At 43.2% G+C, this 72089-nt stretch overlaps 3 protein-coding genes and 1 pseudogene across 3 annotated transcripts in view; all 4 read right to left on the reverse strand.

The window, feature by feature from the left end:
* Positions 1-2182: 2182 nt before the first annotated feature.
* LOC120021195 lies at positions 2183-11022 on the reverse strand (annotated as a pseudogene).
* Positions 11023-24296: 13274 nt separating this feature from the next.
* LOC120025325 (mitochondrial intermembrane space import and assembly protein 40-A-like) lies at positions 24297-29817 on the reverse strand. The gene is made up of 3 exons (XM_038969850.1): positions 29214-29817; positions 25362-25460; positions 24297-25135 (listed from the first exon to the last, which is right to left on the reverse strand). The coding sequence occupies exons 1-3, from the start codon at positions 29233-29235 to the stop codon at positions 24780-24782; spliced, it is 477 nt and encodes a 158-aa protein (XP_038825778.1). The 5' UTR covers positions 29236-29817; the 3' UTR covers positions 24297-24779.
* Positions 29818-31115: 1298 nt separating this feature from the next.
* On the reverse strand, positions 31116-36301 carry LOC120061429 (protein transport protein Sec61 subunit alpha). The gene is made up of 12 exons (XM_039011235.1): positions 36171-36301; positions 35233-35300; positions 35042-35107; positions 34855-34933; positions 34456-34587; positions 34226-34335; positions 33832-33985; positions 33476-33636; positions 33076-33273; positions 32735-32926; positions 32506-32582; positions 31116-32369 (listed from the first exon to the last, which is right to left on the reverse strand). The coding sequence occupies exons 1-12, from the start codon at positions 36175-36177 to the stop codon at positions 32183-32185; spliced, it is 1431 nt and encodes a 476-aa protein (XP_038867163.1). The 5' UTR covers positions 36178-36301; the 3' UTR covers positions 31116-32182.
* Positions 36302-66414: 30113 nt separating this feature from the next.
* The window catches only part of ip6k2b (inositol hexakisphosphate kinase 2b), a 6291-nt gene continuing 616 nt past the window's right edge, over positions 66415-72089 (reverse strand). Inside the window, exons 2-3 of the mRNA XM_039011248.1 lie at positions 68589-68820; positions 66415-68440 (exon numbers count right to left, since the gene is read on the reverse strand). Of these exons, the coding sequence (XP_038867176.1) occupies positions 67495-68440; positions 68589-68820 (1178 nt within the window). The 3' untranslated portion in view covers positions 66415-67494. The remainder of the gene's footprint in view (positions 68441-68588; positions 68821-72089) is intronic.

Raw genomic sequence — 72089 nt, forward strand, 5'->3', positions numbered from 1 at the left:
GATCGCAAAGCAGGGCATCCCCGCTAAACCTTGTGAAAATGCAAAGTTCACTTTCTCATCCATAAATGCATCTCAAGTGCAAATATGGTTCAGCAGCTCAAATCAGCCGGATGGGGTGCATTGTTATAAGGAAGGTCGTCAACCATGGATTGCTAAAATAATGATTATGATCACACTTTATCAATTTAAATATTATGAGAACATCTATACATTTGGCAGCCAAGCACGAGTTATCAGTATAGCCTATGACGTTGAAATATCTTCATGCCTACAATAAAACCCTCCAGGCTTCTGTCGTAAAAGTAAATTATATTTTAAAACGTTTAGAATTACAGGGAGCAGTTTGGAAAAAATATTGTTGTGAATTGTCCTCTAGAATAACACACATGCTTGGATAATAATGACAAAACCAACATCTCTAGTAATACCGTCCGAATAGGGCTATACCATGGTAAAGAATAGGTTTATCAGCATAGTGCCCCGCGGTTCAATAAATAAGCTATAGGCACAATACTTTTTATTGCACATTTAGGGCTAATTAAACTGATGCATTTGGCGATGTTTAATTTCAATTAACTGGCACAATGAAGAATAGCTTAGCCATACACATTGATATCCTAATATATACTTTAATATAATTTTGGTGAATTTACAAGGCATTGCTCGTAAATGACAGATTTGACGAATATCCACTTTGTTAGATCACATTTGTTCAATGTGTGCCAAAGATGGCGCTGAAGAACATGGCTGACGTTTTACATTCTCCCAACCAATTGTGCTATTTTGTTAGTTTCTTTTGCATTTTGTGTTACTTATTTTAACTTATTTTGAACATAATGTTGTCTTATGACCGAAAATACCTTCTGGACATCAGAACAGAGATTACTCACCGCAGACTGGAAGAAATGTTTTTCTTTAATGAGTCCGACAAGAAGAATATACTGTACTGCTTTCACTGGAACAGGTCCAGATCCCTGTCATTTGCTTGAAGAAAAGACGCAGGAAAAGAGGCCGCAGATCGGGCTGCCTTCTGAGAATCCGTAGGCGAGCGAGTAAACTCCCACTGCCATCCGTTCTTCTTGCTAACGTGCAATCATTGGAAAATAAATTGATGACCTACGATTAAGATTATCCTACCAACGGGACATTAAAAACTGTAATTATCTTATGTTTCACCGAGACGTGGCTGAACGATGATACGGATAATATAGAGCTGGCAGGATTTTCCATACACCGGCAGTACAGAGAAGCTAAGTTTGGTAAGACGAAGGGTGGGTGTGTGTGTTTGTTTGTCAATAACAGCTGGTGAGCAATGTCTAATATTAAAGAAGTCTGAAGGTATTGCTCAAAGTACCTTATGATAAGCTGTAGATCACACTATCTACCAAGAGAGTTCTCATCTATATTATTCGTAGCCGTCTATTTACCACCACAGAACGAAGCTAGCACTAAGACCGCTCTCAACCAACTCTATAAGGCCATAATCAAAGAAGAAAATGCTCACCCGGAAGCGGCGCTCCTAGTGGCCAGGGACTTTAATGCAGGCAAACTTAAAACAGTTTTACCAAATTTTTACCAGCATGTCACATGTGCAACCAGAGGGGAAAATATCCTAGACCACCTTTTCTCCACACAGAGAGATATCAGGTTTCAGGTAAGACCCAGGTGCAGACTGTGTTGAAATAACAATGTTTATTGCAACCACAGCGGCAGGCAGACGACAGGTCAAGGCAGGCAGGGGTCGATAATCCAGAGTAGCGGCAAAGGTACCGGGCGGCAGGCAGGCTTAGGGGCAGGCAGGCGGGCTCAGAGTCAGGACAGGCGAGGGTCAAAACCAGGAGGACGAGAAAAAGAGAGACTGGGGAAAAACAGGAGCTTAGAAAATGCTGGTTGACTTAAACAAGACGAACTGGCACAGACAGACAGAAAACACAGGTATAAATAACCAGGGGATAAGTAGGGAAGCTGGGCGACACCTGGCGGGAGGTGGAGACAAGCATAAGGACAGGTGAAACAGATCAGGGCTTGACAGTACCCCCCCCTAGGGACGCCACCTGACGTCCTACCTGGGCGCATTCCTGGTTGACCGGGGTGCAGGCGCTGGAACTCAGAGATGAGGCCTGTGTCCAGGATGTCCCTAGCGGAGACCCAGCACCTCTCCTCCGGGCCATAATACTCACAGTCAACCAGGTACTGGAATCCCCTTCCCCCGAGGTCGAACCTTCAGGAGGCGTCTCACCATGTATGCTGGTCGGCCGTCGATGAGACAGGGGAGAGGGGTGGGCCTGGAAACAGGAGACAAGAGGCAGTCAGACATGATTTTAACTCTACGCACAAAAAGGGTAGAAAAAATATGGAGGGTACGGGGCAACAGAGGACGAACAGCAGATGGCTGATGATTTTGGGGGTGTGGGGGAGTGGGGGTGAAATGTTTCGGCTTCCGGGGTAGTAGCCGCGGCACTATAGAGGCGTGCCAGTGCCTCAGGCTTGACATTCTTGGATACCGGTCGGTGCTGTAGAAGCGAAGTGGCCCGGGCCTTACTGATCCCCTCCTGTAGGTCCTGGTGTTCTGCGGAGCTGGCAGAGAGGTCCAGGGCAATTTCCAAGCCCCCAGGAAAACGTCCCGGTGCAGGCAGTGCTGACTTCAGGCAATGAGTGTGGCAGGACGGAGCCAAGAGAATCCCAATACCACGGGAACCTGTGGAGACTCAACCAGCAAGAATTGGATCGTCTCGCTGTGGTTCCCCGACACTCGTAGGTTGATGGGGGTGGTCTGGTGGGTGACCCGGCCTATAGAGCGCCCGTTCTGCGCTCTAACACCCATGGGAATGGAGAGGGGTTGAGTGGTGATGCCCAGCTTGGATGCCAGGGAAACATCCATGAGACACACATTGGCCCCCGAGTCGATGAGTACCTGGAGAGACTTGGACTGGTCACCCCACCACAGGATGGCACGGAGAGGGGGGCGGGCAAGGGGAGACAAAAAATTATCTTTAAATAAAGGCCCACTAGAGTACTCACTCCAACGAATTAACTAGGTCTCTTGAAGGGACAGGTAGACACAATGACCGGCAGTACCGCAATACAGACAACTCTGGGTCTCAAGTCTGCCTACGCGTTCGGCTGGAGACAGCCTAGCCCTGCTGAGCTGCATTGGCACGGGAAGAGGTGAATCGTCAGTCTACGGAGGCTCATGGAGGGACTCGGGTAAGCTTGGATCCTCTCGGGACGTAGACGCCAGGGACTTCCGGAGTTCATCAGATGCAAGGTGATGCAAGATTTGGAACGTCTGTGTACCATTGACCCTTTTATTGCAGCACAGTTTGACTCCTTTATATGAGCACAGTTTGTCATTCCATTGCATTCCCAGACACTCTGCCACCAGTGAGCAGTGGTCAAGCGCAGTAGGCCTGAACATTTTAACAATTCTGCATCGCAGTACTTTAGGCGTCACTACAGACCTGGATTAGATCCCAGGCTTTGTCACAACCGGCCGTGATCAGAAGTCCCATAGGGTGGCGCACAATTGGCCCAGCGTCGTCCGGGTTAGGGGAGGGTTTGGCCGGGGGGGCTTTACTCGGCTCATCGTGTTCTAGCGACTCCTTGTGGTGGGTCGGGCACCTGCAGACTGACTTCGGTCCTTAGTTGAATGGTGTTTCCTCCGACACATTGGTGCAGCTAGGTTTCGGGTTAAGTGGGCGGGTGTTAAGAGGGGCGGTTTGGCAGGTCATGTTTCGGAGGATGCATGATTCGACCTTCGCCTCTCCCAAGCGCGTTGGGGATTTGCAGCGATGAGACAAGATCGCAATTGGATATCACGGAATTGGGGAGAAAAAGGGGGTAAAAATAAATAAATACTTTTTTTTGGTTCTATGCCTATCCCGTTTGTAGGCATAAGTCTCATGTGCAAGTTTCTGTCCCAATACTATGAGAATAGGATGTCAACACCATTGTCCTACCATGGGATTTTATTTTAATAATTTACTCATTATAGTGGTTACAAGTTGAAAAGGTACACACATTTAATATTAAGACATCTAGATCCACATTAAAGAACACCATGTTAGCTATTATTTTTAAATTGATGATGTGCAATAAGACTTTTGGATAATATGACACGAGATCACATTTATAAATCAAATCAAATTTTTATTGGTCACATACACATGGTTAGCAGATGTTAATGCAAGTGTAGCGAAATGCTTGTAAGTGATCATCTTAGTTATGCTGTTAATTCAGTTCCATCTGGTATGGTGAATGGTGGTGTGGATTAACACAGTGAATACACTGTGTATATCCTTGATCACACTACTGTCTGTGACTAGCTGATTGTCATTAGCTAGATGTGTTGTTGAGCTGTGTGCTAGCCCTGCAGGGCCCGGTCTAACACGTTCGTCCTGTATAGGGTAGGGCAAAGTGACTCGTAGCTGCGTCTGGTCCTCCATAGTTTAAAAAATAAAATATTTAACCTTTATTTAACCAGGCCAGTTGAGAACAAGTTCTCATTTACAACTGCGACCTGGCCAAAATAAAGCAAAGCAGTGCGACAAAAACAACAACACAGAGTTACACATAAACAAATGTACAGTCAATAATGCAAAAGAAAAATATATGTACAGTGTGTGCAAATGTAGAAGAGTAGGGAGGTAAGGCAATAAATAGGCTATAGGCTAAATATTGGCTATAGGCTAAATATATAGGCTATAGGCTAAATAGGCTATTATAGAAATAATTACAATTTAGCATTAACACTGTAGTTATAGATGTGCAGATGATGATGTGCAAGTAGAGATACTGGGGTACAAAAGAGCAAGAGGATAAGTAACAATATGGGGAGGAGGTAGTTGGGTGTGCTATTTACAGATTGACTATGTACAGCTGCAGTGATCGGTAAGCTGCTGAGATAGCTGATGTTTAAAGTTAGTGAGGGAAATATAAGTCTCCAGCTTCAGCGATTTTTGCAATTTGTTCCAGTCACTGGCAGCAGAGAACTTGAAGGAAAGGCGGCCAAAGGAGGTGTTGGCTTTGGGGATGACCAGTGAGATATACCTGCTGGAGCGCGTGCTACGGGTGGGTGTTGTTATCGTGACCAGTGAGCTGAGATAAGGCGGAGCTTTACCTAGCATAGACTTATAGATGACCTGGAGCCAGTGGGTCTGGCGACGAATATGTAGCGAGGGCCAGCCGACTAGAGCATACAGGTGGTATAAGGGGCTTTGGTAACAAAACGGATGGCACTGTGATAGACTGCATCCAGTTTGCTGAGTAGAGTATTGGAAGATATTTTGTAGATGACATCGCCGAAGTCGAGGATCGGTAGGATAAGTCAGTTTTACTAGGGTAAGTTTGGCGGCGTGAGTGAAGGAGGCTTTGTTGCGAAATAGAAAGCCGATTCTAGATTTGATTTTTGGATTGGAGATGTTTAATATGAGTTTGGAAGGAGAGTTTACAGTCTAGCCAGACACCTAGGTATGTTCCCACAACTTCCAAGGAACCAAATGTGCTAGCTGGGTTATTAATAGGATCTGTGACATGATGGAGTTTATATTACATGCACCCTTTTAACTTATCCTGTTGTAATATTTCTAAGAACAGTATCTAACAATCTCAAAGACAGCTTCCCTGTCTACGCTCCACCATCGCCCCTCTCTCACCGCTTTAGAGACATCCCAGTTGAGCATCAGACTGGCTCTCTTCGCTGCCTCCTCTGTCTCATCCAGTAGACCAAACCCTCCGTTCATCACCTCACTCCTGGAGAGAGACTTGAGACAGAAAACATAGTCTGACTGAGTGGAGGAGGGGACATGACTGGGACTCTAATCTATAGTTCTGTGCTCACATTATATGAACAAACACATTTCAAAGGTTGTCCATGAGCAAGATTGGTTATCTGAGGCACAATGTCTCATAATTATCTCATAGGCTTTTGTGTGCTATCCCTCTTTCTTCCATTTCTCTTTCCCATGCCGTTTGATGGGTCAGACTCAGGTCTTACCAGCCGACCCCTCCACCATTGTGCAGGGACACTCACGTGGACCCCCATATCTATCAGGGGTCAAGACAGACACACAGTGACAAAGTCACTCTTTGACATACCTGAGTTCACCCAAAGTCAATGGTTTCTAGCCATCTAGACTAACATAGTGACTAATATAATGATGACAATGTCAAAATAATGTCTGTCCAAGTGATAAGTGTGCTGAAGTGTACCTGCACAGAAGGCCGAGCCGTTATACACGTTGGAGGTATCTTTGAAGGGACTGTGTTTCACTGACGTCTTGGTGACCACAGGAGACTGGACAGAAAAAAAAGTCATCATTCCTACAGGTTTACCTACCCACTAGAGACTCCAACCGAAGCATATAGCCTCATATAATATAACTCGTACAAGCACCCATAATATAGAGATATTGGTAAGGCTGATTGGGCTCTTACCAAAACTCTCCCATCAGCAATAGCTTGATTGATGGCCAAGGCAATACACACACGGCCTTTCTGGTCTGAGTAGAGGATTCTGGCTTGGGAGCCCACCACCCATACACAGAAGACATCCAGAAATGGCATTCTAATTTGTATAATACATTTCTTATTTATCTAGTATTGCAATGTTAATGACTAACATTGTGTCCTATATGTGCCATATTAATTAGTACCATGCTGTTTTTTCCCAGTGGTGGAAAAAGTACCCAATTGTCATACTTGAGTGAAAGTATAGATATCTTAATAGAAAGTTACCCAAGTAAAAGTAAAAGTCACCCAGTAAAATACTACTTGAGTAAAAGTCTAAAAGTATTTGGTTCTAAATATGCTTAAGTATCAAAAGTAAATGTAATTGCTAAAGTAAAAGTATAAATCATTTCAAATTCCTTCTATTAAGCAAAGCAGATGGCACCATTTTCTTGTTTTTAAAATGTATAGATAGCCAGGGGCACACTCCAACCCTCAGACATCGTTTACAAAAGACACATTTGTGTTTAGTGAGTCCACCAGATCAGAGGCAGAAGAGATGACCATGTGTTTAGTGAGTCCACCAGATCAGAGGCAGAAGAGATGACCATGTGTTTAGTGAGTCCGCCAGATCAGAGGCAGAAGAGATGACCATGTGTTTAGTGAGTCCACCAGATCAAAGGCAGAAGAGATGACCATGTGTTTAGTGAGTCCACCAGATCAGAGGCAGAAGAGATGACCATGTGTTTAGTGAGTCCACCAAATCAAAGGCAGAAGAGATGACCATGTGTTTAGTGAGTCCGCCAGATCAGAGGCAGAAGAGATGACCATGTGTTGCCTTGATAAGTGCGTGAATTGGACCATTTTCTATGTCCTGCTAAGCATTCAAAATGTAATGTGTACTTTTGGGTGTCAGGTAAAATGTATGGAGTAAAAAGTATATTATTTTCTTTAGGAATGTAGTGAAGGAATAGTAAAAGTTGTCAAAAATATAAATAGTAAAGTAAAGTACAGATACCCCAAAAAACGACTTAAGTAGTACTTTAAAGTATTTTTACTTAAATACTTTACACCACTGTGTTTTCCTGCCTGGCGGATCCAGCTGATGGTTTCGTTCTACTGCTGTCGCACACATTCAGTCACGTTGGCACTGATCTCCTCCAGGACAGTGGTGGCGACGTCATCAGTCACAGGGGTCACCGGAGGTGCAGACCCAGTGCAACGGTTCGAGAAGGGATGGGTCAAGGGTTATGGCCACGACTTTAATCTGACCATGTGACCTGATCAGAATAAAAAAACTGGGCCCTAGTCATCAGGAGCTATATCTGTCTTGAGCTATCCCCTCACCCTATCACTTACCCCATGATGTTTTGGACGTAGGACGGGTAGTGGAACTCAGTCGCTCCACCTCCCTCCTTCTCTACCTCCGCTCCTGAAGAAAGGGAGAGGAACACAAACCTAGAGGTTATCAAACTGGAGAGGACTCTGCTGATATCACTAGACATGCTGTGATCAGCCTACTCTTCAGCATGTGTATGTGGATCTAGAAATTGCTCCTTGGCATTACCCTACCCCAGATCTTGGATTACCCTACCTCAATCCTAACCTTAACCATTAGGAGGGTGAAATAATATCTGACCCTGTGTCAGTGACTTCTATCTACTCAGTTTGGTGGTGATGGTTGAACTGTAGGACTCACCTTCTCTCTGGGTCTCCAGGAGGAAAGTGTCGCCATAGTCCCAGAAGAACATCCCTGCCTCAGACAGCTTATTGATGGTAGCTACCTGCCTACGGAGGCTGGTGGAGAGGAGGGGGAGACCAACGTTTAGAGAGAAACCCCCTCAACCTTAACCGTAACCAGACCAGGGGTCTCCAACTCAATCATGGTCTTTTTTGTTCTTCATTTCCATGTAGACTTAGCCCCACACCAGTGTGTCGCCAGTGTTTTATGTAAATGTAAACTCTGGTGTAATTGTATTTCCATTAGGAGTGTGACACTAAATCAATTCAAATATTATTTGTCACATACTTCGAAAAAATAATTATGTAGACTAACAGTGACATGATTACTTACGGCCCCTTCCCAACAATGACCCCCACACAGCCAGCGATGACAGCAGTCTTGGCCTGTGCCCCGCTCATGCCCCCCCAGCTCTGACGTCACCAAAACCCGGCTCCTCAGTTCATCAGACCTGCATTCAGCACTGTCAGCTACAGAGGTAGGGAGAGAGAGAGAGACAGGGGAAGGAGAAGAAAGAGAAACAGGTCAATTGTTTAATTCAGGATTTTGGCAATGAAGCCCATTAAACTACTTCTCCAGAGTCAGATTAACTCATGGATACCATTTTTATGTCTCTGCAAGGAAGTTAGATGTAGTTTTGCGAGCCAATGTTGATTAGCATTAGCACAATGGCTGGAAGTCCATGGTGTCTACTAGCATGCTAGCAGTTACCATAGACTTACAATCATTCCGCTAATGCTAGTTATCAATTGCGCTAACGCAAGTTAGCAACTTCCTTCAAACTGCACGCAGAGACAAAAATATTATATCCACGAGTTCATCTACCTCTGAGGAAGTAGATAAAGGGCTCCATTGCCAAAATCCCAGTCTCCCTTTAAGACAATTTCAATGTGAGTTTACAAAGGGGCTAGTGCCCTCTACTGTTGACTGTTGGGACTAATCATGGTGCCATGGACTATTCCAAATCAAAATGGGAAAACCTAAATGGTAACGGAAAAACAGCATCTAATTGAAATGCTGTAGAGTAGGGAGGATAGGCGGAGGGAGGGATGTGTGGTTACCATGCCATTGGTGACGATGGCATGGGGGGGCAGGCTGGGGAACAGCCCTGATGGATGACCACTGTACATGACAAGAGTCTGTTCCTCTGTCATCTCACTCAGGTAGTGCATCACCAGACGCATCACCAACTACCCACACACACATACACACAAAGATACTGTATATAGCAATGAATGTGTTTCCACACGGTACAAGTAAAATTACACACACATTATTACACACAGATATCTACATACTGTAATACCATCATACTCACGTGCTCTGTCCTTACCTGGGCCCAGTTACTGAAAACCTGTCCATTCCCCACATAGGTAACCAGCTCCTGGGGAAACTGGAGAGCAGAGCAGGGGAAGATGATAAAGCAACAATAGACAGAGTGATTTAGGTGGATTAATACATTGTTTTAGTTAAATCAGAAATGAGAAGTGAACTGTTGTGTGCCATGTACAGTATGTGAGAGTGGTGGTTACCTGGGCAACTGCAGGGTCCAGGTTATTCATGATGATGAGCATGATGGAGGCAGCTTGGCGTGTACGACAGGAATACTGATCAATAGGGTAGGCCCTGAGGACACACACACACACACACACACACACACACACACACACACACACACACACACACACACACACACACACACACACACACACACACAGATCAGGGGGTAGGACCGTATCATGGAATCGAGAGAGAGATTACTACAGATGGGGAGTGGTGTTTTAGATGTTTATAAGTACCTAATGTGTATTAGGGGGCAGAAGCGGTACATGTAGATGTGTCCATACTGCCTGAGCTCCCGGGCAAACTCAGAAGTCAGGATGTTGTTGTGGGAGGAAGGGGGGTAACGCAGGTCATTCCACAGGGCCAGCTAGAGAGGAGGACGAGAGGAGGGGGTGAGACAGGAGGTCAGAATGGGGTGTAATTGTTTTGAAATAACTCAAGGACATTGACCCTCTTTTTCTTTTGCAGCCTCTCTTTTGCTAACTTTCTGGTCCTTTGTGTTTTGCGCGCCCTCTCTAGCCATGAAAGCACTCACTCGTATCTCTCTTAATCAGTGTCCTTTTCTCCCAGTTCTGGCAAACGGTAGTGAAGCTGATAGAAGGTTCTGAGGGGGTGAACCAACACTGTCTCCTACCCTAAAGCCAAAAAAATGGCATTGTGCTGAGCATTGCATAATGTGAACCGTGCGTCAACACACCATTGACTCCCAATAGATTGGATCAAATGAATTACATTGTTATTATGTTCAGTGTCCCCAATTTTCTCCAACAATATTTGGATACAACCCACAAGCTGTGGTGCGTCTGTAATCTTCACTCATCCTTTTTCAATTTAAAGATTCACTCTCACTGAGGAATACAAGGCTGGGCATGATTTGACACCTAAACTGACAATTCTCTGGATGAGATAAAAAAAGCTTATGAAGTTTATGACACTGGCCTCAATAAGATAATTCCTTGGCTATAAATGGGATATGCCTCTAGTTTAGTTACTCCTAAAATACCACATTAAAAGCATTATGGTTCCACTCAAAGATAAACCGAGGAGTCTTGGAAAAATCTACAGGTAAATCCCCGAGTGGGATGTCTATGCTCGTTGACATGGGTCTGCATTCCATAGACGTGACAGTATGTCTGTGTACTCACCCTCTCCTCCTCTGGAGTGAGGTTGGGCGTCCTGACAGGTGCGCGTGGCTCATTGGGGTTCCAGCCCTGGTTGGGTGTCATTGGGTCCAGGGGCAGGCCCCTACACAGCTCCTTCAGGTTCAACATCCTGTCTACTGTGGGGGACTTAAGCAGTATCAGAGGAGAGACAAACCCATAGAGACACACAATGTCAGGATCACAGTGAAAATGGGCATGCAGCTCTCTAGCTCACTGCTGTCCACTCTTTATCAGAGTAAAGGTGACATAGATTGTCGGACAGCTACCTGTGTTGAGGGTCACCCTCCTCTAGGCACTCTCATTGGCTATCTGGCCTTTTCCCCCTCCTCACCGCACCAATAGCAGGGCAGAACCAGAGAAGGGTAATAATTGATCTTCTAGTGAATATGATGTGGCACACACCTTCAGTCGACAATTACTGGGTCTGCACTACTTAGGGAACAGGGTTCCATTTGGGACGCAAACTGGCACTGACCTCTGACCTCTCCGCTAAAACATGTAACTCAGAAAAACACACATACTGTACGCATCTCAGAACAGGCCCATGTACTCTACAGAATGTTTTTGGACCTTAACTAGGCAAGTCAGTTAAGAACAAGTTCTTATTTACAATGCCGGCCTACCGGGCAACAGTGGGTTAACTGCCTTGTTCAGGGGTAGAACGACAGATTTTTACCTTGTCAGTTCTGGGATTCGATCCAGCAACCATTCGGTTACTGGCCCAACACTCTAACCACTATGCTACCTGCCACCCCCCTTAATCAGGAAAATACAATGGAAGCATCTCTAATAATGACTACTATGTAGGTTGTTTGAGAATTCATAAGGGTGGGAGGCAATTATGTCTGAATTAAAAATGATTCATTCAACCACCCCCCCCAAAAATGTAATGGTCAAATGTTTTCATGTACATATGCTCAGAACTGACAGGTTTCTTTCTGTAAAAGTAGACAGTTCAGTCACACACTGCTGATACAGAACTCATGGTTCAAATATAGATTGTGTTTAGATGACTCTGACTCGTGCCTATGTACATTTTTTCTATTCTAGGTTCGTTGTCATGTAATGCTGTGACCTGGTTCTGAAGTAGTGTTCCCTACACAATGAAGTTATTGTGAGATTGGTTTAAGTAACAACTATGGATCTCAGAACTATGCACTCAGATGCAGGTTTTGTTACATTACATTTTCGAACTGTGACGTCTCTTTTCTGTATGGTTTCCATATTATTTTAGAGTAGGATTGGGAAAATCAAACTTCAACAAAGTATCTTGTAACTGTCTAAGAGCGCCAACTCACCTTAATTCTAACAACAACCACATACTGCTGTTCACAATAGATACAAGGGTTCATTTAAAATGTCTCACAACAATTTAAAGATAACATAATTTATTATAATATCATTATTCACTTCAGATCAAGCTGATTCAGTCACATTTATTTCAAAAGCACTGGAAACACACCTCAGTCAGAATCCACAACAACTCACAGCTCAACTATGTCAATCAGTGGCGGTCGGTGCCGTTTAAGATGAGGGAAGACAATCATTTTCTTTATGAGCATGGCCTTATTTCTATTACAGCATAGTGGATGACTCTCATTCATATTCCATTCACCCAGCTCAATATAACATCGATAGGTTTAGGCTACTACATGATACTCGAATTTTCCCTATACCCATCATGAGTTTCTAGCCTATGAATTAAAGTTTACAATGTAGGTGCACAGGTTGAGAGAAATTTGAGTAATCAAGGTGACAGACATTGACACATTCAATACCGCCTTGCACACTCTTGCCTGCAACTAGCTGATCTAGGTTGTAATCATTAGTCCAACAGTTGCGAACAAGAGTTTCTATTAGACAAATTCAGGTATGTTTATCCCCGTTTAGTTCCGTTTGCTTCCGTTTAAGAAACGTTTTTCAACAGAATCGGCGGAATGAATACACCTCTGATCACACGCAAACATAGTTCACTTTCATAGCAGCCACATACAAACAGCATGATAGCATTGATCGTTGTATAAATCCTTCTCGCGTCTACTCGCTCTCCTCCTCTCACCTTTTCTCTTCGCTTGTGGACTTCAGTGCACAACACATCAGCTGTCTGTGACCAGGCTAAAAAAGTCAAGAGAAATGCACAACAATTTTGCTACACTCGCATTAACATCTGCTAACCATGTGTATGTGATAAAATTTGATTTGATTTGAAAACCGTTCCAAGCCAAACCTTCATATCATTACCGCTAAACGCTGCACACAGCCTACATCGTTGTCACCATATTAACGTCACAGTCAACATACTGTAGCTACTACAACTAACGCTTTAGTAAACAATCATTCACTACAGTGTACAGTCAGAAGCAAGCAGTTTAGAAGTTACACCGGTAGGCCCCGGTGGCAATAAATTAATAAAACCAAAAGTTTACCTTGACTTGGAAGAGTTCCAGTGTTGGATAGCCATAGCCAGCTGTTTGAGACAGGTGTTTGAGTAGGCTGAACTGGCTAGCTGTATTCTAGCTAAGTAAGTGAAAGTGAACAAACAATACTGTCCACTGTCTGTTTCCTGGCAATACTCACATTTTCCTGTTGGATGCTTTCCTATCACATGTAAGGTCTTATTCAACTGGCAGTGTCCCACCATTAATCTTGTAAATATAGCCTCCTCTCTTCTGTCCCTTCCTGCCGTTCTCACCTCCCCAACTTTCCTCTGTACTTGAAATAAATGCCTGCCCTTAGTATTTCTATTTCACTGCTCCTGCCATTTCTCCAGCATCACTGTCCATATCATGCTTTTTGCCTCTGCCTTACTCATTGAAACTACCACATCAACATCCCCACTACTTAGTGCTTGTTGAGCCAGTACATCAACTGCCTCGTTCCCCTCCACTCCCACATGGGCTGGGACCCATGTAAATATTATCTGTATACCCATTTGTTTACTCCTGCCATGGGTTTGTAGCACCTCATAAAGCAGGTCGTCTGCTACATGATATAAAGGACTGGAGACTCCTTAGCACTGCACATGAATCAGAGCAAATGACTACTCTTTCTGGCTTAACTTCCTCCACCCACAGCAAGGCCAACAGTATGGCCATCATCTCCGCCGTATATACAGCCAGATGATCTGTAATACGTTTCCTGACTTTCACCCCACATTCCTGCACTACAAATGCTGACCTAGTACGTCCTGTCCTTGGATCTTTTGAACCATCTGTGTATATGGCAAAATCCTGATACACAGTATCAAGACTTCTCTTAAATCAATCAGATGGATCAACACCCTCCCTATCTTTCTGTAGTCTCTCCAACACTTCTAGAACTACTACTGGAGGTGGGAGGAGCCATGGTGGATTCACAGGAATAGCTACCATTGGACTAAACTCCCTTCCATACAGTCCCATCTCCTTCGCCTGGGTATTACCCACCCACCCAAAGCTCGTGTTCTGTCTTTGCTCATGTTCCCAGCATGCCTCTAAAATCCCTTTTGCATGATGAGATACCCCATGTCCCTGTAGGTTGACCTGATAATTAATTGCCAGCTGCTGTCTCCTAATCTGCAATGGCATTTCCCCTATCTTCACCTGTACTGCAGCCACTGGAGACGTCCGAAATGCCCCACTACAAGAGTCCTTGTCCCTGTATGACATCTAGCCTTTCCAATGATGTCCGGGCTGCCGAACCATACGCTATACTTCCATAGTCTATTACAGATTGGATCAATGCAACATATATGGTCCTCAAAGAGGCACGCCCAGCCCCCCACTCCTTCCCTGTCAGACAGCGCATCACATTTAGCACCTTCTTACTCTTTCCCACCACTCTCTCAATGTGTTCTGCCCAGGTCATTCTAGTATCAAAGTATACCTCATGGAACCTGAAGGCACCCACCCTCTCCAAGTTTCTCCCATATAACCTCAAGCATACCTCATCTCCCACCTTTCTCCTGGTAAAGAACACTGTCTGAGTTTTCTCTACAGAGAATCTGAATCCCCACATTAATGCCAACCACTCTACCTCATCAATTGCTTCCTGTACCTTTCTGACTATGTATGGAACATTTCTTCCTCTCTTCCATAAGGCCCCATCATCTGCAAATAACGACCTTCCAAAATCCAGCTGTACCTGAGAGTAAACATCATTGATCATGATTGAGAACAACAGAGGACTAATCACACTCCCCTGTGCTGTACCATTATCCACCATGTAGCTGCCTGAGAGAGACTTCCCCACCCTCACCTGGATAGACCTTCCAAACAGGAAATCCTTTATCCAGTTGTATGTTCTTCCTCCTACCCTCATAATATCAAGCTTGATTAACAACCCCTCCTTCCACATCATTTCATACGCCTTCTCCACATCAAAAAATACAGCTACAACAGTCTCCTTGTTCACCTGAGCCTACCTGACCCCTGCTTCTAAGCAAAGCACTGGGCACATTGTCCCCCTACCTTTCCTGAATCCAATCTGATCTGGCAATACTAACCCCCTGCTCTCCAGGAAGTAAGTTAGCCTCTCCGTTATCATACGCTCCATAATCTTACATACATGTGATGTTAAGGCTATTGGCCAATAGCTTGTTGGCCTCGTCGGGTCCTTCCCTGGCTTCCGAATTGGTACCACTACTGCCTCCTTCCAACTGCCTGGTAGTTTGCCCTCCTCCCACACTCTGTTGTACAACCCCAATACCTTATCCAGTGCCTCATCACCTCATCTTTCCCAGGTGAAGTTAACCCAACCTTACCTATTGCCCTTTTCACCTCTGCCATGATAAATGGTGCATTCAACGCATCATTTACATCCTCCCTCCTATCTAGCACTCCAGGATGCTCCTCTTTCGTTCTCTCTCTCTCCTCTGCCCCTCCTCTGACAAATTTGCCGAGCTATGCACTTGGACAAACGCTTTGGCCATCATCTCTGCCTTCTTCTCATCTGTTACTGCCACATCCTTCCTACTCGTCAACACTGGATAATCCTACTCCCTTCTGACCCCACTCATCCTCTTAATCATCCCCCACACTTCTCCCACTGATGTCACCCTTCCAATGGTGTCACAGAACCAACGCCAACATGACCTCTTTGCCTGACGGACCAGAGCCTGGGCCTGCTTATACTGAATCAGATGTTGGAAGTTATGTGTCCTTTTCAGTACTCTAAATGCCCTGTTCCTACTCCTCACCAATGCCCCACACTCCTCTGTCCACCACGGGACTGCTTTCCTCCTCGTCCTCCCTGAACTCTTAGGTATTGCCTCAGTAGCTGCCCCCACTAACGCTGTTCTCACCCAGTTATTCATAGTATCCACTTCCCCTCTCATATCCACCTGAGCCATCACCTACTCACTTAACTGCTGAAACTGATCCCACTTTGCCCTTTCAAACACCCACCCGCCTACTCCATCCACTGACACCTCCTCCTCCCTCCGGCCTACTCTGCATACTATGGGGTAATGATCACTCCCTACTGTCGACTCCTACCATACCTCCAACTCACAGATTCCTGCCATCGCACTAGATACCAGAGTGAGGTCTAATGCAGACTCTTAACCTGTAACTACATCAATCCTGGTCCCTCGGCCATCATTCAGGCACAGCAGATCTTTCATTTCTATCAGATTTACCATCACTTGGCCATTTACATCCACCCCCCTCTGACACAGATTATAGTAGTGTACTACCACTATCATCTCTCCTCTCAACCACACCTCCACCACCACATATTCCTGTACCTTTGCCTAGCATTGTGTAGAGAAGTCCTTGCTTTATGAAGGTGGCACATCCCCCCTCCCCCTACACCTCTGTCCCTACCAACCTCTACATATCCCTGTATTATAAACTCCACATTTGGTTTGAGCCATGTTTCTTGCACACAAATCACATCAGGCTTAGTTGGCATATCCACAATGAATTGCTTGAACTCCTGCCCATTAGCCAACAGGTTCGAGCATTCCATTGTAGTACTACCACCATAACTGAGATCCAGTAATACATGGCTCCACCCTCAGCTGATTGAGGTCATCTTGAACCTCTTCCCATGTCAACCCTGTCATACTCAGATGTCTCCCAGCAGCTTCCACTATGAGCTTAATCTTCTCCGTTTTAGACTTTACTTCAGCAGTGCTGTTGATAACTCCTGCTATGAACGTCACCAGCTTTCTCTTATCTATGTATACCATATCGCCACCCACCTGCACCGTAATCCCCGATCTAGATGCTCCTACCCATCTCTCTCTTGAACCTGTATCTCTCTGGACCTGGACCACCCTCACTGCTTCCGCATATGACACCCTTCTCTCCATTCTCACTTGTTGCACCTCCACTGCCTGCTTAATTTCCTCACACCCACTATATGCCACACTATGAGCACCCCCACAGCTGCAGCACTTTGTTTTACACCATCCCCACATTTCCCATACTCATCCTCCCCTCCACACCTGGCACATCTCTTTTTCTCTTTACATGCTCTTGCCACATGCCCAAACCTCTGGCATTTGATCATTCCAGCTGTTCGACACCACCTTACACTTCCCTTTTTGCTTCACTCTGAGAGCTTTTTCCCTCTGTGCCATGTCCTTAAAGAACACCAACAAACTCCCATCTCTTAACACTTTAGCATTGACAACTTCCCCAATCAACTCTTATCAGCCGTCAACCTTATCAGACTCATCGCCCCCTACTATCCCTTCCTCCCTAAACTTCAGAATCACTTTATGCTCCTCCTCACCTCCATGCTTCCCTTGCTCTTCCCCAGATCCTTCTACCCCCGAACTGCCGCTAGCATTAGAAACTATGTTGCTCTCCTCAAACGTGCTTTTCTGCCTCCTCTCTGCCTCCATAGACCTCTCGCTCCCCTTCAAACCCCTACTCCCTTTCTCTCCCGCTTTCTTTTTCTCTTTCTTACTGCCTCTTTTATTTGTACCACTATGCTCCATACTTGCTTCACTTTCTTCTCCATCACGATCTCCTACCATCTCTAACCCAGTCACAGCACAGCTGTGCTGAACCGCCGCCACATCGAGTAAAGTTTGATTGTTTGTTTTTCCGCTATTTCTAACTGTTCACACAACGTCCCTTCGTCCTCTCCACCGCCCTCTTCTCCCGCCCTCGTTCTTCACGACTGTAGAAAGACTTCACTTCCCCCGTAACAAAATCCTACTCCAAAGTGTTGTTTATTAGCCCCAACCCTCTGGGTGGACAACATGTCAGTTCATGCTGCAAGAGCTCTGATAGGTTGGAGGACATCTGTGTTAGTTACTATAATTACTGTGTACGTCTATGGAAAGGGGGTGAGAACCACAAGCCGTTTTGTTGAAGTCAATGTACCCAGAGGTGGGGGGGGGGGGGGGGGGGGGGGGGTAGCTGTCCTCTGGTTACACCACGGTGCTACCCTACAGAGTGCTGTTAAGGCTACTGTAGACCTTCATTGCAAAACAGTGTGTTTTAATTAATTATTTGGTGATGTGATTATATTTAATATAGTTTTTTTCTAAAAAGTAGAACTTTTTTAATGTTTCACAATTTAAAAAAATGAAATTCAGGATGGTCCTCCCCTTCCTCCTCTGAGGAGCCTCCACTGATTTAAATGAGATATGAACTGAATCAAACAAAAGTCTTACATCTCTGGGGTTCAATAGCAGAAGTTACCAATAGGCCACTTAGACTGTCCTGTATTTGACAGTGCCTTCAGAAAGTATTCATACCTCTTGACTTATTCCACATTTTGTTGTGTTACAGCCTGATTTCAAAATAATGACAAAGTGAAAATGTTTTTAGAAATGTTTGCACATCTATTGAAAATAAAATAAAAAAATGTAATTTACGTAAGCATTCAACCCCAATGTAATACTTTGTAGAAGCACCATTGGCAGTGATTACAGCTTTGAGTCTTTCTGGGTAAGCCTCTAAGAGCTTTCCACACCTGGATTGTGCAACATTTGTCAATTTGTTATTTTAAAATTCTTCAAGCTCTGTCAAATTGGTTGTTGATCATTGCTAGACAACCATTTTCAGGTCTTGCCGTAGATCTTCAAGTATACTGAACAAAAATATAAACGCAATATAAGCAAGTCAGTCATTTGAAATACACTGCTCAAAAAAATAAAGGGAACACTTAAACAACACAATGTAACTCCAAGTCAATCACACTTCTGTGAAATCAAACTGTCCACCTAGGAAGCAACACTGATTGACAATAAATTTCACATGCTGTTGTGCAAATGGAATAGACAACAGGTGGAAATTATAGGCAATTAGCAAGACACCCCCAATAAAGGAGTGGTTCTGCAGGTGGTGACCCCAGACCACTTCTCAGTTCCTATGCTTCCTGGCTGATGTTTTGGTCACTTTTGAATGCTGGCGGTGCTTTCACTCTAGTGGTAGCATGAGACGGAGTCTACAACCCACACAAGTGGCTCAGGTAGTGCAGCTCATCTAGGATGGCACATCAATGCGAGCTATGGCAAGAAGGTTTGCTGTGTCTGTCAGCGTAGTGTCCAGAGCATGGAGGCGCTACCAGGAGACAGGCCAGTACATCAGGAGACGTGGAGGAGGCCGTAGGAGGGCAACAACCCAGCAGCAGGACCGCTACCTCCGCCTTTGTGCAAGGAGGAGCAGGAGGAGCACTGCCAGAGCCCTGCAAAATGACCTCCAGCAGGCCACAAATGTGCATGTGTCTGCTCAAACGGTCAGAAACAGACTCCATGAGGGTGGTATGAGGGCCCGACGTCCACAGGTGGGGGTTGTGCTTACAGCCCAACACCGTGCAGGACGTTTGGCATTTGCCAGAGAACACCAAGAGTGGCAAATTCGCCACTGGCGCCCTGTGCTCTTCACAGATGAAAGCAGGTTCACACTGAGCACATGTGACAGACGTGACAGAGTCTGGAGACGCCGTGGAGAACGTTCTGCTGCCTGCAACATCCTCCAGCATGACCGGTTTGGCGGTGGGTCAGTCATGGTGTGGGGTGGCATTTCTTTGGGGGGCCGCACAGCCCTCCATGTGCTCGCCAGAGGTAGCCTGACTGCCATTAGGTACCGAGATGAGATCCTCAGACCCCTTGTGAGACCATATGCTGGTGCGGTTGGCCTTGGGTTCCTCCTAATGCAAGACAATGCTAGACCTCATGTGGCTGGAGTGTGTCAGCAGTTCCTGCAAGAGGAAGGCATTGATGCTATGGACTGGCCCGCCCGTTCCCCAGACCTGAATCCAATTGAGCACATCTGGGACATCATGTCTCACTCCATCCACCAACGCCACGTTGCACCACAGACTGTCCAGGAGTTGGCGGATGCTTTAGTCCAGGTCTGGGAGGAGATCCCTCAGGAGACCATCCGCCACCTCATCAGGAGCATGCCCAGGCGTTGTAGGGAGGTCATACAGGCACGTGGAGGCCACACACACTACTGAGCCTCATTTTGACTTGTTTTAAGGACATTACATCAAAGTTGGATCAGCCTGTAGTGTGGTTTTCCACTTTAATTTTGAGTGTGACTCCAAATCCAGACCTCCATGGGTTGATAAATTTGATTTCCATTGATAATTTTTCTGTGATTTTGTTGTCAGCACATTCAACTATGTAAAGAAAAAAGTATTTAATAAGAATATTTCATTCATTCAGATCTAGGATGTGTTATTTTAGTCTTCTCTTTATTTTGGTTGAGCAGTGAACATTAATTAGGCCCTAATCTATGGAGTTCACATGACTGGGAATACAGATATGCATCTGTTGGTCACATATACCTTAAAAAAGGTAGGGGTGTGGATCAGAAACCAGTCAGTATCTGGTGTGACCACCATAAGCCTCATGCAGCGCGACACATATCCTTCACATTGAGTTTATCAGGCTGTTGATTGTGACCTGTGGAATGTTGTCCCACTCCTGCGAAGTTACTGGATATTGGCGGGAACTCGAACAAGCTGTCATAGACGTCAATCCAGAGCATCCCAAACATGCTCAATGGGTGACATGTCTGGTGAGTAGGCAGGCCATGGAAGAACTGGAAAATGTTCAGCTTCCAGCAATTGTGTAAAGATCTTTGTGACATGGGGGCATGCATTATCATGCTGAAACATGAGGTGATTGTGGCAGATTAATGGCATGACAATGGGCTTCAGGATTTCACAGTGGTATCTCTGTGCATTCAAATTGACATTGATAAAATGCAAATGTCTTTGTTGCCTGCAGCTTATGCTTACCCCACCGTCACCTTGCGGCACTCTGTACACAACGTTGACATCAGCAAACTGCTCGCCCACACGACACCATACATGTGGTCTGTGAGGCCGGTTGGACGTACTGCCATAAGGAGGCTTATGGTAGAGAAATTAACATTCAATTCTCTGGCAACAGCCCTGGTGGACATTCCTGCAGTCAGCATGCCAATTACATGCTCACTCAAAACATGGGACAGCTGAGGCATTGTGTTGTGACAAAACTGACATTTTAAAGTGGTATTTTATTGTCCCCAGCACAAGGCGCACCTGTGTAATGATCATGCTGTTTAATCAGCTTCTTGATATGCCACACCTGTCAGGTGGATGGATTATTTTGGCAAAAGATAAATGCTCACTAACAGGGACGTAAACTGATTTGTGCACACAATTTGAGAGAAATAAGCTTTTTGTACGTATGGACAATTTCTGGGATATTTTATTTCAGCTCATGAAACATGGGACCAACACTTTACATGTTGTGTTTATATTTTTGTTCAGTGTAGATTTAAGTCAAAAAAGTAACTAGCCCACTCAGGAACCTTCACTATCTTCTTGGTAAGCAACTCCAGCGAAGATGTGGCCTTGTGTTTTAGGATATTGTCCTGCTGAAAGGTGAATACATCTCCCAGTGTCTGGTGGAAAGCAGACTGAACCAGATTTTCCCTGTGCTTAGCTCCATCCTGTTTCTTTTTTATCCTGAAAAACTCCCCAGTCCTTAATGATTACAAGCATGCCTAAAACATTATGCAACCACCATTATGCTCAAACATTTGGAGAGTGGTACTCAGTAATTTGTTATATTGGATTTTCCCCAAACATAACACTTTGTATTCAGGACCAACTTAATTGCTTTGGCAGTTTTTTGCAGTATTATTTTCATGTCTTGTTGCATGTTTTTGAATTTTTTTATTCTGTACAGACTTCCTTCTTTTCACTGTCAATTAAGTTAGTGTTGTGGAGTAACTACAATGTTGTTGATATGTCCTCAGTTTCCTCCGAGCAGTTTCCTTCCTCTACGGCAACTAAGTTAGGAAGGACGCCTGTATATTTGTTGTGACTGGCTGTATTGATACACCATCCAAAGTGTAATTAATAACTTCACCATGCTCAAAGGGAAATTCAATGTCTGTTTTTTTTTACCTATCTAGCAAGAGGTGCCTTTCTTCACGAGGCATTGTAAAACCTCCCTGGTCTTTTTGGTTGAATGTGTTTGAAATTCACTGCTCGACCCCACACATATAATTAACAGATAATTCATTGTATGTGTGGGGTACAGAGGTAGTCATTCAAAAATCATGTTAAACATTATTATTGCACATAGAGTGAGTCCATGCAACTCGTGACTTGTTAAACAAATGTGTACTCCTGAACTTATTTAAGCTTGCCATAACAAAGGGGTTGCATACTTATTGACTCAAGACATTTCAGATTTTCATTATCCATTAATTTGTAAAAATATTGAAAAACATAATTCCACTTTACCAATATGGAGTATTGTGTGGAGGCCAGTGACACAAAATTGAAATTGTATCCATTTTAAATTCAGGCTGTAACACAACAAAATGTGGAAAAAGTTAAGGGGTTTGAATACTTTATGAAGGCACTGTAGCTTCTATTGTGTTCCCATTTCATATATTTTTTTAAGCTTTCAGCTATCCAGAAACAATACATAGAGTGCCTTACAAAAGTATTCTGACTCATTGGATTTCTTCACATTTTGTCTTACAAAGAGGGATTAAAATGGATTTGTCATTTTTTGTCAACAATTAAAACAAAATAATCTGAAATATAAAGTGGATTAATACATTCAAGCCTAAATTAGTTCAGGAGTAACATTTGGTTTAACAAATCACATAAGTTACATGATCTTTGAATGACTAACACCCCCCCCCCCCATTCACCATTTGCCCTAACAATAGCCTATATTCGTCGGGGAATGGACTCTACAAGGTGTCGAAAGCATTCCACAAGGAACCATACCCCGTTCAAAAGCACTTAAATCTTTTGTCTTGCCCATTCACCCTCTGAATAGCACTTGTACATAATCCATGTCCCAATTGTCTTAAGACCTTAATGTTTTGTACTCTATGTATATTAAACCACCCAGACACATAAACAAATACAGTCGTCCTCCTGAACTGAGCTGCAGGACAGGTTGAAACAGCTCAGCGATGTTACCATGAGGCCATTGGTGATTTTAAAACAGCCAGAGTGCAATGTCTGTGATGGTTGAAAACTGAGGTTGGATCAACATTGTAGTCACTCCACAATAATGACCTAAATGTCAGTGAAAATAATACAAATATACAAAACTTGCATCCTGTATGCAACAAGGCACGAAATTAATATTACAGCAAAGGAATACACTTCATGGCCCAAATGCAAAGCCTTGTGTTGGATTTGACCCCAACATAACACATGAGTAACTGCCTCTTTATTTTCAAGCATTGTGGTGGCTGCATCATGGAATGTGTTTTTCTGGATAAAAAATAAGGGGATGGAGCTAAGCACAGGCAACAAACTAGAGGAAAACCTGCTTCAGTCTGCTTTACACCAGAGACTAGGAGAGGACTTCACCTTTCAGCAGGAAAATAACCTACAACACAAGGCCAAATCTACCAAGACGACAGTGAATGTTCCTGAGTGGCCAAGTTAGTTTTGACGTAAATCTGCTTGAAAATCTATGGCAAGACTTTTTTTTCTGCTCGAAAATCTAGCCATGATCCCCAACATCTTGACAGAGCTTGAAGAATTTTAAAATAATAAATGGGCAAATATTGCACATTCCAGGTGTGTAAAGCTCTTATAGACTTACCCAAGAAGACTCACAGCTGTTATCACTGCCAAAGGTGTTTCTAACATGTATTGACTCATGGAGCTGAATACTTATGCAACGACTATATTTTAGTTATTTCATTTCTATTCAACTTTTTTCTTTCACTGACAGTCTTTTTTGTAGATTTGTTGACAAAAAAAGAATTAAATCAATTTTAATCTCACTTTGTAAGACAACAAAATGTGAAGAAGTCCAAGGGGTCTGAATACTTTTGCAAGGCACCCACAGAATCTGAGAAAATTGTAAAATAAAAATGAAAAACCAGGTGTGAATTAAATATAAAAGACAAATGGAAAAATAAAGAAAAAGTAGAAATGACATTTTTAAAATACAAAAAGCAATTACTAATGGACTTTATAGTAAAGAGAACAATCAATACAAAAACAGAACATGAGTAATGGCAAAGGATAGCACAGCACATGGTCTTGGTTTTTTCCTGAAGGAGCAAAAAGAGAGAAATATACACACACCTAGAGTAAAGTTATCCCATCTTTTTTCTTACCCTTACATTTACATTTACATTTAAGTCATTTAGCAGACGCTCTTATCCAGAGCGACTTACAAATTGGAAAGTTCATACATATTCATCCTGGTCCCCCCGTGGGGAATGAACCCACAACCCTGGCGTTGCAAGCGCCATGCTCTACCAACTGAGCCACACGGGACCACCCTTCTCCCTCTACAAGTCTCTTATATTCTATGAGGAAAACCCGATCTGGGTTAGAGTGGGGGGGAATAGTCAACACGTTCATTTATCAGTTTAAATAATTGATACAAAAAGGATCACCTTAACACATCCATAGAAAGGGCTTGTTGTGAATCATTTTGAGGGTGGTGGGGTGTCAGCAGGGGCAGTGGAAGTGCTAGAGTCTTGGACAGGGGCTGCAAGTGTAGGGGTAGAGGTTGGTTCAGGGGCAGAGTCTTGTTTGGAGGGATCTGTTTCAGATGGCCCTCCCTGGGTCTCCTTGTCGTCCTCCTGGGGGTAGAGTTCTGGGTATCTCTGCATACACTCCTGCATGCCCCTGAATTGCTCCAGGCACTCTGAGCCCTTCACCTCCTCCTTGCTGTAGTGGAAACAGGAGAAGGCCTCTTTAAACGATGCTCCACAGGGACCGCTGGCCATCCCTCCCAGACAGGGGCAGTTCCAGTTGATCTCCCCATTGGGCAGGATCAGACCTTGGGAGGAGACAGAGAAAAAGGGAAACAGATAATTATACCAGAAAGGAGTGCAACTCTATTAGGTTACTGGTTATCACAGAGGGCAGCAAGTCTGGCCAATGTCACAACAAACCCATGAAAACATGTAAGGCATGGGGCATGTCCTCATGTCAATCTAGTTAGCAATTGAGCTAATCTGGGCCTAATGGAATCTAATTGAGAAGCACTACTCCTCTCTACACACCTCGTTCTTCATAGGGGTCATCAGGATCCTCCTCCACCAGCTCAGCGTTGCTCGGTGTTTCATGGTCCTCCTTAGTCACAAAGATGACACGGTCCTTACCTGGTGTGGAGAGGACAGGCAGATATCAGTGAGAATAGTCTCCGCTGACTCAAGTGGCATGAAGAGGATTATGGACTGGAGTTAGTCAACCCTAATATGTCCAATCAAATACTATTTACTTATACATAGTCAAATGTGATGTAAATGAATGGCCAGCCAATTTATATTTCAGGTGATTCTGCAACTTCAGGCACTTTGGCTGTGCAAACTTTCAGAAATTAAAACTTATTCAAACACCATATTACCAGTATTGTACTTGTCTTTGATTTGTCTAGAAACTATATCTGATAATGGCTGCGATCATACTATTCAGGAATGTATATATTTTTGTAATTTAACCCCAGACAAATGTAATTTCCATCCCTTCATTAAACATCCATTTTAGTTGAAAATGAAATATCATATAATTGATCTTTAACAGATTTCTAATACATTTGTACATGAACTTGTATTGAATATTATTTTAAGTGATTTTTAAGGTTTTCCTAATATGAATAATTCAACATGACGCCTGAATGTATAAACTTGCCTTGGTGACAGCTGAAAACATATTATCATGAAAAATAAGATATTTCCACCCAACCTTTGTGTGAGATTATGATAACCATATGATTTCCATATCTAAAACAAATAAATGTATGTAAATTATACATAATATACTAATTTACCTCAAAAATATGGGTTGTGATGGAAATGACAAGGTGTGGTGGAAACGACATATGTAAAAAAATATATATATATATTTTTTAAATGTATGAAAACAATATTTTACTGCAAATAATTTGAACAACCATTGTTACACGTTTCATTAATATAAGACAAAGTAAGATTCAAAACATTGGAACTAGCACCTTTTCAACATGAGAACAATGTGTTGTCCTTGACTACACTTAGATGCTACAAATAGAAATTCTAGCACATATATAGAGGGAAGAGTTCATTGAGAGCTACACATGTTTTATTTAATGTATGATTTTATTCCCTGCTTTGTATGTACTGTATAGGGAGTTTCCAAGTGTATCTAAGGCTTAGAAAGAGAGCTAAGTTCCTCCCAGACCAAGGCATCCAGCTCCATGTGCCTTTTGGACCCTGGATGGGGCTCAGGGACAAGTCCATGCACATGCTGTGGTCTGTACCATATGATGTCGTCTCTCATTGGCCATTTTCACAGGTAGTTCTCTGCAAAGTCAATATGCACAATGATCTCCTCTTTCCCCAGATTCTCTTAATTCTCTCCGTTTGGAGTATTGGTGTGGAATGTTGTACATGTGTTTCCCCAACTTCTTTCAATCCTTTGGAGAAGTCCTCCAATAGAATCTACAGTGTGCCACATACCTTTTCTTTTACTGTCAAATGTACCGTGAACTTCTCCATGTGTCCCTCTGTTTTTCCACTCAAACCACCATGTCTGCTCACCAGCATCAAAGTCAGATGTTTCAAGCTCTTTTGCTTGACAAAGGGAGCACTCTCTATACATGCACTCTTTCTTCGGGTTCTCTCAGCACAAAGACTCAATAACTTTCTCAATGTTGCTGCAGCTGATCACTTTGTGATCCTGTAGTTTGTCCGCCATGAACTGGATGTTGGCGTGGGTTTTTCAGAGACATGTGTCCCTATCCTGGACTGCTGGCTTGACAACCCAAAAAGGACATCTTTTGCAGAATTCACAGTAGGAAATTTGAATTTCTGAATATTCCCTCTTAAACTTCTGATAAAGGTTCTGAATTGTGCCATTCAAGAAGCGCTTCTGCTTTTTATTCTTGTTCCTCGTTAGTGGGTCCTTTTTCCCTGTTGTTGCTCTGCTGTTGTCACCACGTTCATAGAATCTAGTCATTTTCTCGTCTGTGGCAGTGCTAATTCTGTTACACTGATTTTCCCTGGAGTATTGAAGACTTGATGGTCTGTTTTCATTTGCCCTCATTGCTTTAGCGTTTTTGAAGCAACTTGTTTGTCCTTGGCACCTGACATTTTTTAATACTTTTGTTTTAACTCTGCAATGATGGCATTTTGAAACAATAAAATCCTTCTCAAGTTCTTCGGCGGTCCCTTCATTTGCTGTTTTGTCTTTGGGGAATCTTGTCTCTCCATTTGGTTCATCAGTCGATCATATACAAAAAAAGGTTTCTCAGCTTTCCGTAAAGCATTATCAAGTTTGATGTTTGTCATACTAAGATCTCTGTATGTTTTTGATCGACCTCTTCCAACCTTTTTCCTTCCAGCAAGTATTCGACTTCTCATTCCTGTTACAAGATGACGAGGAAGGGGTATCAGGGTCTGCATCAGCGGCAGGCAAGTTAGGGGCAGGTATGTTAGCCTCATGTTCTGGCTGCAAGTCATCTGGTGCCTGATAAGTAGGTCTCCATTGCAACTGTTCTCTTTAAAGTCTGTCTTCTATTCTGTTGGTTGCATTTCCATTGCCTTCTCTTGTTTCTTTGTTCTTGCTTTGTAAGCTCAGAGATAGATTTCACTTCTCCCTTTTCTTCCAGTATCTCTCCCTGACTTTTGGCAGATTTTCCTGGTATCGTATAGGATTTTTTAAAATTTTGTTTCTATATGGTCTGTGACCTCTGTGCTGTTTTATGTGGCATCTTCTAAGAATAAAGACAAACACTACTTAGTTTTCAAATTGTGCACACCTTGGAGCATTTTCTAGATTCAATTAATTTAAAACATGATTAAATAAGCCTAAAGAAAAAAACAAGTAATGTAAAAACAAGATAATTGATGTGTCATTTCCACCACGCTCTGTTATTTCCACCACACTTAAGTTTGTGATGGAAATGACTGATGGAAATGACACTTCTACAGTTTCTGAAAAAAATTGACAGACTGCTCAGCATGCTTTGGTTAGTATTACAGCTAGCATATAGTTTATACTAAATACATAAAAATACACTTTTTTTTCCAAAAGTTCTACCACAAATTAAAGAAATTATAGCCTGTTTGGAAATGACTGACAATTAAAATATTCTCTACACAAGCAATATTTACCTCGATTTTTCTTAAACTTCTGGACATCACATCTGGAACAACTGTCCACTGCAGCCATGTGCTTCAGTGTCACAATATGTTTCCATGGTAACTAAATTAACATTCTATTGAAAAAACTTTATTAAGAGGTATTTTGTCCTTAGTGGTGGAAATGACACCACTTCCAAAGGTGTAAAAAAAACAATATAAAGGGCATTCTCACAAATATTGATATAGATTTTATTTAATTGACTCTGTATTACATAACATTATATAAATGTGTAATTATTAATGTTCTCATAGAAAAACATAGAAGTTTAAAAGTCTGGGTCAGGGACAAGGGCAAAATAGTTAAATTGAGGTATAAAATGCATCTGAAAAGTAGCTAAAATACTTGATAGAGAGGTGTTTAAAAGGGTATGGGGTGATTACAGTGTGAACTTAACATACAAATATTTGTTTTATTTTTTATAAAATCCCCAAAATTGACCCGAGGACATAGAAGTGCCCGTAGTTGCAGAATCACCCATTCATAAGTTATCACACCGACAGCAGTCCGTCTACTTGTACTGAAACACACCATGCCTGAAATCAGCGACATAGATTTTCTAAATCTATCTCTGGCTGAACCTGGTTCTACAAGCATTGGAGACAAACAATGCCTCGTTCTAAGTAGAATCATAATTATAAAATACAATGATCGAGCAACGTTAGCTAGCTAGCTACTGCATCTAACCAGTTTGAAGAGAAGCGGTCATTCATTCACACAGCATGTAACGTTACCTTCCTCCTTGACTGAGGACATTTCTTCGGTGTGTGGTGTCTACTGACGTGTTGTGCCCTTCAAGGTGTTCCTACGGTGCCGAGTTTCCCGACTGATGTTATACTACTTTATCAATTACAAAAATATAATAATTTGGTATTGTATAGCTAGCTAGCTAGCTGTTTCACAACTACTTCATCGTTCACATAACCCACGTTTTTTGTGTCAGTGCATCTGAGGACGTAAGAACGAAGGACCCATTTTAGCTGCCCCTCTTAGTTCCTGACATAAATTCTTATGGAACTGTCAAATACTTAGGTTGCAGTCCAAACACTTAAAAGACACACCCTCGTCATATGCCCTTGGGGAATCGCCGCAGCCATATTTGTCGTCGGTCCAAATGATTAGACAAGCAAGGAAAGTTTGCAATTTAAGCCCCTGAGCCCTCGTTTCTAATGGAGTTTGCGAGTGTACAATTATGTTCACGTCGGGCCTGAAACGCCCCATAATTCAATTCGCGATGATTGTAAATCCGCTAAGAAAAGTCCGCTAAAACTGTAAACCTCAACGTTAATACGGAGTTAACATACGCGTGTGACTAAGGCCGATTTATGCTTGATGTAATCTGGTCCAGCTAACGGAGGCCAAATCAAGCTGTACCACATCACGGTGCGCCTCCCAAATGTTGTAACAATGTGTAGGGCTCCATATAGCTCCGCACTGACATGATTGGTTGAAGGTAGGTGGGGGCAGTGCGTCCTGTATAAACACAAACACACTTCCTTGAAAACTCTGCTTCTCGAAGTGCAAGAAGTATGAATGCCCTGACTTATGTAGAGGCCACATTGCAGTAAATACTGTATGGCCAATTCGATGCTTGAATGACCATACATTGGCTTTTAATGACCATAAATTGTCAACCAATCTTGTCAATGCAGAGCTATACGGAGCCATCCGCATTGTTAAAACATTTGGGAGGCGCACGGCGATTCGGTACACAACTCTCCATACAGAGTCTTCGGGCCACATGGCCATATCAAGCATAAATCGGCTTTAATGTACAGGTGTGACTTGAAATGCTGCCATACGGCCTCTGCAGAAGTCAGGGCATTCATACTTCATGCGTTTCGTGGAGCAGAGCTGTTGTTAAGGAAGTGGGTTTGTGTTTATACAGGCCTTCCGCCTCCACCTAACGTCAACCAATCATGTCAATGCGGAGCTATAGAGCCCTCTTTAAAATATTTGGGAGGTGTACGCTCGATTTGGCCTCCGCAAGCTCAGCAATTGCATCACACCCTCTGTAACAGTTTTGCTTCCGTTCCTCTCCTCGCCCCTACCTGGGATCGAAACAGGGACCCTCTGCACACAGACAACAGCCACCCTAGACGCATCGTTACCCATCCGTCCACAAAAGGCGCGGCCCTTGCAGAGCAAGGAAGATCTCAGAGCGAGTGACGTCAACCGATTGAAACGCTATTAGCGCGCACCCCGCTAACAAGCTAGCCAATTTCACATCGGTTACACCTCCATACAGAGCCTCAACACCAAGCATAAATCGGCTTTAAGGGCTTTAAGGGACAGTAGCTAGATACATAAAAGCAAGTTGGTTTACACCGTAGACCATGAGTTTACACTTCTAGATATTGTAAAGTTATTTTCATCATGTGACACAAAGCTACTTTGCTCTAAGTGTGTTGTGATGGATTTATCCAGACAATAATTCAAGTTGTTAGTGTAATCTTTACAAAGAAAAAACTACTTTTCCCTAAAATGAGTTTTTATTGAGAAAGATCTTTTTTTCCCGGAATACATTTGTTCTGAACAGCATACTATTATTTTATTTTTTTTACATATTAAAAAAACGTATTTTACACTGTTGATGGATTCAATGCATGGCATATATACAGAAAACCAAACTCCACGACATGTGAAAGTGTTTTTAATACAGTCATGCTCAAAGCAGACAAAAACACACAAAAAAATCTGTCCTCACCCAATCTTACCCAACAAAGTGGGCAACAGGTATGAACGTGGCATATATACGATTACCTCTCCCTAAACGCACGCCCAGTTTCAACATTAAGGACCTTCTGCTGAGTGGTTCACTTGATAAACTCTTCCACTGCTGCACACTTTCACATTAAACACATTTGTTTTTGACAAAGCTGGACCACACAGAGCCCTACACTCTACCTGATCCTATATTGGATACCTGCTTTAAAACAGTCACGTCTGGCAGACAAACATGGTTATGTTCTGAATAGTTCTGAGCCTGGTCCAAAACTTCCTTTGCTACTCAGTGAAATGAGTGGCCATCAGGTCAACACCCCAGATAAAGATTGTACCATAGAGCCCAGCTATGAAGGTATACTGTACACTCATACTCATCTATATCCTCCAGGTAATAGAGATGATGGAAATTAAGCAGAAAAACAAAGTGTTCCTATGTATACTGTGTTGGGTTGTATGAAAGAAGTCCAGTAATAGAGGGACAGCCCTCATCCCAGTGTAGTACACATGATTGCGTACATGAGCCACAGAGCTCTTCTCTCAGTCTGAAAAGGAACACCCCCCCCCCCCTGTGGATCAGACCATTTTATACAGATATGAAACACTTCAGATGATGACTCTGAGAAGGCTAACCAGTCCCAGGCATCAGGCAAACTGAGTTGAGCGATTGATCTATGTGTTATGACTAAAAGGGGGAGCAGGCCAAGGGTTGTGAATGTCAGGATGTAGTCAGTCCCACCACTTTGCTACACAAACCATTCTGTTCGAGCTGAACCTTCTATAGGCCATGTCAGGGGGAGATGCCAGAAAGCCCTCGGGAAATGACACAGATTAATTATGCAGATTTAAAAAATCTAAATGGACATAAATTATGGGAATAATAATAATAATAGATGGAGATTTGGTGGGACTTGGTCTGATCTGTCCATGTGCATTAAGAGGGTCGTTTCGTCACAGGAGTTGGCAGCCAGGTGTCTGTCTAGAAGAGCAGGGCTCCCATGCTGCCCATTTCACTCTGCTCCTTGACAAAGATCTCAAAGTACTGGTAGATGATGGTGACGGCCAGCAGGATACCCGTTCCCGAGCCAATAGCACCCAGGAAGTCCGCCATGACAGAAAGGCCGCCGATACAGAGACCACCAAAGGCAGCTGCTGTGGGGATGTACCTGGAACACACAGAGTAGTAGTGCACCAATCATTACCTGAAGAAAGTTTGGAATAGTGTAATATTAAACCCTGGTAAAGCTATGATGATGTGGATTGTTATGGCTAAAGGTTAGAGAGATGGCTGAGATTGTTCACCTGTTGAGTTCATGGACCATGGAGGTCTCTCTGTGTCCCCTCATAACCATCTGTTGCTCCTTTAGCTGCTTAGCCACCTGGGTGACAAAACACACTATGTTTACATAACATGTACAGGTCCTCTGACACACGCTGCCCACAAAAGCCCTTGAGTAATTTGAATTAAATCAAATTAGTTGATGAATACATAGTCTAACAAATGTACAGCACATGTGGTAGCAGGACTTACATCTTTGGCAGATGAGCCGGACACCTCGATCCAGGTCTTGGAGAAAAAGGCACAGGAGCCCAGCATGAAGCAGATGTAGATGGCAGCGTGGATGGGGTCATCTAGGACCGAGCCAAACGACTCCGGGGGAGAGAAGTAGTAACAGAGCCCACCCACTGGGTAGGCACGGGCTGGACCACCTGACGACGTGTCCTACAAACACACACACACACACACGTCTGGTCATCTCATATAGTCTGTGCTGCTGGATATGTGTCAAACATGTCAAATGTAGTTAAATTGAGTTTAGAGTTCAGACATGGTAGATCAGGGATAAAAAAAAAAAAATGGTGTGTACTTACTGACCAGGTGCCCAGCAGGTTAACCAGGAAGTTACCACTGAATCGTGTGGAGAGCATCTGAGAGATCACGTACAGGTTGGACACGAGGGCAGACTGGAGGATGATTGGAATGTTGGAGGTGTAGAAGAGCTTGATGGGATAAGTGTTGTACTGGCCACGGTAACGGGCAGACTTGATGGGCAGATCCACCCTGAAGCCCTGTGGAGAGATGGGAGGAAGAGACGGACATGGTGAGATACAGTATACATTTATAAAGTCTAAATGGACATTACTAAAAAGGTGAAGAAAAAAACTACCACATTGTGTTGTTTTTTGAGTGACCAATTATCTGACAATAACAAATGTGTTCAACTCCTTTAACTGGTTTTAGGACAGACAATGAAGAAAGAGCGTTACTGACCTGGAAGTATATGACTACACCAAAGACGAAGACAGTGGCGAGGAGGTTCATGAGGTTGGGCAGGTTCTGGCGGTAGAAGGCCTCTCTCAGGGCGCGCACCTTGTCTGTCCGCGTGGCCAGCAGGTGGAAGAGAGCAATGATAGCCCCCTCAAACTCTGTGCCTAAACACAAGACAAGATACTCAAACATCAGCCTCACATCTAGAGACCACCTGGCCATACTCCTGGGAGGTTTCAAGGCCAAGTCTGGATCTATAGGAGTCCTAGTTGGTCTTATGTGAAATTACTACTTGGAAATGAGTAAGTCTGTCCTAAATGTACACCCAGACATGGCACATCAGTTTCAATGCCCCATACCTCTGCCAGTGTTGACGGTGGTGGGGCTAAAGGCCTTCCAGACGATGGTCTCACAGATGTTGGTGGCGATGAACAAAGAGATACCAGAACCCAGACCATAACCCTTCTGCAGCAGCTCATCCAGCAGCAGCACGATTAGACCGGCCACAAACAGCTAGAGGGGGAGACAGATGGGTTAGAAAGACAGAGACAAACCACTCACACTGGAGCCCTATTTGACTTCCTTTAAATATACCTATTCTTCCTACATTCCATGAAGTAATCTGAGAGAGTTGGATTGATTCAAGAATATGATGTGAACCTTGCTCTATTTTAGGACCAAGCCTGGATCTGATAGGGAAGGTAAAGAGTAGGGATAAGAATATGACTCAGAGGGGTGGTGAGGAGGGCCCACCTGGATGATGATGAGAAGACAGATCCCAGCGCCCATATCGGAGGGGTCTCCATACATGCCAGTCATCACATACACGATGGCCTGACCAATGGTGATGATCATACCAAACACTGTAGAAGATGGCAAGGGGTTAAAGAATCTATGGCTTCATTCACAGTAATGCTCGTGCTTGACAGAATCAAGTCAAAGATACTCAAACTAGGAACAGGAAGTGGGGCTTGTGGTCTTACATTTCTGTGCTCCATTGAAGAGGGCCCTGTCTTTGGGGGTGTCTCCCACCTCGATAATCTTAGCCCCAGCCAGGAGCTGCATGATGAGGCCTGAGGTGACGATCGGAGAGATACCCAGCTCCATCAGGGTACCTTGAGGGAGAGACCCAGGGGACGTTAACAGGAGAGCAGAGCCATAGAGATGTTCAGCCATTCATTCATAAATAACACCATTCACCCATTCAAGTCGGAGATAAAGTTATCACTCCAATTGATCAACTCAACACTATCAATTCCCACACTCAGTTACTAATTCGTTGATATGTTCCTTGATTGACTTATCAATTCGCAGAGCCATTCATTTATTTACCTGTTACTCTAATTTGATGTCTCTACATTGCAATAGTGACAACAACCTACCTCTGTTGGAGGCCAGAATCACTCTCATCCAGTAGAAGGGATCTGCAGAGTCTGATGACATGATGCCAAACAGGGGAATCTGGAGGATAGATGTGACAGACATTCAGGTGTGAGGGTTTTTATTTATTTAATTCTACTCGTTTAACATGCTAGAAAATATTGTGTGAACAAAAAGGCAGATATTTACCTGGCAGCACACAAGGAAAATGAAGAGAGTGATGGCTGTCCATAGTACCTTCTCTCTGAACTGGATCTGTTGAACACAACAATTACAGCGATACATGGAAGCAAAATGACAGCATTAACAACATAACACATACAGAGGTTTATAAAGTTTAAAGTAAAACGATTCTTGTCATCATGTAGTAAATACTGTACCTTTCTTTCGGGTTTCTGGATTTCAGGTAATACAGCGCAGAAGGGCTTTATTACCTCCAGGAATTTGACTAAAAAACAGACAAAGGGAGGGATGTTATTGGTTCCCCATAATAAACATAAATCAAGGGCAGTGAACCTATTTATAGGGGGACGTGGCATAGCGATACATGCATAACTAGAGGTTTGAATCTTTGGATATGAGCGAATTCACTATGAAAACAGATCGTATTACACAAAATAGTTAAATTAAACATTTTGCATACCAGGTAAAGGGTTTCAGTTAGCATTTGCTGCTTATGATATGGAGTTACTTATGTGGCAAACACTGACTGTTAGCTGTGCGTCGTCATCACTAGTCTGGTTGTCTACTTCAAGTTTAGCTAGCTATGTTAGCATAACCCCTGCAAGATAAACCTGCAAAGTTACCGAGCTCTGAGATATCAATGATCATGTAACAATGGTAGATATTAAATAGTTATCAATGTAGCCGACTGTGCATTTAATAATACGAAGTAACTAACAAATATGTATAGCTGTTAGCTAGCTAGCTAATGTAATGTTAGCAAGTAGCTAGTTAACTAGCTATCAACTGACACTGACAGCTAACGTTAGCGAGCTAAATTAGTTAACCTTATTTAGCTAGCTAACGTTAGTATAAACGTTCGTTTATTGACAAATAACAAAGCTAACCATTTCATTGCAGTCATTGTTGTTGAAGACAGGAGTTCAAAATATGTTTTACACACGGAGTACTCGTCGTCAAACTAAATGTTAGCTAGCTAAATGCTTGCTAGCTAACGTTACAATGAAAATGGCCTCCATAAACAGATCCAATCATAGAAAAATCTCATTGCTTGTATCTGATTCAAATGTTTCCTGTTTATGTGAAATCGTCCTTTAGCTAGCTAGCTAGCTACTTCATTCTAGGGGATACTCACTGCCCATGTTGATGTCCCAAGCGTTACGTTCTTAGTGTATGGTCCCTGTGGATCAGACAGTGGGTCTCTCCAGTTTTCGTTCTGACTACGGGCGAAAAGCTCTGCGCTTGGAAAGAAAGCACTTTAGAGACACGTCACCACTACACAGGCGCTTCAACACGTCAGTTCAACAGAAAGTGGGTGTATCTTTAGTTTCTAGAGTTAATAGTAAACTGAAAACTATGCGGTAGGGTCAATATTTTTCTTCTGTCTGCCCAGGTCGTTGTAGCACTGTACTGGCCCTCAATGCATATGGCTAGATGTGTGTCGGTCAGCTTTTTCATAACCCCACTGTCTCCATGAAAAATGTGATGACTTTGATAGATTCTTATTATGACGAAGAGACATAAAATACAAACATTGACACGCCGTTGGCATTAAACAATAAAGAGATTACTTCCTGCAAACAAATGTAAGCGAATGGGCACATAACCCATTCAAACCGTGCTGCATTATGGGGATACATTTTTTTCGACTTGCAACTACATGTCCACTGCAGGAGCTTTACAAAAATAATGTGATCAAAGGTCATCAAGTTTTGACTGCCAGTTTCTGCAGTTGATCTTCACTAACTTCATCCTGCAGCCATTACCTGCATTGTGGGAGGTTCTATTGTCAACCGATCATTAGAGTGTGAACCGTGGAACCAACTTTGCCTGTCATGTATGTATACAGTCTTTCTCACCAATTGATTGTACAATTTACACATGTATATTTTCAGTTTATGATTGTGTTATATGGGGGTTGGCGACATGTTTATTTTGACATAATAAAGAAAAACTTTTATAAACAATGGGAACACTGCCTCAGATCCCTAAAAAGTTCTACAGCTGCACCATCGACAGCATCCTGACTGGTTGCATCACCGGCTGGTATGGCAACTGCTCGGCAACCGACCTCAAGGCGCTACAAGGGGTAGTGCGTACAGCCCAGTACATCACTGGGGCCAAGCTTCCTACCATCCAGGACCTCTTTACCAGGCGGTGTCAGAGGAAGGCCATAAAAATTGTCAGACTTCAGCCACCCTAGTCATAGACTGTTCTCTTTAATACCGCATGGCAAGCAGTACCGGAGCGCCAAGTCTAGGTCCATAAGGCTCCCTTAACAGCTTTTAACCCCAAGCCATAAGACTGCTGAACAGTTCATCAAATGGCTACCCAGACTATTTGCATTGACCCCTGCTTTTTTTTACACTGCTGCTACTCGCTGTTTATTATCTATTCATAGTCACTTTACCCCTACCTACATGTACATATAACCTCAATTACCACTACTATCTTGTACCCCCACACATTGACTCGGTACCAGTACCCTCTGTATATAGCCTCGTTATTGTTATTTTATTGTGTTAATTTTTTTACTTTAGTTTATTGCGTACATATTTTCTTAAATCTTATTTTTCTTGAAACTGCATTGTTGGTTAAGGGCTTGTAAGTAAGCATTTCACAGTAAGGTCTACACCTGTTGTATTCAGCGCATGTGACAAGTCAAAGTTGATTTGATGTTGCACCGAGCCTAACTGTTGGAAAACCACATCAGTGTCTGACTTTCGGCTGTCGCAGATGCATCTCCCCCGGCCTCACTCCTCGACTTTCATCTACAGTCGGTTTCTTTTGCCTTACCAGTCAAACGAGCCCAATGGCCTGGTGCAAGAGTATCAAAACCTTAATGTATCATGGGTAAATTGTGACTGACTGACTGACTGATCTACAAATCATAATGAGTAGTTATTTATGATGCAAAGTTATTTGTAGATCAGTCAGTCTATCGGCAGTCTCCTGCACTGTCCTCTGCAATGTCGAAGAAGCCCAATCACTAGCCGTGTTCGAGAGGATCAAAAACATAATGTATCATGGGTAAATTGTGACTGACTGACTGATCTACAAATAATAATGAATAGTTATTTATGCTGCAAGATCAGTCAGTCGGCAGTTGCCTGCACTATCGGCTGCAATGCCGAACAAGCCCACTGTATTTCAATGAAGCACTCAGTTATGGGGAATTAAACGGTTCTGTTCATTCTAGTGTACTTCAGCAAATTTGTTTTGTCTGGCAACAATCAGCTGGGGGGTTGCTTTTCTGAGAGCCTCAGAGTAGTCATCAAAGTCACCAACAGGCAACAGAACCACTCTTCCATCCTCATTATTACAGCAGTACATATTTTTTTCAATTTTTCCCCCCACCTTTATTTAACCAGGTAGGCCAGTTGAGAACATGTTCTCATTTACAACTGTGACCTGGCCAAGATAAAGCAAAGCAGTGCTACAAAAACAACAACACAGAGTTAACCATGGGATAAACAAACTTACAGTCAATAACACAATAGAAAAATCTGTGAAAATGTAGATGAGTAAGGAGGTAAGGCAATAAATAGGCCATGGAGGCGAAATCATTACAATTTAGCATTAACACTGGAGTGATAGATGTGCAGATGATGATGTGCAAGTAGAGATACTAGGGTGCAAAAATAGCAAGAGGATAAGTAACAATATGGGGATGAGGTAGTTGGGTGTGCTATTTACAGATTGACTGTGTACAGGTACAGTAATCGGTAAGCTGCTCTGACAGCTGATGCTTAAAGTTAGTGAGGGAGTCATAAGACTTCAGCTTCAGTGATTTTTGCAATCCGTTCCAGTCATTGGCAGCAGAGAACTGGAAGGAAAGGCGGCCAAAGAAAGTGTTGGCTTTGGGAGTGACCAGTGAAATATACCTGCTGGAGCGCGTGCTACGGGTGGGTGTTGCTATGGTGACCAGTGAGCCGAGATAAGGCGGGGTTTTACCTAGCATAGACTTATAGATGACCTGGAGCCAGTGGGTTTGGCGACGAATATGTAGTGAGGGGCAGCCAACGAGAGCATACAGGTCGCAGTGGTGGGTAGTATATGGAGTTTTGGTGACAAAACGGATGGCACTGTGATAGACTACATCCAATTTGCTGAGTAGAGTGTTAGAGGCTATTTTGTAAATGACATCGCCGAAGTCAAGGATCGGTAGGATAGTCAGTTCTACGAGGGTATGTTTGGGAGCATGAGTGAAGGAGGCTTTGTTGCGAAATAGGAAGCCGATTCTAGATTTAATTTTGGATTGGAGATGCTTAATGTGAGTCTGGAAGGAGAGTTTACAGTCTAACCAGACACCTAGGTATTTGTAGTTTGTTAGAACGATAGAGTCCCGTCCTCCCAGGCTGCCGGTCTGGTCTAAGATCAGGGCCATGTAGTGGAATACTGGTGAGGTTTTAATGGGTGTAGGGTTAGTTGGTAGGGCAATTTTTCTTCCCTTTTCCCCTTCCTTTTTTGTGTCTCAAAGTGTAATGAATTCACACTTCAGAACAGTTGGTGGAAACACAGGGCTAGATAAGATATAGATGAATAACGAGCCTCACTTTCCAGTACAGTAGGTGGCGCTGTGTGCACCTTTCAGTTGGTTGCGATCCGCCATTACAAATGTAAAAAATAACAAGAACAATGGGAACAAATGAGTCATAGTGGGCAGCACCAGCAAGAAGGTGGGCAGGGCCAAGCATGAGCTAGCGAGATCCTTTTGGCGCGTTCTAGCATACATCTGCATATTTCTGTTAGAGAACGCCTCCTCTTTAAAATGCATGTGTGCAATAACTCAACACAAAACTTAGTCCACTCTGTTCATAACAGATTCTTGTTTTGGAACAAAAAACTATTGAGAAAATGTGCAGAATGTCAGCCAAAATCCATCTTGTTCCATCTTCTCCCACTGCCGGCCAGTGGGCTTCCTCTCTCTACCATATTTGGTAGTGAGTGGAAACGCTAAGAGGATGCTTCACATTTATACATCTGGTGAAATATCTGTCTCATTGTTCTATCTGTGACTAATCCATTGTTAGTTAGCTCAATGTTCTTGTTCTATCTGTGACCACAAGCTAGTGAGCTCAGTGCAACAAACACTTAATTGAAGAATTCCAACTGTTGACCAATCACCAACGAAGGGGTGTAGACTTCGGCTACCGAACTTCGGCTTGCCTCAGGAAAAAATGTGTGCAGGAACATCCGAATAAATCGTATTATTTTTTAAATAAAATATACAGAAAAACAGTATACATACAAGAAGTATACAAACAGACAATGATAACATATGCTAGGGGGTACAACAAACTACAGATTATACAAAGTCCCTAAAAGATACACACATATAAATTGTTTTAACAGCTTTCTTAATAGAAGAATGTAGAATGTTCTTAACGTACTGTTCGAATTCCTTATAGAAAACACGGAGGAGTGTTTTTTTATTCATTTGTGAATTTACATTTATGAATATTACATTTTGCCATTAGCACAATTAGATTGATGAGGTTAAGTTGTTTTTCTTTATCCTTATTATAGTTAAGGAAACTGAGCAGCACATTCTCCCATAAAAAACAAAAGTCATCAAGAATATTAACAATTATAAAACTATGAATATCTTGCCATAATTGTTTTACATGTAGACAATGCCAAAAATAAATGCAAAACTGTTTCTGGATGCTCAACACAAAAAGTACAGTTAATGTTAATGTCTTTTTTGAGTTTCTTCAGGTAATGATTCACAGGGTAATACTTATGGATCATTCTGAAAGAGACATCTTTGACCTTGTTAACAAGCAGGTATTTGTGTTTTGAATAACCAGACTTTTTTCCAGCAGATATTATTGACAAATGTATTCCAGTAAGTTGTGACATAAGGAATGGACACAATATCCCATTGAAATAAAGCATGTATAGATCTGTTGTTCTGAGGGAGCACATCCAAAGAAACCTTTGCCGAAGACCAAAACGAGCAACAACGTCACAAAATGTCGTCATAATACACTACCGGTCAAAAGTTTTAGAACGCCTACTCATTGAAGGGGTGGGTACTTGTCCGTGTTTCTTGGCCCAAGCAAGTCTCTTCTTATTGGTGTCCTTTAGTAGTGGTTTCTTTGCAGCAATTCAACCATGAAGGCCTGATTCACACAGTCTCCTCTGAACAGTTGATGTTGAGATGTGTCTGTTACTTGAACTCTGAAGCATTTATCTGGGCTGCAATCTAAGGCTGGTAACTCTAATGAACTTATCCTCTGCAGCAGATGTAACTCTGGGTCTTCCATTCCTGTGGCGGTCCTCATGAGAGGCAGTTTCATCATAGCGCTTGATGGTTTTTGCGACTGCACTTGAAGCAACTTTCAAAGTTCTTGAAATGTTCCATATTGACTGACCTTCATGTCTTAAAGTAATGATGGACTGTTGTTTCTCTTTGCTTATTTGAGCTGTTCTTGCCATAATATGGACTTGGTCTTTTGCCAAATAGGGCTTCTGTATAACACCCCACCTTGTAACAACACACCTGATTGGCTGAAATGCATTTAAAAGGAATGAAATTCCACAAATTAACTTTTAAGAAGGCACACCTGTTAATTGAAATGCATTCCAGGTGACTACCTCATGAAGCTGGTTGAGAGAATGCCAAGAGTGTGCAAAGCTGTCATCAAGGCAAAGGGTGGCTACTTTAAAGAATCTCAAATATAAAATATATTTTGATTTGTTTAACACTTTTTTGGTTACTACATGATTCCATTTGTGTTATCTCATAGTTTTGATGTCTTCACTATTATTCTGCAATGTAGAAAATAGTATATGCAAGAACTTTTTCAGGTGGGAAGCAAAAGGACGCCTTTATAGGAATCAAATCAATCAAGGACAGCAGGCCACATGTTTACTGTCACCAGCAGGTGTCCCCATCACTCTACAATGCAAAGGGATTATGCTGTCAAATACTACTAAATATATCCAGCAGGAGGCAGACTGGGTCTGTAATGTAATATTGTGGATCAAACAGTTGCGAAATAGGAATATGTGAAATGTGGAAATGCGTATGTAGTTGTGAAATGTGGAGTAGGTACAAACACCAAATGACACAAACAGTTGTGTGATGATTTCTTTGAATTACTTGTTATGTTCAAATGTGACAGGATATTTTAGTCAGAGAATGACCCATTTATTTTAACGGCTTGTAGTTTCCCAATATCAAGATGGATCTGGGTGAGTATGTAGTATTGTGCAATATATTGATATCATGATACGGCTAATTGAACTGAACATTGTATTGACACGCATATTTATTGACCATTGTATTACCAGGTATATGTTGGGACATGCCTCACAAGATACGAAAGGGGCAACACTTTAACTTCTGCAGGCATTTGAACGTAAATGCAAAAATATGCACAAATACATGCCACATGTATTTGTGTCTACTTTAAACAAAAGCATTGTTTGTTCAGAGTAGTGACATAATCAGCCAGGTTAGACGTGCATCCATGTTTGAGGACGTCGGGAGATGACGTGGAAAACGGCCACTAGGGGCAACAGAGAGAGCTGTTACATTCTAGTATGTTTCGGTTTTGCTAGGGCATTATGGATAGGGATGGTGGATTGGCATAAGCACTTGCTCCTGATCCGCGGGAGCCAGACTTGTAACAGAAATTTTGGTGACCTTATTTGACCTTTTATACTGCTTTTGAGACACAGTTGGATCCCATCTTGGGGCGCTACTTGTTGAGTAATTAAAACACTAAACAATCACAATACAGTAACTATTGGTCACTCTATTATGTATTATTATTTTAATATGAATTCATTATAGAATTGTGTCAGTTATTAATGATAAACCTTTAAACTGCACTCTTCCTCTCTCTCCCCATGTTTCAGCTCCAGATGACAAAACCTGCACAATCCCAGAGGGTTGCAGGGCTGCCGACTTCCTTTTGGTCACACATTTTATTTGGAGAAATATCCAATAAACCAAAGACATCGCTTTATGTGATTGTACTTTATTGCAGACATTTTCCTCAAATAAAATGGAGCATACATAAAATAAACAAGTTATTACAATGTATTTACATATTCACATACTTTTATGGGTATGGGGGGGGGGGGGGGGGGGGGGGCAGAGTGAGGGAGAAGTCAGCCACCATTTCTCCTAACCATGACCTCTCCACCAACTGAGTAAGCACAAATGCATATGTCTGTTGTGGGAAATGGATAACACAATCTGTAGGCCTAAATATCTCCAACGCAAAAAATAAAATGGAGCATACATATAAAATAAACAAGTAATTACAATGTGTTTACGTGTGTGTGTCATTTTTTGTTGTTGTTAGCCAACCATCTGTGGTTTTCTGCTTCATAAAAAGCTGAGGTCTGGAACTCCCTCCAGGTCATCTCTTTCGCCATTCCTTGGCCTTGGTTGCCTGATGACTCATCCTGAATTTGACATACATTCATTGTGGAGAACAAAAGTCAGTTTAGCCTGAGCGATGTGGGTGGGTAGCCAGGGAATGGCTTTGGTACATAAAAAATTCTTTAGCAAAACAAACATATTTGCCTGCCACTCATGGGAACCCTATACATATGTGAGGGCTGTTGGGGCCGTGTCAGCTCCAGATGACAAAACCTGCACACACTCCCAGAGGGTTGGTTGCAGGTCTGCCAACTTCCTTTTGGTCATTTATTTATTTTAATCAGAGAAATATCCAATAAACCAAACTGTTGCTTTAACTGTGAATGTACTTTATTGCACACAATCCTCAAATAAAATGGAGCATACATAAAATAAACAATGTATTTACATTGTGTGTGTGTGTGTGTGTGTGTGTGTGTGTGTGTGTGTGTGTGTGTGTGTGTGTGTGTGTGTGTGTGTGTGAGAGAGAGTGAGTGAGAGAGTGAGAGAGTGAGAGGCAGGCATGTTTTTCAACTCAGAAAAAAGCACACAGAATTTCCTCAAACTACAAATTAAGCAATACTCTTACAATATTATCAATCACACTTTGATTGGATAGAGTAATTACGTAGCTATTGATAATGGATATGTAGGCGTAGATAACTCCAATCCTAAAATAAAATAATTAAAATGTATTTACATTGGGGATAATGTGTGTGTGTGTGACAGAGAGAGAGTGTGTGTGCATGTTGTGCTTTATTTTTCCTTGTCAGCCACCCATCTCTGCTTTGTCAGTTGTGATAGGCCCGGTGCATGCACTTCTGGGTGAGGCTGTCTGGGGCAGTGGTGGAGTGCATGGCAGATCTGAAAGAGAGATGCACAACGTGACAGTAAGTATACAGTTCAACAACATGTTTGTGTGCACATCTGTTGGTGTGAGTGAGCATATGTGTATGTAATATAATTCTAAATGACCTGTATCCATCTGGGAATCCTCAAAAGATTCTCCCTTCACGGCCAGTGTAGTAGGAACCGGTGCAGCCGGTAAATTAAATACCACAGCAGAGGACTGCTGGACTGCTGGGGGTGGCAGATCTAAAAGAGAGGCATCATTTTCTTAACTGACAATAATTATACAACAAAACAGAGTGAGTGTGTATACGTGTGTGTGATAATTACCGGGACAACATCACACTGCTTCAGGTCTACAAGCCTCTGGAAGTTCCAGCGTGCCACTCCAGGCCTGGAACAGCTTTGTGGAAACACGGTTACCTGTCACCCACCGAGCCTGGTTGACAGATCTAAAAGATAGACACTATATTATTTTAACGATAAAGCCTTGACTACACACTAACCTAAATTAAGTGTGTGTGTATGTGGGGCAACCATGCAGCAGACTTAAATTTCCCAACTGATCATTGTACTTGCCCTCGCAATCTGTGGTGTGTGTGATCTGTGTTATTGTGGCTCATAAGTGTGTCAACCTGACCACGTCCTTGTGGTAGGACATTCAGTGATTAGCTTAGGAGAAAAAAAACAGTGTACAGTAAAAAGGATATCAAATATTCAGATCTGGATTGACAAGTACGCTAAATCATGTGACGTTACAAAACCTCTAGGGCTTAGTCTACAACAATTAAATAAAGGCTGCAGGGCCTGAGGCCTAGGACCAGGACTTACTGGCCTGAATACTCCTGGCTATCCCTGTCCCTAGTTCACCTGGTCGTGCTGCTGATCCAGTCTGTTTCTGTCTGCAGCTATGGAACCCTGACCTGCTCAGGACTCACCGGAAGTGCTACCTTGTCCCAGACCTGCGGTTTGATCCTGTCTCTCTCTACCGGACCTGCTGCCTCAACCTCTAAACGCTCAGTTATGAAGAGCCAACTGGCATTTACTCCTGAGGTGCTGAACTAGTTCACCCTCTATAACCACTGTGATTATGAATGTTAGATTAGCTAGCATGTTAGCTATCAAAGTATCTATCCAGCAAGAATGTCGATGTCAAAAAACGAAAAAAACTATTTTGAGCCATGTTGATTTGAGTAAGATAAGTCCAATCGGACTGACATAATTAACAGACTGAACGTACATTTCTGTGACTCACTAGCTAACTTTAGCTTGCCAGCTCAGTAACGGTGCTGGGTGAAGAAATATGCACCTCTTTCTGTTTACAGTGTTCCCTATTGGAAATCAGACTAGCGTCACAAAACCAACCAGTGACAAGAAATATATTACATCCGATTTGGATTCTGAAGTGAGACTGATGCCTGAAGGAATGATTTAATAGATCAATAAATCATCTGTTATCTGAACAAATGGCATTGTTCTCCCGAGTGGCGAAGAGGTCTAAAGCACTGCATCTCAGTGTTAGAGGTGTCACTACAGACACCCTGGTTTGAATCCAGGCTGTATCACAACCGGCCATTATTGGGAGTCCCATAGGGTGGCGCACAATTGGCCCAGCATCGTCCGGGTTTGGCCGATGTAGACCGTCATTGTAAATAAGAATTTGTTCTTAACTGACTTGCCTAGTTATATAAAGGTTAAAAATAATAATATCACTCTTCCTGATAGTGGTGATTAAATAATATTTTCAATACCAGAATAAAACATTGGACTACAATAAATATGATTTTTTTTACATATACATTTTATCTGTACTGATGTTTTTTTAATCTACCTTCATGTCTTCCTGGCAGGACTGGTTTCTTTGGCCTGTTCTTGTTTGTTGTAAGACAGCCACTGCTTAAACCAGGAAGTGAAAGTGGGGGTTAATATGATACAGTTGTCAGAGAAACTGAGAGAGGAAGTGAAGGCAAGGTGTTGAGGGGTTGTGGTAGGGACAGGTGCAGTGAAGGTTAGATAGTGTGAGCATGGGGTACTTCACTTCATACACAGATACAAACACAGTCACGCAGATATGCTCGTATGAAAGCACACATGCTATCACATTTCAGGAGAAGTCCCAGATGCAGACAGTGTCGAAGTAACAAAAGTTTATTACTAGAACAGGGGGCAGGCAAAACGACAAGTCAAGGCAAGGCAGAGGTAAGTTATCCAGATCAGAGTCCGTAAGGTACAGAACGGCAGGCAGTCTCGGGGTCAGGTAGAATGGTCAAAACCGGGAAAGCTAGAAAACAGGAACTAGAAAAAGACAGGAGCAAGGGGAAAACCACTGGTAGGTTTTACGAACAAAACAAACTGGCAACAGACAAACAGAGAGCACAGGTATAAATACATTGGGAATAATGGGGGAAATGGGCGACACCTGGAGGGGGGTGGAGACAAGCACAAAGACAGTTGAAACAGATCAGGGTGTGACACACGCATGCTCGCTCACACGTATGTGCGCATGCAGGCAGGCAGGCAGGCAGGCAGGCAGGCAGGCAGGCAGGCAGGTACGCACACCACACCATGCTGTGTCTTCACTAGAAGAAAGAATCTATAGATACAGACAGTAACAATGTGTGTGAGTGTGTGTGTGTGAGTGAGAGAGAGAGAGAGAGAGCAATGGGAGCAGTAATCACAAGACCACCACAACCACAGGACTGAGCAGAGTGAGTCACTCATCTCTTCTCTACTCTGCTGTCTTATCCTCTTCCTCTTGTTTCCTGTCTGTCTGCTGGCCCGCTGGAACACACCAGGAACAATCAAACAGCCCAGGACATGACTACTCAGATATCTCTCTCTTTCTTCTACCCGTCTTTCTATATTTTCCTTTTCTCTCTTTCCCTCCCTCTCTCTCTCTCTCTCTCTGATGGTGTCTCTGACTCTATTCTCCATCTTTCTCTCTGTTCTATTTTTTTCTCTCTCTTTCTCTCCCTGTGATATAATATCCTCTGATGCTGGGTCAAACATCTTTCTCTTTTATGTATTCCAATATCCAATATCTGTAACTCAGTTTTTCACAATTCCTGACATTTAATCCTAGTAGAAATTCCCTGTCTTAGGTCAGTTAGGATCACCACTTATTTTAAGAATGTGAAATGTCAGAATAATAGTAGAGAGAATTATTTATTTCAGCTTTTATTTCTTTCATCACATTCCCAGCGGGTCAGAAGTTTACATACACTCAATTAGTATTTGGTAGCATTGCCTTTAAATTGTTTAACTTGGGTTAATTTAAACATTTCAATTTTTAAACATTTCGGGTAGCCTTCCACAAGCTTCCCACAATAAATTGGGTGAATTTTGGCCCATTCCTCCTGACAGAGCTGGTGTAACCTAGTCAGTTTTGTAGGCCTCCTTGCTCACACATGCTTTTCAGTTCTGCCCACAAATGTTCTATAGGATTGGGGTCAGGGCTTTGTGATGGCCACTCCAATACCTTGACTTTGTTGTCCTTAAGCCATTTTGCCACAACTTTGGAAGCATGCTTGGGGTCATTGTCCATTTGGAAGACCCATTTGCGACCAAGCTTTAACTTCCTGACTGATGTCTTGAGATGTTGCTTCAATATATCCACATAATTTTCCTACCTCATGATGCCATCTATTTTGTGAAGTGCACCAGTCCCTCCTGCAGCAAAGCACCCCCACAACATGATGCTGCCACCCCTGTGCTTCACGGTTGGGATAGTGTTCTTCGGCTTGCAAGCATCCCCCTTTTTCCTCCAAACATAACTATGGTCATTATGGCCAAACAATTCCATTTTTGTTTCATCAGACCAGAGGACATTTCTCCAAAAAATACAATCTTGTCCCCATGTGCAGTTGCAAACCGTAGTCTGGCTTTTTTTATGGCGGTTTTGGAGCAGTGGCTTCTTCCTTGCTGAATGGCCTTTCAGATTTTGTCGATATAGGACTCGTTTTACTGTGAATATAGATACTCTTGTACCTGTTTCCTCCAGCATCTTCACAAGGTCCTTTGCTGTTGTTCTGGGATTGATGTGCACTTTTTGCACCAAAGTACATTCATCTCTAGGAGACAGAACACGTCCCCTTCCTGAGCGGTATGACGGCTGCGTGGTCCCATGGTGTTTATACTTGCATACTATTGTTTGTACAGATGAACGTGGTACCTTCAGGCATTTGGAAATTGCTCCCAAGGATGAACCAGACTTGTGCAGGTCTACAATTTTTTTCTGAGGTCTTGGTTGATTTCTTTTGATTTTCCCATGATGTCAAGCAAAGAGGCACTGAGTTGGAAGGTAGGCCTTGAAATACATCCACAGGTACACCTCCAATTGACTCAAATTATGTCAATTAGCCTATTAGAAGCTTCTAAAGCCATGCCATAATTTCCCAAGCTCTTTAAAGGCACAGTCAACGTAGTGTATGTAAACTTCTGACCCACTGGAATTGTGATACAGTGAATTATAAGTGAAGTAATCTATCTGTAAACAATTGTTGGAAAAATTACTTGTGTCATGCACACAGTAGATGTCCTAACCGACTTGCCAAAACTATAGTTTGTTTACAAGAAATTTGTGGAGTGGTTGAAAAACGAGTTTTAATGACTCCAACCTAAGTGAATGTAAACTTACGACTTCAACTGTATATATATTATTTTTTTAAATCCCAGCCCCCGTCCCCGCAGGAGGCCTTTCGCCTTCTGTTAGGCCGTCATTGTAAATAAGAATTTTAGTTCTTAACTGACTTGCCTAGTTAACTATTTTTTTTTACAAAAATGGTGTCTGTTCTTTTCTTGACTTGGGTTATTACTTTTGCTTGCAGACTGACAGACAGAGACTTCTCTGATTGACTGTGTACTGTACAGTATTGGAGGAATGATCGGCCGCTGTAGTGTATTGTGTGTACTGACATCTTCACAAGGTTTGCTGCTCTATGATTGGTTGGCCCTACCTGTAGCCTGCCTGTAGTGTTTGGACCCCTGCTGTCTGTATCTACTGTAAACAGTATCATACTGTTGATTAATACAGTAAGTTACTGATAAAATTACAAAAATGGCTAACAGTGTAGTAAACATGGCTATCTGATAATAGCAGTTATCACAACAAAAGACATGGTCTAACACAACAAAACATTTAAAAGATGTCTTACAACACAGCGCACCTGACAGAAAACAGAAAACCAGAACACAATTTGACAAAACATAACAGAAAATAGCTGCACATTTTACTGGGTGTAAATGACATCACTCAGTGGGATTTTGTCATTGTGTGTCTCATTGACAATTACTCTCACAAATCAATAATGACATCACCATAGTGTTCGTTGCCACTCACAACCTCAGGCGTTGTGTAATTTGCAGGAAACTACACTTAAATACCTACACCACCCACCTCTCAAACACTCTCTTACTTACACACACGTAGCTGAGCTGCTAAGGTGTGGGAAAGGAAGCTGTTCTCTGACCTGTAGTGGGCCATGACGCAGACAAGAGGTTCACTTAATCACTGACTGGAGATACTGTGGGTGTGCCATTTAAAGACATATTGTCCAGTCGGGCAGAGTAGAGAACCACAATATGACTCACTCACAGAGCAGAAAGTCCCTCTCTCCACCATGCGGTTACTGTATGCAGTACAGCAATGGAGAACTCACTCTACTACCTCCAATATCCTCTCTTTGCCTCCACTCATCCACTCACTCACAAACATGAAATGGTTCATTATTCTCTGAACACATTGTACCAAATCTATATGCAGCATATATAGCTATGCAAAACTCTATAAACTTTGCTCAATTGTCCAGAACAGTAGCCCATAACACCACATCGTAACACAATTACTGTAGAGACATTTATTCTTCATTCCTCAGAAAGGCTCAGGGCCTGTGTTCTGACCTGTACTATTGTGGCTCAGGTTAAATCTAATGAGTATCACACCCACTTAACCTGGGAACGTCAGCAGTATCTCTATACCATTTACTGTCTGTGGTGTTATACTGTAGATGAAGCAACAACATAACCCAGCTGCATTAAACACAGTGCTTCAGTACTGCTGTCCAGTCCACAGTCTTAATCCAGATTATTCCAGATTACGCACACAAAACTGGAGAAAGACAGCTCCCCCAACCCCTCCAGTTCTGTCTGTGTTATTTATATAAAGCCACAGATAGTCATGCAGGGCTGCTGCAATAAAGAGTAGTGCATGTGTAACATCACTGATTCAAACAAAACATTTGTTGTATTATATTCATCTGAGGATTTTGATCCCTGTCCTGTCCTTCTTTTGAGCCCTGTCCTGTCCTTCTTTAGAGCCCTGTCCTATCCTTCTTTTGAGCCCTGTCCTGTCCTTCTTTTGAGCCCTGTCCTGTCCTTCTTTTGAGCCCTGTCCTATCCTTCTTTTGAGCCCTGTCCTGTCCATCTTTGAGCTCTGTCCTGTCCTTCTTTTGAGCCCTGTCCTGTCCTTATTTTGAGCCCTGTCCTGTCCTTCTTTTGAGCCCTGTCCTATCCTTCTTTTGAGCCCTGTCCTGTCCTTCTTTTGAGCCCTGTCCTATCCTTCTTTTGAGCCCTGTCCTGTCCTTCTTTTGAGCCCTGTCCTTCTTTTGAGCCCTGTCCTATCCTTCTTTTGAGCCCTGTCCTGTCCATCTTTGAGCCCTGTCCTGTCCTTCTTTTGAGCCCTGTCCTGTCCTTCTTTAGAGCCCTGTCCTATCCTTCTTTTGAGCCCTGTCCTGTCCTTCTTTTGAGCCCTGTCCTGTCCTTCTTTTGAGCCCTGTCCTATTCTTCTTTTGAGCCCTGTCCTGTCCATCTTTGAGCCCTGTCCTGTCCTTCTTTTGAGCCCTGTCCTGTCCTTATTTTGAGCCCTGTCTTATCCTTCTTTAGAGCCCTGTCCTATCCTTCTTTTGAGCCCTGTCCTGTCCTTCTTTTGAGCCCTGTCCTGTCCTTATTTTGAGCCCTGTCCTGTCCTTATTTTGAGCCCTGTCCTGTCCTTCTTTTGAGCCCTGTCCTATCCTTCTTTTGAGCCCTGTCCTGTCCTTCTTTTGAGCCCTGTCCTATCCTTCTTTTGAGCCCTGTCCTATCCTTCTTTTGAACCCTGTCCTATCCTTCTTTTGAGCCCTGTCCTATCCTTCTTTTGAGCCCTGTCATATCCTTATTTTGAGCCCTGTCCTGTCCTTCTTTTGAGCCCTGTCCTGTCCTTATTTTGAGCCCTGTCCTATCCTTATTTTGAGCCCTGTCCTGTCCTTATTTTGAGCCCTGTCCTATCCTTCTTTTGAGCCCTGTCCTATCCTTCTTTTGAGCCCTGTCCTATCCTTCTTTTGAGCCCTGTCCTATCCTTCTTTTGAGCCCTGTCCTATCCTTCTTTTGAGCCCTGTCCTATCCTTCTTTTGAGCCCTGTCCTATCCTTCTTTTGAGCCCTGTCCTGTCCTTCTTTTGATCAGTCTATCCTTCACTCTGTATCAAGACAATTCATACTCTTGGCATTGGATAAGGTTATGAAACAACATTCAGCAAAGAGGAAAGAATGCAACATTGAAACACTAGTACTTGAGCTGTGTTCATGTATTTGGTGTGCATGCAATAATATTGTTAGATTGTGGAATAGAACGGTCCATTCAGAGGTGCAGGTCAAATGAGGCCTCTGAAACACACGAGAGCGATGGGTCTGGACCAATGATGAATATAAACCCTGGATTGCTGATCCTATGTATTGGCCAATGAGAGGTTTTGAAACCACCAAATTTACATGTTTTAAAAATATATACAATTGTAGTGGGGACAGTAACATTTTTAAAAATTATACTTTGAGTAAAATGTATTTATATTCGCTGAGTGTACAAAACATTAGGAATACTTGCTCTTTCCATGGCATAGACTGACCAGGTGAACGCTCTTATCCCTTTTTGATGTCACTTGATAAATCCACTTCAATCAGTGTAGATGAATGGGAGGAGACAGCTTAAAAATGATTTTTAAGCCTTGAGACAATTGAGACATGTATGTATGCCATTCAGAGGATGAATGGGCAAGATAAAAGATTTAAGTACCTTTGAACGGGGTATGATAGTAGGTGCTGGGCGCAACAGTTTGAGTGTGTCAAGAACGGCAAACTCCTGGGTTTTTAACACTCAACAGTTTCCCATTTGTATCAAGAATGGTCCACTACCCAAAGGACATCCAGACAACTTGACACAACTGTGGGAAGCATCAGAGTCAACATAGGTCAGAATGGGCTAAAGGGGGTGCAACTCAATATTAGGAAGGTGTTCCTAATGTTTTATGCACTCAGTGTATATATATATATTTATTTTCTGTTTAGCTCACATAATATAATTTAAAAGTATGTGTTAAGGAGTCTGTAACAGAATAAACATGATTTTGTTGTTGTTGACATTTTTACATTTACATTTAAGTCATTTAGCAGACGCTCTTATCCAGAGCGACTTACATCTAACCTTTTTTTTTTTTTTTTTTTTTTTTTTTTTTTTTATATATATATATATTTTTTTTTAACTAGGCAAGTCAGTTAAGAACAAACTCTTATTTTCAATGACGGCCTAGGAACAGTGGGTTAACTGCCTTGTTCAGGGGCAGAAAGACAGATTTGTACCTTGTCAGCTCGGGGATTTGAACTTTCAACCTTTCGGTTACTAGCCCAACACTCTAACCACTAGGCTACCCTGCCGCCCCGACATCAATAAATGCATTTCTATATAATGTATCATTCCTATCAGAATCCAGCCAGAGTGAGGATATTTGAATTTTGAATCACCTGCAACCTGCTTTCAGAAGGACTGCCAGGCAGGGAAGAGAGATGATTGAAAATGCCTAAATCATCTAAACTGGAACAACCATTTCAGTAACGGGCGCAATAAGTCCGACTACTAACAGAGTGGATTAGTTTAGAAAAAAATTATGTTATTCATCTTTGTGTAGCATAGGAATTAATGTAGAGGCAAAACAGATATTGAAACAAACAATTCTGAAAATCAATCTGCAATAGAGCATGCTGGGAAATACGATAATGACGGGCGTGGTTTTGAGTGTTTTACTCTACACAGTGTCAAAATTACACAATCACACTCAATTCTGGTTATTAACACCAACACTTGGGATATTTCACACAACTGAGTGTTTATTGGACTATTTATACCTGAGATAGTGATTTACCTGAGTCAACACTAGAAATGTTATACTTAAAAATGTACACTAGGTAACACTGGCCAATTTGCTGTGTACCATACAATACACTGCTGGTTCACTCAGACTCTATTCTCCTACTCTCTACTCAATAAAATCACAGAAAATACTCATTTGAAAGAAATACATAATGGCAAAGATATCGACTATGTCAGTACTATTTATACAATTATTATGGGAATACCAGATACATGTACAAATATTGCCATGTAGGTACAGTTTAAAACATTCTCACACCTATCTTTTTAATCTCATCAAATTAGTGGATTCGGCTATTTCAGCCACACCCATTGCTGACAGTTATATAAAATTGAGCACACAGCCATGCAATCTCCATAGACAAACATTGTCAGTAAAATGGCCTTACTGAAGAGCTCAGTGACAATTAACGTGGCACTGTCATAGGATGCCACATTTCCAACAAGTCAAATTCGTCAAAATTCTGCCCTACTAGAATTGCTCCGGTCAAATGTAAGTTCTGTTATTGTGAAGTGGAAACATATGGGAGCAACAACGGCTCAGCCGCGAAGTGGTAGACCACACAAGCTCACAGAACAGGACCACCGAGTGCTGAAGCATATAGCACGTAAAAATCGTCTGTCCTCGATTTAAACACTAACTGCCTCTGTTCCAAACTGCCTCTGGAAGCTACGTTAACACAATAACTGTTTGTTGAGAGCTTCATGAAATGGGTTTCCATGGCCAAACAGCCACACACAAGCCTAAGATCACCATACACAATGCCAAGTGTCGGCTGGAGTGGTGTAAAGCTTGCCGCAATTGGACCGTGGAGCAGTGGAAACGCGTTCTCTGGAGTGATCAATCACACTTCACCATCTGGCAGTCTGACGGACGAATCTGGGTTTGGCGGATGCCAGGAGAACACTACCTGCCTGCATGCATAGTGCCAACTGTAAAGTTTGGTGGAGGAGGAATAATGGTCTGGGGCTGTTTTTCATGGTTCAGTGCCTGACATCACTAATGCTCTTTTGGCTGAAGGGTACCACACAATGACATAGGTGACCTCTTCACCTTGACACCTTGCTCAATTTAATTGAGAAACACAATGAGGTGTGCAACGTTGTAGGATCCAAGTAATAGCCTACGTCCTACCACACCATCTTCAGAGATAGCTGCGCACATGGAGATGTTTTCCTAAGTTGTCAAGGCACTTGGACGGTCACCCGTTGGCCGATAAGGTTCCACCCACGGTGACGAGTTTTGGCCAGGTTGAATCCCGCTTCTTCAACAAAGATATACTTGTGATGGTTCACAGCAGCATCAAGCACCATCACCCTCTAAAAATATATTTTGGTTAGTTATTTTTACAGTATAATTCCAATATGATACTGTGAATTAGCATTTGTATCAAATAGTAACAGTAATACAGTATACAGTGCTGTATCTGAACATACTCGGCCCGCAGTTGTTTCACTCGTTCGTTGTTTCTCTCTAAATGCACCAGGTAAATGTGTTTCAGAGATACCTGGTGCCTCTTCAAAAGGCAGGCGATTGTTGGTAGGCTGATGGATGACACATTGACAAAGGTGTCATTGTTCTCCTCAATGGCGTGCTTTATTCGGACAGCCGCATGACATTCCTGGCCCTCACCATTTCCACTCCTGCTGGTCGGTCAGCACACGGCCATGGCCACCACCAAGGGGTCTTCTGTCAATTCTAAGGGTAGAACTGAGTATACTGTCAATAGATAATACTGTAACATGTTTTGTGAATTTACATGCATTACAACATGTAATTTACTGTAAATATAATGGTAAAGCATAATGCAGACTTACCGGTTTTCTTGCCGAAATGTTCTCATGATGGAATTGACAGTTGATCTTTTCAGATTGGGGTGAACTAATCTGGCAGCCTCTGCAATGGTAAGGCCTCTGTTTACCACATGGTCAATGACGATGGCCCGGACTTCATTAGACACAACAGTTCCCTGCCATCTGCCTCCCTTTCTCTGTTGTCCACCTCTTTAAACACACATCCATCAAAGCCATAAGCAGTGGGTAAGTGGCAGTCAAGGGCAGCTACGCTGATTGGAGCTTTAATGAGAAAGTTGTGATTAGTTCAAATGCATGGTGTGTGTTGCTACCTAGCAGAGTCTAGTTATGGTACAGTTCTACACCCTTAGAAAAAAAGGGTTCCAAAAGGGTTCTTTACGGAGTGATAAGGTTCTACCAATAACTGTTTTTATCTGAATTTTTTTGGGGGGGAGATGAGGGTTCTTTGTAAGGCAAAGGCTTCTTCTACCTATAACCTTTTTCATCCTTTTTTCAAAGAAAGGGTTATTTTACAGGTTTTTTTATCGCTTTGGTACTATTTTCACAAGTATTTGGTAAAATTTCACAACTCTTAGTACAAAACTCAAAACAGATAATCAAAAAGGCTGTTTTTTCACAACTTTAAACACATTTTCAATTGACTTAGTACAACACACCTAATCACAAAGGAACTTTTCACCAAACCTAATCAATCAATCAATCAAGTTTATTTTATATAGCCCTTCGTACATCAGCTAATATCTCGAAGTGCTGTACAGAAACCCAGCCTAAAACCCCAAACAGCTAGTAATGCAGGTGTAGAAGCACGGTGGCTAGGAAAAACTCCCTAGAAAGGCCAAAACCTAGGAAGAAACCTAGAGAGGAACCAGGCTATGAGGGGTGGCCAGTCCTCTTCTGGCTGTGCCGGGTGGAGATTATAACAGAACTATGCCAAGATGTTAAAAAATGTTCATAAGTGACAAGCATGGTCAAATAATAATCATGAATAATTTTCAGTTGGCTTTTCATAGCCGATCATTAAGAGTTGAAAAACAACAGGTCTGGGACAGGTGGCGGTTCCATAACCGCAGGCAGAATAGTTGAAACTGGAATAGCAGCAAGGCCAGGCGGTGTTTCATCTAGTGTTTCATCTAGAAATATCTTTCATATAAAGTAATTGCCTTTCACAATGCAACGCTCACAAAACTTTTCCTATGATTCTCTTCTCATTTGTTTAAATACATTTGACCATCACTTAATCCAACTGCGCTGAATGGTTAATCACTTAACCGTTTGGTAAAACTATAGATTTTAAACTGGTTTGTCTACTATATATACTATATCTCTCAGCACATATCAGAGCTGCAGGCTAAGGTTAAATCTATTGGTTTCCTCTATTGTAATCGCTCCTCTTTCACCCCAGATGCCAAACTAACACTGATTCATATGACCATCCTATCCATGCGATGTGATTTATAGATCGGCAGGTAAGGGTGCTCTCGAGTGGCTGGATGTTCTTTACCATTCGGCCATCAGATTTGCCACCAATGCTCCTTACAGGACACGTCAACGCACTCGATACTCCTCTGTAAACTGGTCATCTCTGTATACCTGTCACAAGATGTTTGTACCATGTTTTGTGCTGCTACCATGTTGTGTAAGGACCGACACTGGGAGATGAGAAGCAAGTACAGGGAGTGAACATTTAATGGATAATAGACAAGAAACAAACAGGGACAGTGTCTGGACAGGGGAAAAAGTAACGACATTAATGCTGGCATGGGGAACAAACTGAGGAGCAGACCGATATAGAGGGGCAATCAACAAAGTAAAGGAGTCCAGGTGAGTCCAATGAGCGCTGATGCATGTAATGATGGTGACAGGTGTGCGTAATGAAGGGCAGAGAGGTGAAGCGGGAGCAGGCGTGACAGTACCCCCCCTCTAGGGGCACCACCCTGCATCCCACCTGGGCGAGCCTGACGGGCCGGCTGAGGCATGGCGTTGGACTAGCCGGCTGAGGCATAGAAGCCCAACGAGCCGGCTGAGGCGTGGGAGCCCGACGAGCCGGCTGAGGCGTGGGAGCCCGACAATCCGGCTGAGGCGTGGGAGCCCGACAATCCGGCTGAGGCGTGAAAGCCCGACGATCCTGCTCAGGCGTGGGAGCCTGATGAGCCGGCTAAGGCGTAGGAGCCCGACAAGCCAGCTGAGGCATGACGTGGGATGGGAGCCTGCCGAGCCAACTGAGGCAAGGAAACCTCTCGAGCCAGCTAAGGCGTGGAAGCCCGACGAGCCAGCTGAGACACCCCTGGTTCCATCGGCGGTGGCACCAGGACCTGACGTCACCACCAAAAACAAAAAACAAGAACTCCCTGATGCGTCAGCATTCTGTAAGGAAGCAAGTACAGGGAATGAACATTTAATGGATAATAGACAAGAAACAAATAAGAACAGCGTCTGGACAGGGCAAAACGTAACAACGTCAATGTTGACACAGGGAACAAACTGAGGAGCAGACAGATATAAAGGGGCAATCAACAAAGTAAAGGAGTCCAGGTGAGTCCAATGAACGCTGATGAGTGTAATGATGGCGACAGGTGTGTGTAATGAAGTGCCCTCCAGCGCCAGAGAGAGGAAGTGGGAGCAGGCGTGACGTTGTGCTGCTTCCATGTTGTGTTGCTACCATGTTGTTGTCATGTGGTGTTGCTACCATGCTGTGTTGTCATGTGTTGCTGCCATGCTATGTTGTTGTCTTAATTCTCTCTTTATGAAGTGTTGTGGTGTCTCTCTTGTCGTGGAGGCGTTTGGTAGGCCTTCATTATATATAAGAATTTGTTCTTAACTGAGTTGCCTAGTTAAATAAAGGTACAAAAAAAAATACAGAAATTAAATGTGTGTTTGTAAAGTGTAAACATCTAAACTACATGTATGATACATGATTGCTAATTGATTCCACATAGCGGTAACCACAATTGGTCACCATATAAAAGGGTGTGTGTGTGAACATTTTCTTTCAAAAGGCACCAGGTAAATGTGAACACTTTCTTTCAGGAAGTAGGAAGAAATCAAAGAGCTCGTGAACAAAGGGCCCGTCAGAGGTCAGAGAGGTGGGCATGGGCCATGTTAAGGGTTCAAAGTGAATACAGTACATGTATTGGCTTTTTATTGTGAATTATGTGAATGTTAGATTGTGTAAAATGTGTATGTGTGTATGAGAAAGATAAAGAATGAAAATATTATAATATAAAGTGTGATGGTGTGTTTTCTTTGGATATATTGTGTTATACTGTAGGTGTTATAAAGTTATTTTTGGGCTACCTCAGTTCTCCAAAGGAGATACTGTGTTCCGTACCAGTAGAACAGAGATCATTGTGTACCTATCTAAATGAGACACTGTGTTCCTTACCAGTAGAACAGAGCTCATCGTGTACATCCCTATCAGATCACCCTTCAACCTTTGACCCTTCACTCTGAGTGCTGCAGAACAGGGAAAACTGCAGTCAGCGCTCATGTCTGACCTTCAGTCTTATGCAAGCATCAACCACAGCGACTGCCAGAAGGGTCAAGTGCATTCATACTCTCTCTCTTTCTCTCTCTCTGTCTCTCTCTCTCTCTCTCTGTCGCTCTCTCTCTCTGTCTCTCTCTCTCTCTGTCTCTCTCTCTCTCTCTGTCTCTCTCTCTCTCTCTGTCTCTCTCTCTCTCTCTCTCCTCTCTCTCTGTCATATTTCAATATAAATCCTTTGTTCATATGAACAAACAAATAAACAAGTAAATATTGCAATCTGAAGAAAAAAATTGGGTCATCGCATATTTTCACAACCGCCACAGGTTACTTCGTTCAGGTGAAATATTACTTTAGCATTGTACTTGATAAGTAACTCAGCAAAACACAATGACAAATGCATCAATATACTCAAAATAAAATGTAAATTCAGCCCTGATCTCTGTTATTGTCTATCAATAATTGGAGGCTCATCTTACTAACCTTCACACTACACTGTTTTAGAATCAATCAGCGGTCTATTTGGTTGTTATATGTATCATGGTGGGGTTTTGATGGTCAGGTGTATGTGATGATACATGTTTTTTTTTGTATCAACATTTTAAAATATATAACACCTGTCAGGTCAGCTATTCCCTTCTAAATCTATGACTGTAGCAAAGAGGCAAAGTCATAAGACAAAAGTGCCCTAATATTGAAGTGGACCAGGGGAAATAGGGGCAGAGGACAGTGTTTTTGAGCTGTAAAGAACACCCCCATTCACGCAGTGATTATAGCCGGCCAGATCTCAGCTGATATCCAGGGCCCATTGGACCCATTCAAAAGTAATATAAGCACCTGTTCAGATACAGCACAGTGCTCCTGTCTTACAATCTCCAGCACAACACCTTTGGTTGTCTCTCAGCTATAGGTACCTCTATGGTTCGCACTGATGACATCAACAATCCTGATGCAGGCAGACCTGCGCAGTACGTGGTGCTTTTTTTGTGATGTGCTATTTTTTCACGTGTGCGTGGCCTTTTTACTCTGTGTGTCACGTCTTGCCAGTGCTTATGGTCACTTTGCTGAAAGTTCTGTTTCTACAGCTCGTTCAAAAGCGCATTCATAGTTTACAACGAGCACAGCACACCCACTGGGCACAGACATCAATTCAACGTCTATTCCATGTTGGTTCAAAGTATTTTTGTAATAATAATGTATTTTTTTTTGCTTTCCCTGTGATTGAATGGCCCTGGCAGGGCTGGCTCCCCAGTGGGTGGCAGGGCCTGGTTCCCCTGACTTGAACACAATCACACAAACAAAACACAATGCTGATGGTACAAGTCTGAATGGTAATGATGATAGACGATAAAAGGCGGCCTGAGGTGAACGGACATCAGCTCAGACAAGAATCTACAGGACCTTCGATCCTGTCACCTACAATATACCCAATTCTCTGGCACTTAACACACAGACAGACAGTCCATGTCCCATTGTGTATTTCATTAGCCCCTTACAAATCAATACAATCAAGGTTAGTTGTGGTTGATCATTTAAAGCAAACAGCAGGAGGTTAAACCATGTACCACGTTAAATAATGATACTGCACATCGCTTACCCCTGCAGCTTTAGCCAAATCCCCCATATTTTTTTTATTTTTTAATTTCACCTTTATTTAACCAGGTAGGCTAGTTGAGAACAAGTTCTCATTTGCAACTGCGACCTGGCCAAGATAAAGCATAGCAGTTTGACATATACAACAACACAGAGTTACACATGGAATAAACAAAACATACAGTCAATAATACAGTAGAAAAAAAAGAAAACTAAACTTGACAGAGTCGAAAGCCTTGGCCAGGTCGATGAATACGGCTGCACAGTAATGTCTCTTATCGATGGCTGTTATGATATCATTTAGGACCTTTGAGCGTGGCTGAGGTGCACCCATGACCAGCTCTGAAACCAGATTGCATAGCGGAGAAGATACGGTGGGATTTGAAATGGTCGGTAATCTGTTTGTTAACTTGGCTTTCAAAGACCGTAGAAAGGCAGGGTAGGATAGATATAGGTCTGTAGCAGTTTGGGTCTAGAGTGTCTCCCCCTTTGAAGAGGGGATGACCGCGGCAGCTTTCCAATCTTTGGGAATCTCAGACGATACGAAAGAGAGGTTGAACAGGCTAGTGATAGGGGTTGCAACAATTTCGGCAGATAATTTAAGAAAGAGAGGGTCCAAATTGTCTAGCCCGGCAGATTTGTAGGGGACCAGATTTTGCAGCTCTTTCAGAGGATCAGCTATCTGGATTTGGGTGAAGGAGAAATCGGGGAGGCTTGGGCGAGTTGCTGTGGGGAGTGCAGGGCAGTTGACCGAGGTAGGGGTAGCCAGGTGGAAAGCATGGCCAGCCGTAGAAAAATGCTTATTGAAATTCTCAATTATAGTGCATTTATCGGTGGTGACAGTGTTTCCTAGCCTCAGTGCAGTGGGCAGCTGGGAGGAGGTGCTCTTATTCTCCATGGACTTTACAGTGTTCCAGAACTTTGGTGCCAGTAGGTCTTAGTAGGCAGCATTATTAATGTTATCAGTAGCCTACATTATGAAAGGCCTAATACAATGACTATCCTCATTAGAGCCTGATAAAGCTCTTAAAACCTAATGAACTGCAGGTGAGATTGTGACAAGTCGAAGTTTCTGGCCAATCAGGACAGTATAATATAGTAGTTAGACCAAGAGGCAGTTTTTTCGAGGTCAGCCCAACTGTGAGGCAAAGTGTTGCTCTTGTAATACGATCAAGGCAAGAGCAAGACCATCATCTGTATAGAAAAGCTTTGAGAAAATAATACCAAAGAGAAGGATGGCATGAGATTTGAACAGATTTATGTGTACTGGAATTGAAGTTCTGCTGCAACTGAAGTGAAATCTCAGCTCTTTTCTGTTCTGTCCTTTTTCGAGGTCTTTCCTAAAAATGCTAAACTGTTTGGTGAACTGGAACACGCCAACCCCTCCATGCCTACTGGTGCTGTTGCCATGGAGACTTGTCACTGTTACAGAACTGATTCAGTTACTATGGCAACCTGAAAATCCCCAAAAATGTGGAAAGTGGAGCACGTAACACACACACACACACACACACACACACACACACACACACACACACACACACACACACACACACACACACACACACACACACACACACACACACACACACACACACACACACACACACAACCCACAGAACCGTCCAAAGAAAACAAGGGAGAGAAAGAAAAACACTAGACAGAGAGACATTAGGGAGTTCTACTCCACATCTTGTCAGTGTTAATTTTGGCACTCTTTTTAAAATTTAGTCTTAGTCATTTTGACTAAAATATCGTTAAGTCTTAGTCACATTTTTGTCATTTGAATAATGATTTAATCTAGTCATTGTCAAAATGACGAAAACAGTGGGACATTTTAGTCAACTAAATGCCCTTCAATTTTTGTCAAATCACATTTGTATTGCCTCATTAACCTATAGTAAACATAAATCAATGACTTCTATGTGCACAAATATACATAGCCTTGATCTACCAAAGTATTTTTCTGCATAACATTATATTCTCTTCCCAACAGCAAATACAGTATATGACAAACATACAATTGAAGTCGGAAGTTTACATACACCTTAGCCAAATACATTTAAACTCCGTTTTTCACAATTCCTGACATTTAATCCTAGTAAAAATTCCCTGTCTTAGGTCAGTTAGGATCACCACTTTATTTTAACAATGTGAAATGTCAGAATAATAGTAGAGAGAATGATTTATTTCAGCTTTTATTTCTTTCATCACATTCCCAATGGGTCAGAAGTTTACATACACTTAATTAGTATTTGGTAGCGTTGCCTTTAAATTGTTTAACTTGGGTCAAACGTTTTGGGGAGCCTTCCACAACCTTCCCACAATAAATTGGGTGAATTTTGGCCCATTCCTCCTGACTGAGCTGGTGTAAGTAACTGAGTCAGGTTTGTAGGCCTCCTTGCTTGCACACACTTTTTCAGTTCTGCCCACAAATTCTCTATAGGATTGAGGTCCAGGCTTTGTGATGGCCACTCCAATACTTTGACTTTGTTGTCCTTAAACCATTTTGCCACAACTTTGGAAGTATGCTTGGGGTCATTGTCCATTTGGAAGACCCATTTGCAACCAAGCTTTAGGGAGACTTGGCTACGTTGGCTAAAGAACATGTATATGAAATGCAGTGGGAAAAGCATGAGGGTTGTATGAGATTACATATTCAAAGATAGCCTACTTTTCTATAGCCTACTCAAGGGAGAGATAAACATAGCTAGACTGTTGTTTTATTATTAAACTCAATGCTGCTATTGTTTTTAATTTTGTAAAGCAGCATATGTTTTTTAACCAGGCAAATGGTAGCTAACTAGAAAGCTGGTGGTGAGATAGTTAGGGGAAGCAAGAGTCACATGCACAATGTGCATAAGCGGAGTTGGAGCCAGAGATCAGCCTGTCTGCTGATCTGCCCACACTGATCGATTGCTCCACTGCAGCTTACCAGCTGATGTAGGCTGTGTTTGCCTGGTGTGACCCGTCCTTCCCACTGCTGAACACATTTTTTCTCTTCTCATTTTAGTCAACTGAAATAAATAATCATGTTTGTTTAGTTATAGTTTTTTTCTGGGTCTATTTTGCCTTAAAAATAGATGTTTGATTAATATTTTTTTGTTAACAAAATTAACCCTCCATCACATCAGTCATTCATCAAAGCCAGAGCTCATGTGATGAACAGGGATTGCAGATTTATTGACTATGTTTAGATTTGTGCAAAACAGATTATCATTCCTCATGCTGTTGTATATGAATATTTATCATACTTTTTAATCCCTCCCCGTCCATCTCTATTTCCTCCCTCTCCATATGTTCCCTTGATGAAACACAATGTCCTCAGATCACAGTCGCAGAGCTTTGGATAAAAGCGCCTGCTAAATAACATATAATATTATTATATTATCAAATGCACCCACCCACACAGTCACCCACACAGTCACCCACACTTATACACACATACCCCTCCACCCCCAAACATAGTACAAAAGTACACACCAAATCCCAGTCAGTAAGAGAAAGAAAGCCACAGAGGGTTTCTGAAGAGGCTTATGAAAGGGCCTATAATTACAGAGCACCATAACGAGTAGCTTGGAACAAGGATTTACAAAAGGACTGCATGAGGAACAGAAGCAGAGCAGTGAAGGGCTTCAAACTGCAAGCCTGAGCGACTGATAAGAGATTAACTATGGTCAAGTTCAGTTTTATTATCGACCTTGATAACGATAACGAATTACACAATTTTACTAGAAAAACTAGAGGCAGGGTATATGCACAAGAGTGTGAAATTGACCACAGATGAAATAACTGATCCCTGCCTTTCTTATGATGATAAATCAGTTCATAGCTGATGTTGGTGTTGGTCCAGTGTCTGGTAGGGGGATGAGTTGTCAGTTTTCCACTTGGTAATGAAGATGAATTAATGACATTTCCAGTAATTAAAGGATTTCCTTGTCGATGCATTGACTCGGCAGTTCTAATTGACGTCAGTTATTGGGCCTACAGCAAGATGGATTCCTATTGAAACTGTCCTTGAACGCAATGCGACTTTAGTACTCTAAGTTGTGACGTAAGAGGCAGGGCTAACAATTTGGAAATCTGCTGTACAATTATGGATGTGTTTATGATTCCTTTTGTAGCTTCCCCCTTACGATCCTTGACTTTGAGTCTTACTGTAAGCAGAGATGAGTGCAAGGCTTGGTACAGTACACAGTAGAGGCCCTAGTATCAGTGTATCATGGGTGAATGAATGGATGGAACACACACAGTGTCTGTGTATGTGGGTCGTCTGACTGCAGGCCCTGATTGAGTGAGCCACTCAGCTCATACCGGGTGGGACCGGATCATGGTGGATCATACACATCTCTGCTGCCAATGACTGGAACGAACTACAAAAATCTCTGAAACTGGAAACACTTATCTCCCTCACTAGCTTTAAGCACCAGCTGTCAGAGCAGCTCATAGATTACTGCACCTGTACATAGCCCATCTATAATTTAGCCCAAACAACTACCTCTTTACCTACTGTATTTATTTATTTTGCTCCTTTGCACCCCTTTATTTCTATCTCTACTTTGAACCTTCTTCCACTGCAAACCAACCATTCCAGTGTTTTTTTACTTGCTATATTGTATTTACTTCGCCACCATGGCCTTTTTTTATATTTTATTTATATATATATTTTATTTGCCTTCACCTCCCTTATCTCACCTCACTTGCTCACATTGTATATAGACTTATTTTTCACTGTATTATTGACTGTATGTTTGTTTTACTCCATGTGTAACTATGTGTTGTTGTATGTGTCGAACTGCTTTGCTTTATATTGGCCAGGTCGCAATTGTAAATGAGAACGTGTTCTCAATTTGCCTACCTGGTTAAATAAAGGTGAAATAAATAAATAAATAAAAATGGTGGACATAGGGGTTGGCAGGAGTCTGCGTGACTTTTCCCCAGGCGCCATGTGCCCTTCATGGGGCATAATCAAGCCGCCCTCCACAGCCTAGGCCTCCATCTGACAAGTACAAATCATATCCGGTGTCTCTAAACCAACACTCCACTTTAACAACCCATCACTGCTCAGTTTACAGCTCCACTACTGATAAAGGCCTCTAAGCCTCTTTATATATCCTGTTACTTCGCCCCTCCAACTATCTCACACATGCTTCTATAAGCAGCAGGTGAGCCATGCCTGTAGTGTGAAGCAGCATTCCTCACATACTTTCCACATTATCAAGCTGTGGTATTACAGTTCAGCATTTTCCAGCATTTTCCAATCCTGGTAAGCCGATTTGGATGTGGAACAAAGGTTCTGCTGCCACTCGGAAACAACGGCTTCCAATACGAGGGTCAGAGGGTACATGTAAACCCATAAGGTTACTTAGGGAGATTGCCATGGCAACAACTTGCATCAGCCAACATCACACCACTCCCTGGTTCTACCAGCCTACTGCTTTACACAATGTTTTCCTCTCTTGTAGTTTTCCTGGATTGCGGAGAATAATCTGAGGGAGCCCTAATGCGAGGATCATAAACGTGCTACAACAGGCGTGGCAGTCACAGACGTCTCAGCCGGACTGAAAACAAAGAAAAACACCTTAACTGCATAATAGGATAAACTCTCAAATAGTGTGACGCATGTAATGGAAAGTGTCCTTATTTTTCCTTTGTGCACTCATAGACCCCAAGACTAGTCCATTGACAGGCAAAGGGACATTCTCTAAATTAGATCATCAAAACTCGATTTAGTTAATTGTTTTAATTGAATTGTGAACTGCCATTGCCCTTGGCTGTGAAAGAGGTGTAACTGGGTGGACAGGGTGAAGGAGTGACATCAGATGCAGTCCTCTTCATTCTCTCCATGAACCACACCTGTGTAGAAGAAGTGACTCATTTTCCCACAGGATGGCTTATTTAAACTGACTTCCTTCCTGCAAGTGTGGTGTGCCATGGTGACACAAGAGTATTTCACTGGTCAATTTAACAGCCCTGTCATTTCTATATACTGTCTTTCCTCTCACAACCCCCCCCCCCCTTATTTTACAACACCCCGTGCCCCTCCCATCCCTTTCCTAGAAGTATTATGCGCTCAATGACAGAAAAGTGCTTTTCCACAAAGAAATGTCTTTATTTTACTTCCAACATACAACATACTGTTGACACACAGGTATACAAGAGAGGTATCTTGCAAAAAAACTATATTCACTAATGTCATCAGAACAGAACATTTAGAACAGTAATATGGAATGTAGTAATTATTTTCTCCATTTTGTTTCTCATTTTTTTGTTTTGTTTATTTTTAAGAAATATTTCAAATAAATAAAGATTCTATATACACTTTCTCTATATAGTATTTATTGTCCTAATCAATATATTCTCTTCTTCAGTCACCATTTCAGGAATGACAAACAAAGAAAGTTACAAAGTAATGATGTTATCCCCTTACTACCTCCTACTTTAAATGTCTATGATTTAGGGACTAAACAGTACGGGGGGGGGGGGAGTATGGTGGAAATACGAAATGTCAGCCATAGGAGAGCGAGGAGATCACTCGTTACAAAGCTGCCAGCCCCGTTCAGTCTGTACAGAAGCAACCCCCACTCGTGTGTGCTGTGCTGTTGGGGGAACATCAGTCCAAACTCCATCCACAAACACCTCATGTCACCTTACAGTTTAATAAGCACCAAGTCTGACTCCCAGAACTACACTTAAGCTTTACGTCTCTCTCTCAGAGAGACCATACAGTAAAGAAAACAGTCTGTAACAGAGGAGCAGAGAGGTGGAAACGAGAGGAAAGGAGGACAGGACGATACAGGAGTCCCTGAGCCTGTTAATAGACCAGAGTCTCAGACACAATCTCTCCCACCACATAGAATAGAAAGAAAGGAAGAAAGAGAGAAAGAACAGTCAAAGAGACAAGGTGCAAACGAGTGCACAAGTGGTCCTGTCCCGTGTTGGTTCAGGGGGAGGGTGGGGAGTGCAGAACCGACTCCAGGGTGGCCTCTCCCCCGGGCCAGAAGCTCCCTGGTTGTCCCCTACAGTAGGTGGGGGGTCAGACCCCCGGCCGTGTGGTGGCCATTAGGACCAGGCCATTGGCGGAGGAGGGTAAAGCAGGGCTACAGCTACAGCTCAGTGCTGTTATTCCCAGGTTAGGTTTGAGTTTCCCAGAGTGGAGGCTCAGTCTTTAGTCGGCGCTGTGCTCCTCCAGCTGGGAGATGATGGTGATGAGGTTTTGCAGGCCGAATATGTAGCCGCTGTCCTGACCCTCATGCACAACACTGTCCTCCCCATAATGGCGACACGTCGTATGAGCAAAGTCTATCATCCTCACATCCACTGCTGGGCTGCTGGCCTCCCCTGCTGCACCACGGGACGAGCGACCGACGCTACCGTTACTGCTACCGTTACTGCTACTGCTACCGTTACTGCTCCCGCCAGCACTGCTGCCAGCTGCCGAGCCACGGGTGAACCCAAACGCCCCCTCTTCCTCTTCCTCATCTGAGGGCTCGTCCTCATCACCCTCCTCTCCTCCGCGGTGGCGGGGTCGAGTGGGGGCGCGAGGGCGGGGGGGCTCCCCATCATAGATGATGAGGAGGGAGGAGGAGTAGAAGCGGTAGGACTCGCAGGACTCCAGGGTTTCCTGCATCTCCCGGAGCTTCCGCAGCACCGGGGAGAGCAGCTCGTGCCTCAGACGCTGCCCATCGTGGAAGAACTGGAAAAGGGCCTCTTTGAAGCCCGGCAGGCTCAGCTTCCTCCCGTGGTACTTGTTCATGAACATCAGCTGGCCTGAGTCTGACTGGTACACCTGCATGCCACAAAGCCGGACACCGATGGAGGCGGAAGTGCTCTGTTGACATTTGCGGATCTGGTTGGCCTTCTTCTCCTCTGACGCGTCGTCACCATGCTGCCGCGTGCCCATCTTCAGGTCCAGCACGCACGGCACCGCGTGACGCCACGTCAGGTTCTCCAACAGGATGAATTTGTATTGGTTGCGGTGTTTGGAGTTCTCCTTCATCCTCTGGAGGTGCTGCTGGTGGCATTTCAGACTCCAGGGGTTGTGTTTGATCTGCTTCCGATCTAGGCTGTAGCGGAGTACCTCAGCCTGCTGCTGCACCTCCGCACCGTTATAACTACACACAGAGAGAGGAAAGAGAGGTTAGATATCTGCCAATCACCATACAGTACATATTTGCTGTATAGAATCTATGAATCTATGTTGGTGTTTGAATATATTTGTATATACAGTATGTGTACCGATGTAACTGTGTATGTGCTCACCTTTTGCTCTTGTTCTCTTTAGTGCTCTGTCTGGCCCGGTCTTTGCTGTAGTTGTCATTATCCAGCAGTAGGGACGATGATTTCTTGTTGCCCCACTTGATCATCTTGTTCTTAGGCTCGCAGTCAGCTGAGGGGTCCTTGTTTTCCATGTTCTCTGGTTCATTGTGGAGGGGGTAAGCGATGAGACACAGGTTGCCCTCTTCATCTTCCTCAAAGCTGACTGACACCACACCTGAGAGAGGGAGAGATGGAGGGAAGCGGGAAAGAGAACGATAGGAAGGCGGTTAGTACCCGGCATTGGATTTTTAATTTTATAATGCTATGCTGAAGCCAAAACCTCACAGTAACTGGTTAGTCATAGGCAGTTCTTACCAACTGGGTCCTGCTTCCAGCCAAATACACTCTGTAAAGTGAAAGACAAACAAACAAACAAACACAGGTTTTCCTATTGAGGGAGCAAAGAGAGAGCGGGTAAGGGGGCAAGGTGGCAGAAGAGAGAGCGGGTAGGGAGGCAAGGAGGCAGCAGAGAGAGAGAGCGGGTATGGGGGCAAGGAGGCAGCAGAGAGAGAGAGCGGGTATGGGGTCAAGGAGGCAGCAGAGAGAGAGAGCGGGTATGGGGTCAAGGAGGCAGTAGAGAGAGAGAGCGGGTATGGGGTCAAGGAGGCAGCAGAGAGAGAGCGGGTATGGGGTCAAGGAGGCAGCAGAGAGAGAGAGCGGGTATGGGGTCAAGGAGGCAGCAGAGAGAGAGAGCGGGTATGGGGTCAAGGAGGCAGCAGAGAGAGAGAGCGGGTATGGGGTCAAGGAGGCAGCAGAGAGAGAGAGCGGGTATGGGGTCAAGGAGGCAGCAGAGAGAGAGCGGGTATGGGGTCAAGGAGGCAGCAGAGAGAGAGCGGGTAGGGGGGCAAGGAGGCAGCAGAGAGAGAGAGTGGGTATGGGGTCAAGGAGGCAGCAGAGAGAGAGAGCGGGTATGGGGTCAAGGAGGCAGCAGAGAGAGAGAGCGGGTATGGGGTCAAGGAGGCAGCAGAGAGAGAGAGCGGGTATGGGGTCAAGTAGGCAGCAGAGAAAGAGCGGGTAGGGGGGCAAGGAGGCAGCAGAGAGAGAGCGGTTAGGGGGGCAAGGAGGCAGCAGAGAGAGAGCGGGTAGGGGGGCAAGGAGGCAGCATCAACAACAATGTATGTGTTTCCAAGTACTTTAAATGTGTACGTGAGAATGAACCCAAGAAGCAAAGAGATACACAAACACCACAGGAGGCTTGAATGTATGACACTCAGTCCAACCTTTATTGAGAAACTACCAAACCCACCCAGAACCACACATTAACTGATACACATAGTGTTACAATGTTTCAAGGCAACCCAAAAGAAATGACAGCAAAGATACACTGTATAAACTCAAAAACAACCACGACAACAACACACCTGAATTATATTTCATAAAGATACAACAGTTCCATCAAGTCGGGCATTTTGTGTGCACCGCCTCTCTGTTTTAAGAGTCCATTCAGGTCTGACTTGCCTTTTTATACAGCATTTCAAGGCAATAATCCAAACACACTAACAAATTAAAAAGGGAAGGGATGGATGGAGTGGTGGGGAGGAGGGTGGTGGGCTGGACAGGGTGGTGGGTCTCCGGAACACTTTCATAGAAAACTGTACACACTGTTACTTATTCCTGGGATCATTTATGATGCGTTCCCAAACATGCACACACCCCTACCCTACTCTACCTAATAAACCCCTATAGAAGGGCCTGTGTATTGCAACCCTCTCTGCAGGCTGGGGCAAGGTGGCAGTGGGTGTTAAGACAGGAAGAGCATACATCACAGCTGCAGGGGCTGACAGATAAATTAGAGAGAGGGAGGGATTGGGAGATGGAGAGAGATAGGGAGGAGGATGGATATTCAGCATCCCATTGAATATAAACATGATAATAAGACTGAAAACAAAAGCAAATCCCAGCCTTTCTGAAATACAAACAAAAACATCCCTGGTTTACACTGGAGGAAAGGTTCTCTGCAGCATCAAGACAGATCCTTCATTAGGGCCTATGTGTATGAGGTGATAACGGGTGTGTTGGCCAGTGACATGGAGGACAATGGGACCCAGGGCTTATCTCTCCTCTGCAGCTCCCGCCTTGAGTGTGTCATGCACAGTGATGTCACTACCCTGCAGCAGTTAACTCTCTACTGGCCAGGCCTGTTTCAACTGTCAGAGCTGCACTGTCAGCGGGGCATGTGAGGATGAGTGTTTAAGTGCCTGCGACTCATGTGCTTTTTGAGTATGCGAGTGTGTGAACGTGACTGTATATGGGCCAACATACGTTTGTAAGAGTGTGAGAGTGTGTGTAAAAGTGTTTTGAGCAGAAGTGAGTGTGTTTGTTATGGAATATTCTCAGTGTCACCAGACGTCTGTGCTCTTCTTTCTACAGCTTCATCTCCCATCCAAATAACACTGGGGTTTTTTATAGTTCCACGACGCATTGCTGCGGAGTCAGATACCACGCTAGTGCCTCAACTCAGTCACATAACCAGGGTAGGAGTGACGTAATAGAAAGTGTGTGTGAGATGTGCGTGTGTAGGCCGATCTGTGAGTGCAAGTGTCAGGAGGCACCGGTATGTAGCATCATGGTCAACGAAAAACAACACAGAGTGAGATATTCCACCCAAGGTGTGTGAGAGTGTTTGTGTGTGTATTCGTTAACCATACATTTCTTTATTTAACCTTTTTTTAACTATCCATGACAGGCTGATGTCCAGTCAGACACTGCTATCTCTCCCACTCAGCATTCCGTCCCTGATGATCAGCCCCATTATTATTGAGTATGCTGGGAACTGGATCCTTCCTCCAGAAACTTTAGCCCTCTTCGGAGATGCGGGCAGGCGCAGGGCTACTGGGCTTTTATCCCTACTCTCAGGAGAGGGCCTGGGGCCGACTATGGTCTGAGCAGACAAGATAGGGATACTGTTGGTCCTCTGTGATATTTCAAAGGTGATAGAATCCAATGGAACAGAATATAATATAAAACACATTAAATCCTGTTTGTGTGACTGACACCCAACCAAGGACACCTTTGCGTGTTTGTGAGGGAGGGTTGTCTCTGTCTAATGCAGAATGCCTGGGTCACACCTGTCCATCAGGAGATTAAGATCCTGTCATACACACCCCCACCACCATTACATAACCTGACACTGCAGAGCCCTGATGTATCATGCAGTCACATACTGTCTGTCCCCAGCCCCCCACTTAAGCCCCACCATGAAACGAATCCCTTTGTGCTGCTGTGGTACTGCCATCTCCAGTGACCTTCTGTAATCCTAAATGCAGCTAATGTTACAAAACACTCCAGCTGACCATATCAGTGGAGAGAGACGAAGAGAGAGATGAAGAGGTGGAGGTATAGAAAGAGAGAGAGAAGATGGGAGATGGGGAGAGAAATACGGGGCAGTAGCAGTGGCGCACACAGCATAATGGATGTTATTCAGATGATAGTAGCGTTATATTG

The sequence above is a fragment of the Salvelinus namaycush genome, chromosome 2 (genome assembly GCF_016432855.1).
Source record: "Salvelinus namaycush isolate Seneca chromosome 2, SaNama_1.0, whole genome shotgun sequence".
NCBI classification, from domain to species: Eukaryota; Metazoa; Chordata; class Actinopteri; order Salmoniformes; family Salmonidae; genus Salvelinus; species Salvelinus namaycush.

Coding starts and splice junctions, on each gene's coding strand:
- LOC120025325 (XM_038969850.1), bottom strand. CDS start 29,235: ATGTCCTCAGTCAAGGAGGAAG. Junction 25,461..29,213: donor GTCCTCAGTCAAGGAGGAAG/GTAACGTTACAT, acceptor TCTCCACACCAG/GTAAGGACCGTGTCATCTTT. Junction 25,136..25,361: donor TGACCCCTATGAAGAACGAG/GTGTGTAGAGAG, acceptor TCTCCTCCCAAG/GTCTGATCCTGCCCAATGGG.
- LOC120061429 (XM_039011235.1), bottom strand. Junction 33,637..33,831: donor CACCGTCAACACTGGCAGAG/GTATGGGGCATT, acceptor TCTTGTGTTTAG/GCACAGAGTTTGAGGGGGCT. Junction 32,583..32,734: donor CCGGCTCATCTGCCAAAGAT/GTAAGTCCTGCT, acceptor TTTGTCACCCAG/GTGGCTAAGCAGCTAAAGGA.